General features: G+C 41.0%; 2 protein-coding genes across 2 annotated transcripts in view; one reads left to right on the top strand and one right to left on the bottom strand.

The window, feature by feature from the left end:
• SMIM3 (small integral membrane protein 3) overlaps positions 1-4,247 on the bottom strand; it is a 19,591-nt gene extending 15,344 nt beyond the window's left edge. The window contains exon 1 of the mRNA XM_069592466.1: positions 4,158-4,247. The gene's annotated coding sequence lies outside the window, so the exon portion shown is untranslated. The remainder of the gene's footprint in view (positions 1-4,157) is intronic.
• Positions 4,248-30,483: 26,236 nt separating this feature from the next.
• DCTN4 (dynactin subunit 4) lies at positions 30,484-64,547 on the top strand. The gene is made up of 13 exons (XM_069592454.1): positions 30,484-31,409; positions 34,382-34,452; positions 36,597-36,775; positions 41,635-41,678; positions 43,767-43,874; positions 45,461-45,534; positions 45,755-45,867; positions 46,161-46,270; positions 50,028-50,101; positions 53,305-53,359; positions 54,364-54,471; positions 58,928-59,025; positions 61,961-64,547. The coding sequence occupies exons 1-13, from the start codon at positions 31,275-31,277 to the stop codon at positions 62,172-62,174; spliced, it is 1,383 nt and encodes a 460-aa protein (XP_069448555.1). The 5' UTR covers positions 30,484-31,274; the 3' UTR covers positions 62,175-64,547.
• Positions 64,548-72,089: the final 7,542 nt, after the last annotated feature.

The raw sequence follows: 72,089 nt of genomic DNA, 5'->3' as shown, positions 1-72,089 counted from the left end.
TTACAGATGTGACTAAAGTTAAGGACTTTGAGATGGGGAGATTAGCCTCATTATCTAGGTGAACCCAATCTACTCACATGAATCCTTATAAGTGAAAAGGAAGGCAGAAGAGTGGGAGAAATATGATAGGAAAAGGATCTGACTCACTGTTGCTTATTTTGAAGATGGAGAAAGGGGGCTATGAGCCAAGGAATCCAGTGGCCTGAGAAGCAGGGAATGCCCCTCAGCTTGCAGCCAGCAAGCTTACAACCACAGAACTGACTTCTACCAACAACTCAAATAAGCAGGGGACCAAGTCCCCTCAAAGCTCCAGAGAGAAACGCAAGCTGATGATGCCTTGATTTACTCTAAGGAGATCCATACTAGACCTATGATTGCTAGAACTGTATTACAATATATTTGAAGCCACTAAATTTGTAGTGATTTATTACAGCTAGAAAATGAATGCAGGGTGCAATCCTGAGTATTTTCCTCTTTCAAACTGAGCTTCAGTTTCCCATAGGTCAATAGGGGAGGATGGACAAGGTGACCTCTAACGGGCCAGCTCTCAAAGGCTGACTCTGCTGCCCCTAGAGGCCTGCCCCAGTCAGGATGGCGCTGGGTTGAAAACCATTCAAGAAAATCTAGAAAAGAGTGAGGGAAAAGATGAATCTTTAAACAGCCCCAAGATGTCCCCTAAGGTGCCACCAGGGCACTCAAAGAGAAAAAAGTCTCCTGTTTTGCCCCCTTGTTACTTCTCTGACCAAGAAGAAGGAAGCGGGAAGTCTGGGAGGGCTAGACAGATGCTTCACAGTCCCTCAGTAGAGGCCAGAGCACCAAGTTAAGAAGGATCTTCCCTCCCTATAGAGGTCTGTTGAAAAGTCCTGAGTATCAGTGTCAGCCTGAGGCAGGGAGTTAGGGGGAGAGATGTGTGTGCCAGACGTGTCATCTTGATCGTAACTGATCCGGGGAGCCCAGCTGTCTTCTCTGTCTTTTTGTCTCCCTCCTCCATATCTTTTTTCCTATCCTGTCCTATGCAGTGGGTCATCAGCAATTCACATGCCCCAATCAGCCTACCAGGACCCAAATCACCAAAATAATGAAGCTGTATGTGCACACAACTAAGCAGTTTGAAGTACACAGTTTAGTCACTGGATCTGTTTTGCTGCTTTCTGATATGCCAAGAAGTCATAATTCTGACCTGTTACCCTTCCTGGTTCCCTAACTCTTAATCTTTACACCAGATGTACATCACTCTCAGTTGAGGTTCACTGTCTATGAGCGAGATGAACTGATACTAGGGGGCCTCGTGATTCACTGGTCAAGAGGCTGCCAAATTCTCAATTAACTCCCCCAGGTCACCCTGTAAGTAATTGACAGAGGCAAGATCTGAACCTAGATCCCCTCAATTGCAATGAGTTTCAGAGCATAGGCCCCAAAGCCAAACTGCCTGGGTTCAAACTGCAGCTCTGCCACTTACTTCCTGTGTGATATGTGTAAGCTACTCTCTCTGGACCCCAGTTTCCTCATCTATAAAATGGATGCAGTGATGATCCCTACTTCATAGGAAGACTCTTGAGAGTCCCTTGGACTGCAAGGAGATCCAACCAGTCCATTCTGAAGGAGATCAGCCCTGGGATTTCTTTGGGAGGAATGATGCTAAAGCTGAAACTGCAGTACTTTGGCCACCTCATGCGAAGAGTTGACTCATTGGAAAAGACTGATGCTGGGAGGGATTGGGGGCAGGAGGAGAAGGGGATGACAGAGGATGAGATGGGTGGATGGCATCACTGACTCGATGGACGTGAGTCTGAGTGAACTCTGGGAGTTGGTGATGGACAGGGAGGCCTGGCGTGCTGCGATTCATGGGGTCGCAAAGAGTCGGACACGACTGAGCAACTGAACTGAACTGAACTGAACTGAAAGACTAAATGAGTTAATACATATAAAATGCTTAGAATAATACCTGGCTAATAGCAAGCACTTAGTAAATGTCAGGTGGTTCAGTGGTAAAGAATCCGCTGCCAATGCAGGAGATGCATGTTTGATCCCTGGGTCAGGAAGATCCTCTGAGAAGGAAATGGTAACCCATTCCAGTATTCTTGCCTGCGAAATCCCATGGACAGAGGAGCCTGGCGGGCTACACTCCATGGGGTCACAAAAGAGTCGGACACAACTTAGCAACTAAACAACAACAAATATTATTATTGTTACATTATTCAGCTTACCTGGCCAACCAGGCAGAGGTCAGCAGGGTGTGGTAATACTAGTGTTTACTCTTATAAACTGAGTGGGAGGACATGTGCCTGTCTTTGATACCACTGCCAATAGCGACAGTGTAAGACAGTCAAGATAAAGATCCTCTGTCCTTGGAAATATTTTCTGGGTTTCTATTAAAACATAGAAGAAGAAACAGAAGTGCTTTCATGGAGAAGAAGCAGAAGTACTCTTCTTAAAAGAAGGGTCAGAATATGGCTGGGAAAGCATCTAAGGTTGTACCTACCTCTTATTGTCCCCTTAGTCTGACACCCCAGAGCCCAATATGTGACCCAGCCATACTCAGCCCCCAGAGCATCTGATCGGTTTTCTGTCTCAAACACCTCACCACAGCCCAGTGATTGTCTGGCTGGGCCAGAAACAGGAAATCCCCAGACCTTTTTTGTGGCGGAGCCCACTGTGCTGATGCTCTGAGTGGTCAAGTGTTTGGAAGATTTGACAGAGCATGACTTATAACCCCCATGGCATGATTCATAACCCCTAGATGGCTGGAAACTCGAGGTCTCGGCTAGAGCAGAGAAGCATTTCTCCTTGGCTTTTCTTGGGTGTTACTACAGAAGTACATGATGTCCTGAAACTCAGCTGGGCTGTCTCAGATGTGCTCAGAGGATTGCTGGGTGGCCTGAATATAACCCCAAAGCGCATCCCATTTAACCACAGACACCCAACTCTTCCACCTCCACTCCCTTATTTTACGGGGATGGCAAAGGCAAGGTCTAGATATGGAAACGCCTCAAGGTACTCAGAGTGTTTCCTGACTCCCAGGGAAACAGTCCTTCCCATCTCACCCCCTCACCCCCACCCCTACTCAGGCCTTCACAGTCCTGCAGGATTATGGACTGGACTATTTATCCCCTACAGTGGGATCACGGATCCTAGCAGATGATCAGGGAATCTTCCGTGATCGAATGACTGAGGGGCTCCCACCGCTGCAGCCTAGAGCTTTGAGGGAATCTGTAGATAAATGGGTGACAGGACGAGAACGAGTGAGTCAGGAAGACACAAGTGGACCTGCATGAGTAAGAGCCTGCCTGCCCACTCAATCCAAAACGCAGCCTTAACAGTTGCATGAGGTTTTTAAGATTTATATCTCTCTTTCACTCAGTAGGCAGTATTGGGCGTCCTGTGCCAGGTGCTGAGGATGAGAGACAGAGCCTACCCTCAAGGAATTTGTGGAAGGGGGGTGAGCGGTGCGGGAGAACTGGCAGTCGAAACAACCCCTAAATAAAGAGGCAGGAGGGAGCTTGGGAGGAAGGCTTCTTTGTCTCCAAGATACTTTGAACTTTCCCTTTCTCATTTGATCGGAATGCAAAGGGTATTTTTTCCATTTCACCGGAATGCAAAGGGTATTTTCTCCATTTCACAGACAGAGAACTGCTAGTAACCAACCACGGCTGGAGCCCATCACCCCTGACTCCCAACTCCGGGCGCCTTCCACGCAGGGCTCTGAGAAAAGTAAGACAGAGAGCCTGCTGCTCTGGAGGGTGCAAAGACCCAAACTGCCAGCGCAGCGCCCACAGCGGGTGCGCTAAGGCCGGGAGCCGAGCTCCGCCGCCGCGCCTGGAGAGCAAAGAGAGAGCAGAACCTGCTCAAGGACGGGGCGCGCTTCCCCCTTCCCTCCCGCGACCACAGGCAGGGGCAGGGAAATGCAGAACAGACTTGCCTCCCGGAGGGCTGGAGCCCACCCATACGAGCTCCGGCCTCTGGGGAGGCCCAAGATCGAGCGCCAATAAAGGTCGCTGGAACTTAAGGGCGGACAAAAGGAGATAAGAAAAAGCAGAAGTGGTGAAGAGGGAGAAATGGGGGAAAAGGAGATAAAATGAAGGCAGTTGGGAGGGGCACTTGGGTAGAGGCAGCACGAGAGCCGGAGCCGACGAATGGCACCCGATGACCCCACTCACCCGAGATCCGCGCAGCTGCTTTGAAAACCCGCGGCCACCGCCGCTGCTGGATCGTGCCAGGTCTGCGAAAAGTTCCTGGGGCAGAGGCAGCTGGAATGCTTCTCTAGATGTCCTGGGGACGGCGGGCTCCAGCAGCGGGATGCGACCCCTGGCCCTCGGACCTCGGCCGTCAACGTGCCGGGTAGCTCGGAGCCGCGGGCAGGCGGGAGCGCGCAGGAGTGGCCGGCACGCGCAGCTCGGCACCCGGCTCGCCGTGCTCGGGTGGTTGTGGAATGCACGGCCGCCAGGGACCGCCCCGGAACGCCAGGGCCCCGGCGGCGGCAGCCCCTCCCCCACCTCCCCAGGAGGCTGCACAGGAAAAAAGAAACTGAGTCTTGGTTCCCGAGAGTGCAGCTTGTCACGCTCACGCCTTGTGACCTTAGCGATCACTTCTGTTGGGGATCTCCATTCCCTTGCATTGTAAACCAAGAGGGAGTTGACCTAAAATGTGTCCTCCGTGATCCTTTTCAGCTGTAGTCTTGTACGTGGGAAACGTGGAGTTTGGTTTGAGAGGAGGTTTGAATCAAGGAGCAGAACTCAAATCTCTTCCTTTGCAATGTGTTGATGCTTTTGAACTGTGGTGTTGGAGAAGACTCTTGAGAGTCCCTTGGACTGCAAGGAGATCCAACCAGTCTATTCTGAAGGATTTCTTTGGAAGGAATGATGCTAAAGCTGAAACTCCAGAACTTTGGCCGCCTCATGCGAAGAGGTGACTCATTGGAAAATACTCTGATGCTGAGAGGGATTGGGGGCAGTAGGAGAAAGGGACGACCAAGGATGAGATGGCTGGATGGCATCACGGACTCGATGGACATGAGTCTGAGTGAACTCCGGAAGATGGTGATGAACAGGGAGGCCTGGCATGCTGTGATTCTTGGGGTCGCAGAGTCGGACACGACTGAGCGACTGAACTGAACTGAACTGAACTGAGCATAGGATCCTTAACAAGAGGCTTCATCTTCCTGACAGCTGCTTTCTCTGTAAGATGGGGGCAGCAACACCTGCCTCCCAGTCCTGGTGTAGGGACAGACTTGGAGGGCCAGCATGAAGCTGTTGGTTGTCTGCTGTAACATGCCTCTGCATCTCCTGTTTATTTTGTGCTAACAGTGAAAGGGCCCAATCTAAGGCCCGTTAGATCCCAGTGTCTGAGAGGCCTCCCAGGCCCTACCAGTTCTCCACCCCAGCTTCCACAGGACAATCTCCTACATGCCTCTGTAATCTACCCAGTGAGGGAGGCTCCCTGTCCCATCTTAGCACCTACAATATTTAAATTCAGTAGCCCAGTGTTCTTGGCTTCCCTGGTGCTACTAGGGGTGAAGAACCCACCTGCCAAGGCAGGAGACATAAGAGATGCAAGTTCCATCCCTGGGTCGGGAAGACCCCTTGGAGAAGAGCATGGCAACCCACTCGAGTATTCTTGCCTGGAGGATCCCATGAACAGAGGAGCCTGGCAGGCACAGTGCATAGGGTCACAAAGAGCAGAACACAACTGAAGTGACTTAGCACACACACCTACAGCACACAGCGTCATTCAGTTTTACTATTCTAAAACACAGAGCTCAGACCTTGAGGAGTCTTAGAGCCCAGTTGTGTTTCAGTTTCTTCCTTTGGCCAATAGATACGTACAGTAGGAACCATACTTTCCCAGGACTAAATTTTGTGTGGTGTAGGCACTGGGCTTAACCCCTACTGCTTTCTCTGAGTCAGTGACAGGGTCTCAGAAATGACTTTCAAATCATCCCTACTGGATGCCAGTTTTTTAGAGGGAGAACAATGAGGATGAAGGGGACTGACATGAAAAATGAATTGAAAATTCTAGCAATTGTTACCCAACAGCATGTTTTAATGAAAAGGGATCCTAAAGTACCCAGAGAATTCTGAATTGTTGAATACAAAACTGGTGACAGGGAAAAATTAAAAAGTTAAGGGAGGACAATCTCGACACAAAATGTTCTTTGGCTATCGGAGGGAGAGAAGGGGTTCCTTTGGGTGGACCGCTGGTAACTCCAAGTGTCCTATGTGAATGCTGGCTTCCTTCTTAGGGACTGCAGAGGCCCCGGACAGAGCCAGTTACAGCCAGGCTTAGTCTGCCTTCACATTTGGCAGTGTCTCAGTATCTTTTTTGGAGAAGGACATGGCAACCCACTGCAGTATTCTTGCCTGGAGAATCCTGTGGACAGAGGAGCCTGGTCGGCTGCTGTCCATAGGGTCACACAGAGTCAGACACAACTGAAGTGACTTAGCATGCATAAATGCCTTGGAGAAGGAAATGGCAACCCACTCCAGTGTTCTTGCCTGGAGAATCCCAGGGATAGGGGAGCCTGGTGGGCTGCCGTCTATGGGGTTGCACAGAGTCGGACAAAACTGAAGTGACTTAGCAGCAGCAGCAGCAGTCTCTCTTTAGTCATGATTTGCCCTGACACCCAAAAAGCAAGCCAGAAGAGGAAGCTTGAGTATCCTATGGGAGATGTCCTACATTGGGTCTGGTGTCTCAGTTGAGCTGATTTTGCTGAGATGGCTTTGGAAGGGAAGAATAATGGATGCTGTGTTTGGGTAGTAGGAGAGGGAGACGAGCTAATTTCAGCAACAAGCTTTTGTTACAACAAAAATCAGGAAACCACTCACATTTCACTTTCTTCATCCTCCGTTACAAGTACTCCAAAGGGAAAACCATCAGGAGCTCAATTTATTGGGAGATCTTCCCCTCCTCCATAGTAGAGGGAATTTGAATAAAAGAAACTGTAGTCTAATATCATTAGCTTCTATCAAAACACTGTCTAAAGGCTCCTCCACTAGGATGCAAACCATTCAGATACCTTCTCTGTTAATCACATCTGTGCAAGAATTTTCTTCTTCAGTATATTTTCTTCGGTATATTTTTCACTTGCACATGCACAAATTTTGAGAAATAATGTGGTATATTGGATTAGAAATCAGGAAAGCAAAATTCTAAGTGTGTCACTCAGTAGCTAAATAACCATTATTGGCTCAGCTGCCTCACTTGTAAAATAGTAAAGTAAGACATATTCCTCTGGTCTAATTCAATTATTGAGTAAAGTGGGCCTTAGGAAGTATTGCTATGAACAAAGCGGGTGGAGGTGATGGAATTCCAGCTGAGCTATTTCAAATACTAAAAGATGATGCTGTGAAAGTACTGCACTCAATATGCCAGCAAATTTGGAAAATTCAGCAGTGGCCACAGGACTGGAAAAGGTCAGTTTTCATTCTAATCCCAAAGAAAGGATTTAGAAGAAAGGATTTAGAAAAGGCAAAGGAACCAGAGATCAAATTGCCAACATCCACTGGATCATAGAAAAAGCAAGAGAATTCCAGAAAAAACACCTACTTCTGTTTCATTGCCTACACTAAAGCCTTTGACTATGTGAATCACAACAAACTGTGGGAAATTCTTCAAGAGATGGGAATATCAGACCACCTTACCTGCCTCCTGAGAAATCTGTATGCAGCTCAAGAAGCAACAGTTAGAACCAGACATGGAACAACCAACTGGTTCCAAATGGGAAAAGGGGTACATCAGGCTGTATATTGTCACCCTGCTTATTTACTTCCATGCAGAGTACATCTTCCAAATGCCGGGCTGGATGAAGCACAAGCTGGAATCAAGATTGCTGGGAAAAATTATCAATAACCTCAGATATGCAGATGACACCACCCTTATGGCAGAAAGTGAAGAGGAACTAAAGAGCCTCTTGATGAAAGTAAAAGAGGAGAGTGAAAAAGCTGGCTTAAAACAGCATTCAGAAAATGAAGATCATGACGTCTGGTTCCATCACTTCATGGCAAATAGATGAGTAAACAATGGAAACAGTAACAGACTTTATTTTCTTGCGCTCCAAAATCACTGCAGATGGTGACTGCAGCCGTGAAATTAAAAGACACTGGCTCCTTGGAAGAAAAACTATGACAAACCTAGGCAGCATTTTAAAAAGCAGGGACATTGCTTTACTGACAAGGGTCCAAATAGTCAAAGCCATGGTTTTTCCAGCAGTCACATATGGAGGTAGGAGTTGAACTATAAAGAAAGCTGAGTGCTGAAGTATTGGTGATTTTGAGTGGTGTTGGAGAAGACTCTTGACAGTCCCTTGGATAGCAAGGATATCAAACCAGTCAATCCTAAAGGAAATCAGTCCTGAATATTCATTGGAAGGACTGATGCTGAAACTGAAACTCCAACACTTTCTTTGGCCATCTGATGCAAAGAACTGACTCATTGGGAAAGACCCTGATGCTGGGAAAGACTGAAGGCAGGAGGGGTAGGGGATGACAGAGGACGAGATGGTTGGATGGTATCACCAACTCGATGGACATGAGTGTGAGTAAGCTCCGGGAGCTTACTCCCGGGAAGTAAGGCGTGCTGGGAGACAGGGAAGCCTGGCGTGCTGCAGTCTATGGGGTCACAAAGAGTTGGACATGAATGAGTGACTGAACAACAGCAGCAAGTATATATCTTTAGTTTTCCACCTTAATAAATGTAAAAGGGATGTGTGTGGCCAAAGGAGGTTTTGTAATGTTTGTTTTGCTAGTAGCTAAATGTTTGTGTATTTCAAAGTGTATTCAGTTACTTGCCTACAGTTATCTCCATGAGGAAGTAGAAGGCAGTTACATTGGTTAAATGTTGTAATTTATATGCTAAGAGAGTAGAACCTAATGCTGTCAGCACACAAAGGGAATGGTAACTATGTGATGGGATGGAGGTGGTAGCTAATATGGTGGTAATAATTTTTACAGTTTATAAATGTATCAAATCAACATGTTATACATCTTAAATGTATACAATGTTAAGTGCCAATTATATCTCAGTAGTGCTGGAAAAAAAGAGAGAAATGGGTATGATCTTTTTTTAAAAAAATTGCAGCATAGTTGATTTACGATGTGTTAACTTCAGGTGTACAGCACAATGATTTGTATATTATATATAAATATATAATCTTTTTCAGATTCTTTGCCATTATAGGTTATTACAAGATACTGAATATAAATTCCCTGTGCTATACAACAGGACCTTGATGTTCACCTGTTTTGTATTTAGTACTCTGTTAATCCCAAACTCCTAGTTTATCCCTCCTACCCCTTCCCCTTTGGTAACTATAAGTTTGTTTCTGTGTCTGTGAGTTTGTTTCTGTTTTGTAATTAAGTTCATTTGTATCATTTTTTTTAGATTCCACATATCATGCTATCATATGACATTTGTCTTTCTCTATCTGACATATCACTTAGTGTGATAATCTCTGGGTCCATCCATGTATCTTCAAATGGAATTTTTCATGACTGAATAATATTCTGTTGTAGGAGGCACCTCTTTTTTTCTCCATTCATCTGTCAATGGCCATTTAGGCTGCTTCCATGTGTTTGCTATTGTAAATACTGTGGCTATGAACACTGGGATACATGTATGTTTTCAAATTAGAGTTTTCATCTTTTCTGGACACATGCCTAGCAGTGAGGTTGCTGGATCAAATGTTAGCTCTATTGTTAGTTTTTAAAGGAACCTATGTAGTGACTTCACCAATTTATATACCCTCCAACAGTATGGGAAGGTTCCCTTTTCTCCATACCTTCTCCAGCATTTATTACTTACAGACTTTCTGATGATGGCCATTCTGACCAATGAGAGGTGATACCTTGTGGTAATTTTGATTTGTATTTCCCTAGTAATTAGCAATGTTGAGGATCTTTTCATGAGCCTTTTGGCCATCTATGTGTCTTCTTCAGAGAAATGTTTATTTAGGTCTGCAATTTTTGATTGGATTGTTTATTTTTTTGTACTGAGTTGTATGAGCTATTTGTATATTTTGGAAATTAAGCCTTTCTCAGTCACATCATTTGCAAATATCTTCTCCCATTCTGTAGGTTGCCTTTTCATTTTGTTTACAGTTTTCTTTGCTGTACAAAAGCCTTTAAGTTGGATTAGGTCTCATCTGCTTATTTTTGCTTTTATTTCTTTTGTCTTGGGAGACTGACCTAAGAAAACATTGGTATAATTTATGTCAGAGAGTATTTTGTCTTTATTTTCTTCTAGGTGTTTTATGGTATCATGTCTTATATTTAAGTCTTTAAACCATTTTGAGTTTATTTTTGTGTATAATGTGAGGGAATGCTCTAACTTCATTACTTTACACGCGCCTGTCCAGCTTTTCTAACACCACTTGCTGAAGAGAGTATCTTTTCTCCATTGTATATTGATGCCTCTTTTGTTGAAGAGTAATTGACCATAGGCGTGTGGGTTTATTTCTGGGCTATCTATTCTGTTAGTATCCCATTTTATTCAATATGATGAAAACAAGAAAAATCTTTTTGAGATACACAAAATAAGATATAAGCAAACATATGAACCTATCACTTTTCTAGAAGAAAAGAATCTAGTTGTGATAATGTCAGTTCTTTTCAAATAAGTGTATAAATTTTAAAAAGTTTTAATTTATATGGGCCATTGAGACTATATTAAGAATTGAAGAAATATGAATGTGTATGTAAGATTATGAGCATGGTTTTATCAACATAAAAGAGCAATTTGTCTTGAAGTAAAATAAATGACTGACTGTGTCAGAATGTGAAACATTAGTAAGAGACAAAATTTGAATGAGTACACTGTAGAAGTTTGAGGGAAAGAAAACTTTGTCTTCTATGGTTTATAATACCTACAAATAATAAGTCTCAAAAGAAGCAATGAAATACGTTAAAACTTTTGACAAAATTGGTTCTTCTTTACTGGGCTTGTTACTCATAAGACTTGTTAAAAAGCTCTTTGATGCCAACTGTTACATTAATACAAGAGTAGAGTTTGATTTTTTTCCTCTATGTTAAAATGGCAAACGTGTCTTGGACTATTCAGTTTGTGGGCTTCCCTTCTGGTTCAGCTGGTAAAGAATCCACCTGCAATGTGAGAGACCTGGGTTCAGTCCTTGGGTTGGGAAGATCCCCTGGAGAAGGAAATGGCAACCCACTGCAGTATTCTTGCCTGGAGAATCCCCATGGGCAGAGGAGCCTGGCAGGCTATAGTCCATGGGGTTGCAAGAGTTGGACATGACTTAACAACTAAACCACCACCACCACCACCATTCAGTTTGTTCTCAACGAGAGATAGTAAAAGTTAATTTCTGTGTAATCTGCCCAGATATCAGATATTATATATCTAACCAGAAGAAACTGTCTGTACTTTCTGCTGACTTTGTCACGCCCTTGATTATTTCAAAATGAAACAATAGCAGAAGTTCCTCACTTTTTAAACAGTTGAAGTTCCTTATAATTATACCCACAGTTATGTTTATTTAGTACCAGTGTTCCCTGGTAGCTCAGCTGATAAAGAATCCACCTGCAATGCAGGAGACCCGGGTTTGATCCCTAGATCAGGAAGATCCCCTGGAGGACAGCATAGCAGTCCACTACAGTATTCTTGCCTGGAGAATCCCATGGACAAAGGAGCTTGGTAAGCTATAGTCTATGGGGTCGCAAGAGTCAGACATGACTAAGCATAACTAAGCAAGCAAGCATTGTCACTCTGGTTAATAGGTAGCCAAGCTACAACCATTCATTGTCCCCAGGCATCTGTGCTTCTGTTTTAAGCTATTGATGGTTCTTTGAAGATTCTTTTCAATATTACATTCCCAAGATCTGTTTTGTAGCTTATAAAAATGTAAATATTAATGTGTTTTTACATGTCAAACCATCTTTGTTGTTTTCTATTTTAGATGACTAAAATATCAAAGGCTTGGCCTCTTACCTTATAATCCATGGTTTGTCATTCACAGTCAGGAAGGATAAGTTACTTAGGTGTGTTTGATATGCTCTGTTTTCTTAATTGAATTAATACCGTTGTAGGATACACATTATATATTAAGCCCACAAAATGGGACAAGCTATCCTATCAAAAAAAGAAGTTCTGTCTTCCCTATGTCCATTTTTTGAAGTAGATTTATCAGTATCCCCACATCCACAGGAAACCCTGACAAAGTCTGCAATCCAATAGGATTTTAGAATAAAATCAGTATTAGTTGTTTTCTCAAATAAATTAACAGAGCCATCAGTCTGATCAAGATCAAGAGGTTTTGGCTTTCCTTGCATGCTTACCTCAAGACTTCTACTGCATGCTTAAGTCTTCAACCAAGGACAGTCCCAATGTCTTGGTGGGAAAGATTGCACCAGGTGCCACTTCTCCATACTAGCTGGCATTGCAGCCACAAGTAGATACCTATAGACTGAACTGCAGCACTGAGGCAGGATTGCTAGGACTCTTGCTAGTCCACAAGTGAAAACCTCATGGAAGTACGCTTCTGGTCCAAGATTTATGAGTCAAGAATAAGTCATATAAGCCTAATAAGTTGATGAGGGGAGCATAATTGTGGACTGTGGTCATTTGTTATAGAATATTGTCATTGGACCATTTTTAATGTTTTATATTTGTTGTGCCTGTGAGAATAGCCTTTTTGCTCTTTTCCTTTCTTCCTGATCTCTCTAACCACCAATATGTTAAGCTATGCTTGTACAAACTAAAAGGAAATATTTAAAAATGATACTTCATTCTCACTGACCCCTTGAAATTCAAAAGTGAATACTTTTAGTGAGCCCCTAGTAATTATTTGCAAAGAATAATGGCCAAGAATCAAAGAATCTGCCCTTAATCTCTATCAGGATGAAACTGAACAAATCTATTACACAAACAAAGCCATTCAAATAATTTTACTTTTGAGAAAATATGATCATGTAACCATTAAGGACCAGGAGTTGTACTTCCTTGTGGAAGCTAGACCATGAGTCCTCCCAGGAGACTGGTCTGATAAACCTATTTTACGGCTTACAGAGCTCAGCATTATGCTAGTAAGATAGTAACAAGTTCACTTGCTGGCAGGTCAGGAAGCTTAGCAAATGTTGGGGGTCTTGAGAAAAGACAAAGTCACTTACTTTTAGGGACTGCAAGTAGAATCTGATAGAGGTTAATTTCTTAGCTTTGGGTTTCTCAGACTGGAATAGATGAGCAAAGAAGAGCAATTTTTAAATATCATTAAATTATAGAAAATACTACTTGATACAAAAGAAAACAGTAAAGGAGGAATAAAAACAAAAATGTATATGAGATATTTAAAAAATGAAATGGCAGGTGTACATCCAACTATACAAAAGGAGCCACTTTTATAATGGGTCAATCCATCAGGAAGTTATAAACATATATGCACCTAGCAACAAGACCACAGATACCCAAAAGTATGGCCAAGTGGGACTCATCCCAGAAATATGAGGTTGTTTACCATCCAAAATCAATGTAATATGCCACATCAAGAGAGCCAAGGACAAAATAACATGATCATTTCAATAAATACACATCTGATTCAATTTCTATCAAAAGCCCAACTGTATTTTTCACAGAAACGGACAAGCTTGTAAATTAAATTCATATGAAAATGCGAGGGACCTTGAGTACCAAAAACAATCTTTAAAAATAAGAACAAAGTTGGAGTATTCCCATTTTTCAATTTCAAAACTTACAAGGCTACAGTAATCAAAACGGTGCAGTATTAGAATAATGATAGGCATATAGATCAATGAAATAAAAGTGAAGAGTCAGAAATAAACCTTCACATTTACAATCAACTGATTATAAGGGTGCCAAAACAATTAAGTGGGGAAAGAACAGTCTCTTCAACAAAAGTGCTGAGATAACAGGATATCCTTGTGCCAAAGAGTAAAATTGGATTCCCACCTCACACCACATACAAAAATTAACTCAAAATGGATCAAAGGCATAAATGAAAGAGTTAAAACTGTGAAACTCTAAAAGGAAAATGGAGTAATTCTTCATGACCTTACAATGGACCATTACTCAGCAAAAAAAAAAAAAACAAAAACCAATGTACTGGTGCAGACTTCAAGATGAACCTTGAAAATATCATGCTAAATGGAAGATCCCAGTCACAAGGGACTACATATTATGTGATTCCATTCACACAAAACATCAAAAACAAGTGAATCAAGAGAGGTGGAAATATTAATGTTTTTCTAGGGCTCAGAGTTGGAGAAGGCAATGGCACCCCACTCCAGTACTCTTGCCTGGAAAATTCCATGGACAGGGGAGCCTGGAGGGCTGCACTCCATAGGGTCTCTAACAGTCGGACATGACTGAGCGACTTCATTTTCACTTTTCAGTTTCACACATTGAAGAAGGAAATGGCAACCCACTCCAGTGTTCTTGCCTGGAGAATCCCAGGGACAGGGGAGCCTGGTGGGCTGCCGTCTGTGGGGTCGCACAGAGTCAGACACGACTGAAGCGACTTAGCAGCAGCAGGGCTCAGAGTAGTTAGGGGGTTGAGGAGCAACACCTAAAGAAGGTGAGATTTCTTTCTGGAATAATGAAAATCTTCTAGAATTGATTGTTATGATAGTTGCACAGCTTTGTGAACATATTAAAAGCCAACGAACTGCACACTTTAAGTGAATGAAGTGTGTGATAATGTGAATTATATCTCAGTCAAGTTAAAAATATGTTCAGAATGATAGTGGGTAATGAACATTCAGTGCTAGCTTCTTGTGAAATCTTGAGCAGAAGTCAGTCCTCCAGCTGTGGTAGTTGTTCAGCACTGTGTGTTCCAGATTTGCTGACCACCGTATAACAAGGAGTCTTCTATGTCAATGAGTCAGGTCAAATATCCCCGACGTATAATGAAACCAGCCATTTTTGTGATCATAAACAATTTTTAAAGTTTGTAGTCATAGAGACGAACTGATGAAGTTACCCAGAACTCAGGAATAAATCAAAAGGATGACCAGATGTCTTGTCAACGTCATACAATAGCATGGCCTAACAAGCTGCCTAAAGATCATCTGACTCTCTAGAAATACGTATGTTTGTCTGATTTACTATTTACTGTTAATTAGGGTCCAGAGATTTTATAGTTGTATAAAGTTAGAAGCTAACTTGTAGAATGTTTGATTAGGTATAGTTTGTTTGGTTAGTTGGTTGTTTGGTTGGTTTGTCCAGTAGAGATGCAAATTACTCCTGTTTGATAGAAAAGATAACCCCCAAAGTTGTGTTTTTACTGCCCCATGGGGCATTAACCAATTTTGCATCTAACAGCAATATTTTGTCAGCATCCTTTGTCATCTTATATTTCCTTTGTTTAAACATCTAAATAAAACTTTGACACATGCTTACTGTATATTTGAATACTTTTAGCATTTTCAAAATTATCCCTGGACAAGCTATTCAGAGAGGATACAGCACTCGGAATAGGGCCTGGTTCTGGCACTTACTAACTACGTGACTTGGGCAAAGCATTCGCTGTCTATGAGTCTCAATTTTCTCTTCTACAAACTGTGACTGCCAATGCTTACCTCCAAGTGTTTTAATGAAGATAAACTAGAATAAACTCATGAATGTGAAAGAGCTTATGTCTGGTAACACTGCTTGTTGGTATACATCTGTTGTTCAGTCGTGTCCAACTCGTTGCAAACCCCTGGACTGCAGAACATCAGGCTTGCCTGTCCTTCACTATCCCACAGAGTTAGTGTGAAATACTAACTCTCACACTAACTCTGTGCTCTCATCCTGCTGCCCTCTTTTCCTTTTGCCTTCAATCCTTTCCAGCATCAGGGTCTTTCCAATCAGTTGGCTTTTCACATCGGGTGGCCAAAGTATTGATGTTTAAGCTTCAGCATCAGTCTATCCAATGAATATTCAGGGTTGATTGCCTTTAGGATTGACTGGTTTGATTTCCTTGCAGCCCAAGGGATTCTCAAGAGTCTTCTCCAGCACCAGTTAGAAAACATCAATTCTTTGGCGCTCAGCCTTCCTCATGGTCCAACTCTCACATCTGTACATAACTACTAGAAAAACCATAACTTTGACTATTTGGACCTTTGTCATCAGCCAAGTGATATATTTGCTTTTTAATATGCTGTCTAGGTTTGTCATAGCTTTTCTTCTAAGGAGCAAGTGTCTTTTAAGTTCATGGCTGCTGTCACTGCAATGATTTTGGAACCCAAGAAAATAAAATCTGTCACTGCTTTCACTTTTTCTCCTTCTATTTTTCACGAAGTGATGGGATTGGATGCCATGATCTTAGTTTTTTTGAGTTTTAAGCCAGCTTTTTCACTCCCCTCTTTCACCGTCATCAATAAGCTCTTTAGTTCCTCTTCACTTTCTTTGCTTTTAGAGTGGTATCATTTTCATATCTGAGGTTATTGATATTCTGTCAGCAATCTTGATTCCAGCTGTGATTCATCCAGTTCAGCATTTTGCATGATGTTAAATAAACAGGGTGACAAGATACAGCTTTGTCACACTCCTTTCACTATGTATACATAGTGAATATAAATTATATATTCATCCACAGGTTTTTTCCTGAGCCCTAAAGTAGATGTTTTTATTGCCCTTTAGAACACTAATCCATTTTGCATCTAATTTTATCAGTCTCATTTCAACATTTTTTTGTCATCCTATTGGTTGCCTGATACTATTTACAGTTCTTCCCTTCCTGAATTTTCAATAAACTAGGACACTGAAAATATAAAATCAAAGGGAAAATTAACAATCATCTAATCCAATTCCCTCTATAAAGACGGGGAAACTAAACTGAGGCTCAAGGAGGGTGAGTGACTTCCCAAGGACACCAGCTGGCAATTGTCAAAGCTGGACAAGAACCCAGGACTATCCTGATTGCATTGTGTCATTCTGGCACTCTACACTATGATTTTGGTCAGAGTATGAATTTAAGGTAAGGTAAGTGAAGTCGCTTACTTGTGTCCGACTCTTTGCAACCCCATGGACTGTAGCCTACCAGGCTCCTCCATCCATGGGATTTTCCAGGCAAGAGTACTGGAGTAGATTGCCTAGCTGATGCACAAAATTAGGGGTCACATTTGTGTTTCCTTCTAGCCTTCCAGTCTCAAGGAAACTTTAACTAGGTAATTGTGTATGTACTTTACCAACAAAGGTCTGTCTAGTCAAAGCTATGGTTTTTCCAGTAGTCATGTATGGATGTGACAGTTGGACTATAAAGAAAGTTGAGTGCTAAAGAACTGATGCTTTTAAACTGTGGTGTTGGAGAAGACTCTTGAGAGTCCCTTGGACTGCAAGGAGATCCAACCAGTCCATCCTAAGGGAGATCAGTCCTGAATACTCATTGGAAGGACTGATGCTGAAGCAGAAACTCCATACTGTGGCCACCTGATATGAAGAACCAACATATTGGAAATGAGAAACTGATGCTGGGAAAGATTGAAGGCAGGAGGAGAAGGAGATGACAGAGGATGAGATGGTTGGATGGCATCACTGACGTGATGGATAGGAGTTTGAGTAAACTCCGGGAGTTGGTGATGAACAGGGAAGCCTGGTGTGCTGCAGCCCATGGGGTTGCAAAGAGTTGGACATGACTGAGAGACAGCTTCTAAAGCAGTCCAAAAGATACAGGATTATAAGAAACCAGGATGCAGAGATGGGGGGTTCTTGGAGGCCATGTGGACTCTGAGCAAAGCTCTAAGGGTACACTGGGACAGAGAGAGCCATCCTGAGGGCCAGCCTAGACCCAGAATGTCAGCCAAGGAGAGGCAGTTCTTAGTTCACTCTAAAGAAGAATTCTTTTTGAGCTGTCTGAAAATGGAACAGAATGAGCTTTCTTGGGGTGTCATAAGCTCCCTACATTGGAGGTATACAAATAGAGGATTCCGTTGGAATGGTGGAAAGTTAGAGAGTCAGAGGGAAGTGAGTGCCCCATGGACACGAAGTAATGGGCATAAAACTGCCACTAAATCATACTATATTCTGGCTTCTTCTGCTGGCTCTGACTAGCTTGCAAAGTGATCTTCAGTGAGTCCCTACCCCTCTCCGGGTCTTTTGATCTCAAAAGGGGGGAAAAAAAGAGACAGAGATAAATTAGGTATTCTTTTAAGACACTTACACTTCCAAAATCCCTTTAAAGCTAAGACTCACAGATTATAAGATGACCACAGTTTTGAGTTAAAAGCATATGCATGTGGGGTGATCCATCTCATTCCACATATGGTTGTGGCCTGACTCAGACATAAACTCCCTCTTTACAGGTCCCCAGACAGCTCAATTCTTTCCAGAGAGTTCAGGCACTCGGCGCCAGGATTCCTCTGATCACTGTGCTCCTCCACTTCCCTTCCCCCTGGAAAAATTCTCAAGGTCTTTGTGCTCTACAGATCCTTGGGCAAAATGCCTTCTTACTCTGGGCAAGCCCCACTTGCTTGCTAACTCTGAAAAGAAATATGCTTTTAGTCTATAAACTGCTGCTGCTGCTAAGTCGCTTCAGTCATGTCCGACTCTGTGCGACCCCATAGACGGTAGCCCACCAGGCTCCCCCATCCCTGGGATTCTCCAGGCAAGAACACTGGAGTGGGTTGCCATTTCCTTCTCCAATGCATGAAAGTGAAAAGTGAAAGTGAAGTTGCTCAGTCATGTCCAACTCTTCGCAACCCCAAGGACTGCAGCCTGCCAGGCTCCTCCGTCCATGGGATTTTCCAGGCAAGAGTACTGGAGTGGGGTGCCATTGCCTTCTCTGAGTCTATAAACTAGATACAGGCATTTTTTAATTGACAACTTTTTTTTTTAACTGCAGCTGAACAAACTTTCTGAACTAATGATTAGGCAAGAAGGTAAAATGAAATAACTGTCTCCAAATATGTGGAATTTGAGATAAAACAGACTTCTGAGAGTACAGGAATAAAGAAAAGGAAATGAAAGTTTCTGTTTTATAGCTTTCAAGTGGAGTGGCAGTCATGCGGTCTCATTAATGTGGTTATTATTTGAATCAATTCTCATGGCTTAATTCCAGAATGTTCAATTATCACACAGTCATGTAGCTGAAGAGAATGCCTATTACTGGAAGATATCTTAGTCCAGTTGAACTAATTTTTGAAGCAAACTATGAGCTCAAGAAAAATATATGTAATAAAAGCCTTTGCTTTTTTTTTTTTCTCAAAAAATTACTTAATTAAAAAACATTTATTTAAGAGCACATAACATGTAGCTAGGATTTTACATGCATCATAACACTGATTCCTTGCAACAATTCTGTTGTGAAAATGTCCATACCCTCAGTGTTATTAACTTAATCTCCCAAAGAGGATAAGTTCACTTATCTAAGATAACCCAGCCACTAAGTGGCAGAACTGATTCTAAATGCCCTGGACCCAGCTGACTTTTACTGAGTTAAGTTCTCTCTGTGCCTCTGTCTTCTGCTCCATGTACTAGAGTAATTCCTGCCATGGTTATTGTGCAATCAGACCACTAGACGCATGACAGTGATAGAGGAAGTAACTGTGAGACTCCAAAGGAAAAGTAGTTTTGAAAACAAACAGTGCTGCTAAATTTTACAGAGTTTTCGTAAATGTTGTTGTTCAATCACTCAGTCATGTCTGACTCTTTGAGACCCATGGATTGCAGCACGCCAGGCTCCCCTGTCCTTCACCATCTCCCAAAGTTTGCTCAAACTCATGTCCATTGAGTCGGTGATGCCATCCAACCATCGCATCCTCTGTCATCCCCTTCTCCTCCTGCCTTCAGTCTTTCCCAGCAGCAGGGTCTCTTCCAGTGAGTCAGCTCTTCGCATCAGGTGGCCAAAGTACTGGAGCTTCAGCTTCCGCATCAGTCTTTCCAGTGACTGTGCAGGGTTGATTTCTTTTAGGATTGACTGATTTGATCTCCTTGCTTGTCTTAAAGACTCTCAAGAGTCTTCTCCAACACCACAGTTTGAAAGCAGCAGTTCTTCAGTGCTCAGTCTTTTTTGCAGTCTCACATCTGTACATGACTATTGGAAAGACTATAGCTCTGACTACATGGATCTTTGTCAGCAAAGTGATTGCCTAGTTACTTTAGATATGCATGTAAGTTTTACTTGTCCCTCCAGATTCACCCTTCACATGCTTCTCCACTTTGTGTTGTATACGGGGAGGGGCGTCTCCACTGCATCCAGCCCACATCACTGGGCCCTGTAGCAGACCCTGTTGATGCCCTGCCCAAAACCTTCAGACTTCACCCTCTTCCGTTCTCTGCAGACTTCCAACTGCTACTGTATCTGCATCTTTGTGTCTGAGGGCTTTTCCCAGAACCACAGAAGGCCAATCTGCTGGCCTGGCATTCCACACATACCTAGGAATTAACAGTCATCCCCAGGAACAGCTCTCAACCAAAGACTTTAGAGGTATAAACACCCCCACTCCCTCACCCTTTGGTGGAGTTCTGTAACAGCAGAAATGATGAGACCCTTATGAGGCGTGTATTTCTGTTGTTTCCCTGAGTTGCTGTGTGGGACTCAGCTCCAGGCACCCACTCTGATAGTTGATTTAGTATAACACAGTCTTCCTGGCTGCTTTCTCTTCCCTGCGTCACTTCCTCCCTTCTCTACTAGTTTTCCCTGAACCTCTCAAATGAATGACTTTTACTTATGCCTTTATTGCACAGTCTTCTAAGGGAAGTCAAACTAACATAGGTTTCCCTGATGTCTTCCTGCTGGATTTCGCTGAGAGAGAAGCACCAGCAGGAACTGAGGTGTTTTGCGTTCTACCTTCCCGGCTGGCATGGCATGTCAATGCCTGGCTGGGTCCTGGACTGACAGGCCCAACTCCTGTCAGGGGGCCTTCTTCACAGAGTCCTCTCTGTTTCGAGGTGCCAACTAGTGCTCCCTCACCTTATTCCATCAGGCATCAGGCTGTAAACAGCCACCTACCTCTACTGGCCCTGGGGTACTACAATATTCCTTGCCCTCTGCCCTACTCAAACCTTTGCAAGCAGTTGCTTTATTCAGCTTTTCTCAAATTCCAAGTTAAGTCCACAATCTGCTCCAACTGGTACCATGCGTAGTCTAGCAGGTTTGATGACGTCTGAGTTTGACCTCAGGAGTGTTCGTGATGAGGATACATGTGAAGGCACAAGGTGATGAGACAAGGATAGTGGAGGGGACAGAGATGGAACGACAAGTGACAGTGCAAAAAAGACTAACTGTTGTAGTGGGAAAGGAAGCTGGTTATGTTATCTATTCCTGTGTACAAAGTATCTGAAAATTTAGCAGCTTATCAGAAGGAAAAGAAGGCACTAACTTGAAAAGAGATCTACACCCCTGTGTTCATTACAGCATTATTTACAGTAGCCAAAACAAGTATCCAGCCATGAAGGAAAGGATGAAAAAAGTGTGATAGATATGTATGTGTTATTCATGGCAACATGAAGAGTTGTCACGAGTCCATTGGCACATTCAGTTGTAAAGAAAACAATTTCTAGACTCTTGAATTCCTACCCTAGACAGCATATTAAAAAGCAGAAACATTACTTTACCAACAAAGGTCCAAATAATCAAAGCTATGGTTTTTCCACTAGTCGTGTATGGATGTGACAGTTGGACCACAAAGAAAGCTGACTACCAAAGAATTGATGCTTTTGAATGGTGGTGTTGAAGAAAACTCTTGAGAGTCCCTTGGATAGCAAGGAGATCAAACTAGTTAATTCTAAAGGAAATTAGTCATGAATATTCATTGGAAAGACTGATGCTAAAGCTGCTGCTACTGCTAAGTCGCTTCAGTCGTGTCCGACTCTGTGCAACCCCATAGACGGCAGCCCGCCAGGCTCCTCTGTCCCTGGGATTCTCCAGGCAAGAATACTGGAGTGGGTTGCCATTTCCTTCTCCAATGCATGAAAGTGAAAAGTGAAAGTGAAGTCGCTCAGTTGTGTCCGACTCTTAGCGACCCCATGGACTATAGCCTACCAGGCTCCTCTGTCCATGGGACTTTCCAGGCAAGAGTACTGGAATGGGGTGCCATTGCCTTCTCTGGATGCTAAAGCTGAAGCTCCAATACTTTGGCCACCTGATGCGAAGAACTGACTCATTGGAAAAGACTCTGATGCTAAGGAAAGATCGAAGGCAGGAGGAGAAGGGGAGGACAGAGGACAAGATGGTTGGATGGCATCACTGACTCAATGGACATGAGTTAGAGCAAGCTCTGGGAGTTGGTGATGACAGGGAAGCCTGGTGTGCTGCAGTCCATGGGGTCACAAAGAGTCAGACATGACTGAGTGACTGAATTGAACTGAACTGACTTCTTTAAATGATGTACCTGAGTTTCTGACAGGTAGGTTCTCCTTCCCCATCTCCTCTTTCTCAACAGCCCTTCTCTCATTTTATAGAAGAAACACAATCCTCTTTCCCCTTTTCCCACCATGTGGCTGACCTTGGTGCATTGCCCCAGGGGGCAGAAACCTTTGAGCACTAAACAACAGGGCCAGCCAAAACAAGGGTGTTGATATGGAAAAATGAATGACTCTAATCTCTGCCTTACAGGACCTTTTACAACACAAGTGGTTGCTAATTCTTTGCTTTCAACAAAATTGCTGAAGTGACTAATGGAATTGTCAGTTAATGAATCATGAAAATTAACTTTTGAGGATCATGATGGAATTTTTGGTATATAACTCAGAGGAAAGCAATTTTTGGTACATAAAGAATTGTGTGACAGTGCTGTGAGAAAAACTTTTCATTTCTTCCTACCTATTCATGTGAACAAGCTTCTTAGCATTTACATTTTTTAAAGGTGAAAGAGTCAAAATAAAATTGATACTGAACCCCATCTCAAAAAAAAAAAAATAGCAGCTTAAAGCAACCATTTATTATCTCACAGTTTTGCGTGTCAGAAGTCCAGGAGCTGCTTAGATAGGTCGTTCTAACTCAGGGTCTCTCAGGAGATTGCAGTCAGGCTATCAGCTGGGTTTGTAGTCATCTCAATACTTGACTAGAACAGGAGAATCCACTTCCAAGCTCACACACTAGTTAGTTGTTGGCAGGCCTTGGTCCTCACTGGCTCTTGGCAGAGGCTTCAGTTCCTTACCACACGAGCCTCTTCATAGGGCTGCTCACAAAACAGCAGCTTGCTTATCCCAAACAAGTAATCTAAGAGAGCCCTGTACAAAGCAAGAGGGCACCCCGCATAGAAACCACAGACTTTCATAATGTAACCTTACAAGTGTCACCGCCACTTGCCGGGGTCCAGCCCCGGTGGATCCAGGGTGATTCGAAGGTGGGACCGCGTCGGCGTCCTTGGAAAAATACATATTTAATCACAGATATAGAGAGAGATTAGAAATGGATAGTGTAGTAGGAAGATTAGTGGAGAAAAAGAGGCTGAATAACTTGGATTACGTGGAATAGCATCCATGCTCCAGATGGGAATTCAGCCAGAAAAACGAGGAGCAAGTATCAGGGGTACTTGATATGGGGGTATCAGTCTTTCTGGAAACTGATCTGATTTCTCTATTTTTCAGGTTTGTTTATATACCTTTTTGTTATACATAGGGATGAATACAGAGTCACGTGGGGGTCAGCAGACCTGACCCTTGTCACAATCAGGTGCTTCATATAAAATTATACAAAGGCCTTATGAGTTTCATCATCTTCTGGCCATGAGGTCTCCTGACATTTTATGGCCCTTTCTGATACCGGTCGGTTAACCAGAAAACTTATTTTTCCAGGGGTGATTTTTTTCTTAAATCAGGCGCCACCCTCCAAAAAAGTTGCATTCCTATAGGGTGAGGGTGTAGTGAGTTACAATCAAGAAAAGAATTTACTTAACCTAAGGTTTAACATGATTAATCTTAAAGGTTAATACTTATTTCTCCTATATGCTAGTTATATTCATTATAAGGGCAGGAATATGGACATTTAGCAGCAAATATTGGCTCAACAAATGTAAACCCTTCACCAATGTTCCCCTTAAGATCTATTTTGTCTTAAGATAGTGATAAGGTTACATTTTTACATAGCATAGTGATTTATAGTGATTTATAACAAAGTACAGTGATCTATAACAAAAAAGAAGATTCATTAACTCAAAAAGTCTAGTATTACTAACATCAAAAAATTACTATATTTCCTTTTCTATATTCCAAATACATTGATTAATATATCCCCAGGTGCCTAAGGATATGGAGGCCTGATGGCAATCATTGACTCATCAATGAAAAAAGCCCTACGCTAATACTCCAAACTCTCTGTGCTATTTATGGTTGAGAGGTTGTCACACACACGAGCTAGTCTGTCAGCAGAGAGGTTTGACCTGAGACATCCTTGTCACACCCAGGGCAGGGAATTAGCAGTAATTATTGGCACGACAAATGAAGAAAAAACCCTTCAGCAATATAATTCCTAATCAACCCACTATACTATACTAATGATCTTCTAACTTCTCAAAAGAGTCTGTATTTAGAAAGTTTTAAAACATCTCTTGCCTCTCACAGTTGGGAGGCTATAAACAATCACATGTGGCCGGACGAGCCTGATCAGGCAGGCCAGAGAACCTTCAGAGTTCGTAAGTTGAAACACTCTTATCACGCCCAGGAATTTTTATTAACTGGAGCTGCAAGTTAACTCCTTCTCTGAGAGAAATGGTTATGGGGGAGAGCTCCCCGTAAAGTACTCTGGTTTTGGGGGTAGATGCTCGGGAACAGGGGGTTTCCTGAGGCTTGATCACGCCTTTGCGTATGCCAAGCTTCCTTCCTCATGACTTTTGCCATGGGCGGAGTTCCTCACGCTGGCTCCCAACAGCCACTTCTGTTGTATGTTATTGGTCGCACAGACCAAATCTGGTACAGTGAGGAAGGGGAATATACAAGGGTATAATACCACTGAAGGACAAGTTGCAGGCTGGCTTCTACAGGTAGTCAAAAGTAACAAAATATCCCATTGAACTTCCCGGGGAGGGCAGAAAGATTCTCTGATGCGAAGCAACAGCTCAAAAATCTAAAAGAGCTTCCCAGAAATGAGCTGTAAGAGGCACTCAAGAGGCACAAATGAGAGGGTGGGAAAGCCTGGAGATCCCAATCGTCCAAACATAATAAAGGAAAGCAGCTCAGTGTTCACTGAGTAAGCCAGAGATCCGTGTAACTTCAGACAAACTCTTTCTCCCTCTGGAACTATTTTCTCACTTGTAAATGAAGAGACTGGGCTAAACTCTGTGGCCTCAGAACAAATACTTAGGTAGCAATTTATCATGTTCTGTCATGTCGCTTTAACTTTCAACACACTTTACTTGCACGATGAAGGGCAAAACTTATTTGGAAGAGCTCTTGGCACCATTGCAAATGAGTTGGGTGCTCCCACACCAGCTTCCCATTCTCAGCCTGAGCTGGAGCTCTAAAGATCTGATTCATGAGTTTGGTAATGGGCTGGCTCCTTCTCTGGGCCTCTTGTGAAATATGCTTTCCTGTGTGGCAATCATCATGTTTTGTGACTTGGAACACAGTTAACTAGAGACCAAACAAACTAGCTTCATCCGCTTCCTTTAAACATAAAACTGTCTAATCCTTTCCGTGATGCTTTTTTGTTTTGATCTCCAGCACAAGAAACAGAGAGTCTTGATAATTTCTGAGGAAATAATCTCCCAGCAGCTGAATTTGGCCAAACCATGAAATGGATTTTCCCCCAGCCCAACAAGGACATCTCTGATGAGACTCCAAACTACCCTTCATATGCCAGTCTCTATACACGTCTTTCCAGAGTTTGGCATCAGGAAATACTGTGAGGTCTGCTTCAAAATATAGTCAGAATCCCTGGTCCATGACACTGTTGCCTGTTGCTTGGGTCACTGTAGTAATCTCCAGACTGAACCTCCGCTTCTATCCTTGTTCCTCTGAAGTCCATTCCCAAAACAGCATCCAGAGTGACCCTTGTAAAATGTACTTTAGATCATATCACTGCTCTGTTTGAAATGCTCTCTAGTGGCTCCCTACATCTTTCAAAGCAAAATCCAACGTCATTAAAATGCCTTCAAGGTCCTACATGAGCTGCACCCCTATACCTCTCCCCTTTGCTCCTTCCTTCTCAGCTCCACTGCCTCCCTGCTGTTCCTCAGTTAGGCCTTAGAAACTTTGCTCAGACTCTGCTTGGAAACCTCTTTCCCCAGATGGCCACCTGGTCCACTCCCCACCTCCTTCAAATCTTTGTTCCTATATTACCTTCTCACAAGCCCAACCCTGACCACCCTATTTAAAATTGTGACCAGGCTCCTTCTCCTCTTTCTTCCTTTACCTTCTTAAAGAAGTTACTTAAAGACCCCCCCAAAAAAATATTTTTTTAATTTAGGGGTTTCAGATAGTTGAAGATTATATTACTGAGTTAGGCTGGAATCTAATTTTCAATTCTCTTTTATTCAATTCAAGCAATACACTGGTGGTCTCCTAGAAGCAAGCTTTAGAGTTGGAAGGTGAACTGTAGAGAGATAGAAGTCCAGCTAAATGTGGAAAGGCTATAAAGTTGGAACAGGGATCTGCATTTGAGCCCTAGCTTCACCTCTAACGTCCTTTGGGAATCTGGGGTGGATCTCTTCCCTTCTCTGGGCTTCAGCTCTCCATCTTGAAAATAGGGGGAGAGGATTAATCTCTAAGGTCAGGTCAGGAAGCAACAGTTAGAACTAGACATGGAACAACAGACTGGTTCCAAATAGGAAAAGGAATACGTCAAGGCTGTATATTGTCACCCTGCTTATTTAACTTATATGCAGAGTACATCATGAGAAACTCTGGGCTGGAAGAAGCACAAGCTGGAATCAAGATTGCGGGAGAAATATCAATAACCTCAGATATGCAGATGACACCACCCTTATGACAGAAAGTGAAGAGGAACTAAAAAGCCTCTTGATGAAAGTGAAAGAGGAGAGTGAAAAGGTTGGCTTCAAGCTCAACATTCAGAAAACGAAGATCATGGCATCTGGTCCCATCACTTCATGGGAAATAGGTGGGGAAACAGTGGAAACCATGTGTCAGACTTTATTTTTTTTGGGCTCCAAAATCACTGCAGATGGTAAATGCAGCCATGAAATTAAAAGAGGCTTACTCCTTGGAAGGAAAGTTATGACCAACCTAGATAGTATATTGAAAAGCAGAGACATTACTTTGCCGACTAAGGTCCATCTAGTCAAGGCTATGGTTTTTCCTGTGGTCATGTGTGGATGCGAGAGTTGGACTGTGAGGAAAGCTGAGCACTGAAGGATTGATGCTTTTGAACTGTGGTGTTGGAGAAGACTCTTGAGAGTCCCTTGGACTGCAAGGAGATCCAACCAGTCCATTCTGAAGGAGATCAGCCCTGGGTGTTCCTTGGAAGGAAAGATGCTAAAGCTGAAACTCCAGTACTTTGGCCACCTCATGTGAAGAATTGACTCATTGGAAAAGACTCTGATGCTGGGAGGGATTGAGGGCAGGAGGAGAAGGGGATGACAGAGGATGAGATGGCTGGATGGCATCACGGACTCGATGGATGTGAGTCTGAGTGAACTCCGGGAGTTGGTGATGGACAGGGAGGCCTGGCATGCTGCGATTCATGGGGTTGCAAAGAGTCGGACACGACTGAGCGACTGAAATGAACTGAACTGAACTGAAGGTCACTTTTGGCTCTATAGTTCCATGACTTTGCCCTTTTCTCACTGAGAGCTATGACTTCTTGTGTCAGTTGCAAGTTCTCAGGACAAATAAGCAGGAGTAAGGGATCAGTGGTACAGAGCGTGCATGGCCATGAACTATCTCTTATGAGCCAGCACCTGAGGGGCCTGAGGTCTGCCTTCAGCACCAGCAGCAACTGGGTAACGGCTGCAGTGTTTAACTTGAAGTCATCTCTGCAAACTTCAGCCAAAATAGGATTTCATCTCAGCTCCCTGCATCCTCACCAGAGCACAGAGAAAGTGTTCCCTGCTGCCAGAGAGTAGCATTTGGAAATTTGGAAAACTCAGCAGTGGCCACAGGACTGGAAAAGGTCAATTTTCATTCCAATTCCAAGAGAGGCAATGCCAAAGAATGTTCAAACTACTGCACAATTGCACTCATCTCACACGCTAGCAAAGTAATGCTCAATATTCTGTAAGCTAGGCTTCAACAGTATGTGAACCAAGAAATTCCAGATGTTCAAGCTACATTTAGAAAAGGCAGAGGAACCAGAGATCAAATTGCCAACATCCATTGGATCATAGAAAAAGCAAGAGAGTTCCAGAAAAACACCTACTTCTGTTTCAGTGCCTACACTAAAGCCTTTGACTATGTGAATCACAACAAACTGTGGAACATTCTTAAAGAGACAGGAATACAAGACCACCTTACCTGCCTCCTGAGAAATCTGTATGCAGCTCAAGAAGCAACAGTTAGAACCTATCTGGTTCTATAGAAAAATGGACTGGTTCCAAATTGGGAAAGGGGTACATTAAGGCTGTATATTGTCACCCTGCTTATTTAACTTCTATGCAGAGTACATCATGTGAAATGCCAGGCTGGATGAAGCACAAGCTGGAATCAAGATTGCTGGGAGAAATATCAATAACCTCAGATATGCAGATGACACCACCCTTATGGCAGAAAGTGAAGAGGAACTAAAGAGCCTCTTGATGAAAGTAAAAGAGGAGAGTGAAAAAGCTGGCTTAAAACTCAGCATTCAAAAAACTAAGATCATGGCATCTGGTTCCATCACTTCATGGTAAATAGATGGGGAAACAGTGGAAACAGTGTCAGACTTTATTTTCTTGGGCTCCAAAATCACTGCAGATATTGACTGCAGCCATAGAATTAAAAGACGCTGCTCCTTGGAAGAAAAGCTATGACAAACCTAGACAGCATACTAAAAAGCAGGGACATTACTTTACTGACAAGGGTCCAAATAGTCAAAGCTATGGTTTTTCCAGCAGTCACGTATGGATGTGAGAGTTGGACTATAAAGAAAGCTTAGTGCTGAAGAATTTATGCTTTTGTGTGGTGCTGGAGAAGACTCTTGAGAGTCCCTTGGACTGCAAAGAGATCAAATCAGTCAATCCTAAAGGAAATCAGTCCTGAATATTCATTGGAAGGACTCATGCTGAAACTGAAACTCCAATACTTTGTCTACCTGATGCAAAGAACTGACTCCTTGGAAATGACCCTGATGCTGGGAAAGACTAAAGGCAGGAGGGGAAGGGGATGACAGAGGATGAGATGGTAGGATGGCATCACCAACTCACTGGACATGAGTTAGAGCAAGATCTTGGAGTTGGTGATGGACAGGGAAGCCTGGAATGCTGCAGTCCATGGGGTCACAAAGAGTCAGACATGACTGAGTGACTGAACTGAACTGAAATGGTTAGTCTACCAAGCAGAGGAAGTGGGGGGAAGGGGATAAGCCTTGGTTAGGCTTGAGGTATTCTTGGGAAATTCCTGTTGAAACCAAGCAGAAAGCATTCTAGAGATGTGAAACTCATGTGTCCCAAATGGGAATGATGCAATCCCAGCAAACTTCCAGGGCAAAAATGAGTAGGCTATCCATTAATGTTCCACTTTCCCTTGCATTTGCTTTCTTCTCTTTTTAGAACAGCAACTGGTTTCCTACTCAACTGTAAATATGAATGAACTGACATAGTGTGCAAGGAACTGCATTTGTGGAATCAGAAAACAGAATACTACTCTACCAGGAGTGAGAAAACCTGGGGCATGTTCCTTCAACTCTTGGGACTTCATTTTCTCTATTGAAAAACTACAAGGATGGAACTAGGATCTTTCTAGTATATGATAATTCTCAGTTACCCAGTCTACTACCCCAGGAAGCAATAGCACACATCAGCAAACTCCAACCTGTGGCTGTTGTCTGTTTTGGTAAAAACCTGCCAGCACCACTGATGCAGGCTGGCCCTGTGAGCCTCAGGAATCAAGCTGGGTATCCTTCTGTGACTCACTTTCCCCTTCTGTTCCCAGTGCCTGCCTCCCATGCTAGTGCCTGGGCCTTGCTGCTGCTCAGGGCCCATGCTGGTCACTACGCTATGCATTAGGGATTCTGCTACTGGTGACTACTAGTCACAGAGCAGAGGAATCTCAGTCTGCCTCAGTTATGGCCAGGCTTTCCAGGGAGAAGAGAAGAGCACTGGGATCTCAATTTCCTGCATTGTGAGATAAAAATAATGATAGCACCTGCCTTCTGGAGTTCTGGTGAAAATTAAATGAGACTACGTAGTTTTGACACAGTGTCCTGCATTCAGTAAGTGCTCAATAAACGTTAACTATTATTACTATTCAGTTCTGTTTCTTCTCAGTCACCAACTCTAATATCAGACAGATAGTAATACAACACTGGGCTTCCCTTGTGGCTTAGCTGGTAAAGAATCCACCTGCAATGCAGGAGATCTGGGTTCAATCCCTGGATTGGGAAGATCCCCTGGAGAAGGAAAAGGCTACCCATTCCAGTATTCTGGCCTGGAGAATTTCATGGGTATAGTCCATCGGGTTGCAAAGAGGTGGACACTACTGAGCGACTTTCACTTTCAATTCTAGTACAAAGAGAAAAGCAGTGAACTGAAGCAGGTAGCATGGGCTCCAGTCTCTGCCAGCCTAGCTGTAAGTGGTCATTTTACATGTCTAAGCCTTAATGCATGCACTAGAAAAATGTAAATGACACCTAGCAACACTATTCATTGATTTCATTGCTTCATTAACATCCACAATATAGACTTGGTTCTCATGCTAAATATGGAAAGCCAGGAAATTAGATACAGCTCTGCGTGCAAGAGCTCGATCTAAGAAACTACAAAAGAGATAGTATCTGTGAAAGTTTCCTATAGGTCAATAGTAAGATTGTCGGAAGGAAGTGCTGGTGTGGACTTTTAAGTTTCTAGTTTCCAAGAAACTTTGTCTCAGAAACCCTCCATCTAACTTCTGGAGATTTGTTTGGAAGGTGAGAGCGGGAGAGGCAGTTTTAAATAAATGAGCAACCTTCCTGTTAGAAATGAAGGAAAGAACAGTACTGAGTCTGTCTGGATTTGATCTGCGACTCCACATCTAGCAAAACAACGGTCTGAGCTCCGTCCGGGCTGTTGACACTCACAAAAACGCTGGAGGGGGACGAGCTTGGGGAACTGAGATTGGGCGAACAGGCCCCAACTTGGGGGGAGAAAGCTGGTATCTCTGGTGAGCATGCGCATTTTGACTTTCGTCTAGCGCAAAGCCCCACTTGCTCGGAATGCTTACGTCAAAGTCTACGTTGAAAGACGTAAGGAAGGAAGCTAAGGAAACGCCGGCCCTCGGGTCACGTGATGCGACGGGAGCGTCGTTGACTCCTCCCCCACAAGATGGCGTCCTTGCTGCAATCGGAGCGGGTTCTCTATCTAGTCCAGGGAGAAAAGAAGGTTCGGGCTCCGCTGTCGCAGCTTTACTTCTGCCGCTATTGTAGCGATCTGCGGTCGCTGGAATGTGTGTCTCACGAGGTAACGCAGTCGTCCCATGAAGAGTTTGTGTGTTGGGGGATGGGGGAGGCGTTCCCCCTAGTCACCGCGACCAGCGGGGAAGTTCCGTCAGTTGGAGGCGGGTAGTCATTTTCCTAGCATGCTGATTGGCTTTGCCTTCCTTCACTCGGTTTTGTCTGTGATTTAATTTGCTTATAATTTGTCACTTGGAAAGGAGGAGCGGCCTTGGGTGGGGCTGAACGGCCTTTCTGTTCTATAGCGTCTTCTGATTGGACAAACTAGACTTTGGGGACCCTGGCCATCTACTAGGGGGTTTGGTAATTGGGCGGGTTGTGGGGGGAAAAGATGTCGGGGTGCTTAGTTGAGGCCCCTTGAGGGGCGAGATACAGTCTTCCCAGGATTGATTGAGGTAGTGGGAAAGTCCGCGGTCGTTCTCATCCAAGCGCCTCCTATCCTGGAAGTTCTGCCCCTCCTTGGGCAGAAACCCGGCCTTCTGACTGCCTTGTTCTGTTTCCCAGCCCAGCCCAAGGCCTGCAGCAAAGAAGAGGGTTGGGATGGGGTGAGCTGAGAGAAAAGCGCTTAGAATCGAATCTGTTGTTTAAGAAGCTCAAAGTATTATATTTATGGCGCTTCTCCTGGGGGTACATTTCTGTCCTTCACTGATACAAGTGGGCGTTGGAGGTGAGATTGCTCAGAATGTAAAAGACTCCACCCTGGGGGAAAAAAATCATCAACGAATAACAAAGCCCCCAAACGTCTGCAGCACTTGACACGTGTTCATTGAGTAAGATTTGGGGCTTAAAAGACGAGTTAAGACATAAATCCTGCTCTTGAGTTACTTGCAGGCTCCTGAAGGAAAAGCTGATTAGTATTAATAATACATAGTTTATGCTTATTCAGTACTTTCTGTATGCCATGTGCTTTACATAATCTCCTTTAATCATTCTACCTTTTTTTAAAAAACCCACTTTACCGTTAAGGGGTTTCCTGGTGGCTCAGTCCGTAAAGAATCTGCCTGCAATGCAGGAGACGCTAGTTCGATACCCGGATGGGGAAGATCCCCTGGCAGAGGGTATGACAACCGACTTAAGTATTCTTACCTGGAGAATCCCACCGACAGAGGAGCCTGGTGGGTTACAGCCCAGGGGTAGCAAAGGGTCGGACAGGACTGAAGTGACTGATGACTCTTGTACTTCACAGTTAAAGAAACAGGCATAATGTTTGCAGTATGTCACACAGCCAAAAATTTGAGGAAGGGAGGAAGGACCAGGATTTGAAACGGAGCAGCCTGATTCAGTGGATTTCAGTCAGGATCCCTGGACTGTTAAAAATGCTTATGAGAATATGTCCCATACTATAAGCCATTTTACACATTATTAATTACTATTTTATTGAGAATATTTTTCATACTATTCAGAATAGTCAGAGAAAGCAGTTAAATAACAAGGGGGGAAAAGAAAAATCAATGCTGTATTATATACAGCATTTGTTTTTCTCTATTAGCACTTTGTACACTTATCCCTTTGGCAGGCCCTTTCTCTCTATGATGCCTCCCTGTCCCAGCTTCACCTCCAGGATTTACTGATTAGATTCTTATTTGGTGATCAGTAGGGAGCTAGTTTTCATAATCTGTAAGGACACCTTCAGCTAGGACATTCAGTCTGTGACTGTATCTTTTATGGACTGGTGTGCACCTGTGAAAGAGAAGCCATTAGGGTTTGGGGAAGGATGATGCCAATGAGGGTTGAAGCAGTCCAGAAAGTTCTAATGGGGAGCCTGGAATTGGAGCCGCACTTGAAGGGAGGAGCGTAATTCAGAAAGGAACAAAAGGGAATGAATTACATTTTACTTTTTATGATGAGTGCATTATGCCTTCTATGACGCACTGAGTGCAAATATAAGTTAACAGTACTGTATTTTGTGTTCCTGGTGACTATTTGAGCAGCGACTTTATCTTTCAAAGGTGGTTCTGTTTATAAGCAGATGATAAAAACAGAAACCAGTTTCTGTCATAGTATTTATGTTCAGGTGAATCTGTCTTTCCATCTGCAGATGCCCAGAGTTCTAGAATTATCAAATAGGATCTACCTACATTCAAGGAAATAATTATTCAGTCCTTAAAAAAATACAGTGAATTTAATTTTTATACTGTGTTTTCAAGCTAAATACAATAAGACTATCTTGTTAACCTAGTAGTTTAATTTGCTATTTAAAAATCTCCAGTTGGTTGGCTATAGCTGACTTTGTAACTGTTAATTTATGCTTTTCTTCAGCGAACATGTAATACATCAGTAAGGAGAGAGCTTTTAAAGTCTCTCAACAATTAAAGTGTTATTGCAGTCCCATAAAGCTGGGAGCAGGCAATGGCAACCCACTCCAGTATTCTTGCCTGGCAAATCCCATGGAGGGAGGAGCCTGGTAGGCTGCAGTTCATGGGGTCGCTAGGAGTTGGATACGACTGAGCGACTTCACTTTTCCTTTTCACTTTCATGCTTTGGAGAAGGAAATGGCAACCCACTCCAGTGTTCTTGCCTGGAGAATCCCAGGGAGAGGGTGTGGGTGGGGCCTGGTGGGCTGCCGTCTCAGGGGTCGCAGAGAGTCGGTCACGACAAGTGACTTAGCAGCAGCAAAGCTAGACTAGGTAAAAGGATTTTTGATCACAGCTTCATAACTTGGATTGTTAATCTATTTAGATTATCATAGAATCTTTTTTAACATAAACATATTTTAACATGCCTAATACATAAACTCTGGTGAAAGGGAATAGGAAAATTCAGAAAAGAAAAATAAAAGGATTTCAAGAAATTCAGAGGTTAAGAAAAAAACAGGTGATTTTTTATAAGAATAAACCCTATGCTGGAAACAGTCCAAGTTCTTTGCCAGAACGATGGTCTCTCACCTTCTGCTGCAGAATAATGTATTTTAAATTCCACTATTTGTTATAGGTGTATACACAAGCCAACATGATTTTTTTATTTCTTGTTTCATTCTAGGTGGACTCCCATTATTGTCCCAGTTGTTTAGAAAATATGCCATCGGCTGAAGCCAAACTAAAAAAGAACAGGTAAGATTGGGATCCGTGTTTCGTATTTTCCACAGCTATGTTTTAATAGCTGGTAAGAAAACACATGAAATTAGCTGTTTTTCTTTTCTTAGCATCATTTTTTTTTTTTTGCCAAAGGTGACTCTTCCATTTAAAAAAAAATAAATTGTATTTTATAACAGTTTTGGACTTGAGATTACCTTGACGATGATACAGAGAATTCCCTTTAATCTTTACCCAGTCTCCCCTATTGTAAATGTCGTATATCAGTATGGTATTATTTGTCTCAATTAATGAATATTATTGGTAGCATTATTATTAAATTTAGATTTCCTCAATTTTTCTCCTAATCTCATTTTTCTGTTCTGAGATCCTATTCAGGATACCCACATTGTATTTAATAGTCATATCTCTTTAGGCTCCTCTTGCTGTGAAATTTTGTTAGCGTTTCCTTGGTTTTGAGGAGTACTGGTAAGATATTTTGTAGAATGTCCCTTGATTGGAAGTTGTCTGGTGCTTTTGTCGTCATCTGAGAGAATGTGTTATGGGGAAGAGGATCACATAGGTAGAGTGCATCTCTCGCCACACCATATCAGGGGTGTGTACCACCAATGTGACTTTTCACTGGAGATGTTAACCTTGAGTACTTGGCTTGAGCTATTGTTTGTCAGATTTTTCTGATGTGAAGTTACCCTCTTTCCCCACCTCCCCTTTTCCTTTTCCATATCATACTCTGGGAAGGAAATGTACTAGTACAGCCCACACTTAACTAGCAGTGAGTTATACTTCCCTTCCATAAGAGCTGTCTCCATGAATTACTTGGAATTCTTTTGCATGGAAGATTTTTCTCTTTTCCCTTTTTTATTTATTTAATCATTTACTTAAAACAGTGTGGACTTGTGAATAGTTTTGTATACTTTAGGTAATACGCCAGTACTACTATTTTTTTTTTTTAATTCAGGTTGTTCCAGCTTTGGCCATTATAACCCTCTTTTAGTAGATTTCTGTCTCCCTTTGGCGTACCCCCATCATTTTATGGCATTGAGGGGGAGGGAAGCATTATTCAGTTGCTTGAGAACTTTCCTACTTACTCCAGGCTTACCTATGTTTTCTGTCCCAGAGCCATTTCTCCAAGGAGCCCTGGGGCCTTTTACTAGAGATTGGTATTAAAAATCAAGATCTGAGTAGTAGATATGGTCATTGTTACTGGTGCCATTTTGGTTTTTAGCATGGTGTGGAAGTCCTTTGCAACCAGTCACACCTTTGTACCTCCATGGATATAAACCACTATTTGTCCTTCCTGTCCTGGAGAAAGAGCTCCATATAAACCAGCTTTGTATGCCATCCATACCTTTATTTTATCATTTAATCCTCAAAGTATCCCTTTAAGGTAGGTACTATTATTATTCTTACTTGAGAATATTGTCCCGTAGCAAAATATCACAGAAAATTGGAGTTATGGAACTTTAGAGCAAGTCTATGACTGAAGGTACAATCTTGATCATCTCAGATGGTAAGAAAGTAGAAAACTTTCTACTAGAAACACAAAAAGGCATGGGGGCCCCTGTAAGGGAATGTTGACTGGTTCACTAGGAAAAGTAATGCCTGAAGAGAGCAGAAAGCCCTGAAAATGCTGCACTTCTGAACCATTTCACCTTGGTAGCATTATTTGGTATCTATTTCAGCTCTCTGGCACAGCAAACAAGCAGTTATTTTCCAAACCCAACTTCACAGCTTATCAAATTGTTGCCTCTCAGTTTTCCATTGTTCAGTTGGTCTGTCCTCTCTAAAGTCATAAGCTGTGACGTTTCTTTGTCCCACAGAATCTTTGTGGTCTGTGCAAAGCATAAGAAGAGTCTAAAAGTTAACTCCAGACTGTTAACAACGATTCCCTCTGTGAACTAGGCTTAGGTCATGCTGTAGTTATTCAGGAACTTTGGTGATGACTGCATATTTTAAAAAATAATTGGCATGTAATGCTTTTGAAATTTTAAAACAGTTTATAAGAGTCTCTTCAGAGTACTTTTTGGTTTCCTTTTGTTTGAGAGCCACCCTTCCCTTACAGTTCTCTCTTGAACTCCTGACATACAGAGCAATATCTTGAACACAGTAGGTGCTTGGTGAATATTTGTTGGATGAGTCAGTGATTGTTTGTTGTGTTCCAGATGTGCCAACTGCTTTGACTGTCCTGGCTGCATGCACACCCTCTCCACTCGGGCAACAAGCATCTCGACACAGCTTCCAGATGACCCAGCCAAGACCACCATGAAGAAAGCCTACTATTTGGCCTGTGGATTTTGTCGCTGGACATCTAGAGATGTGGGCATGGCAGATAAATCTGTGGGTGAGTGAGGTGGACTTTAGCATGAGATTTTGTGAAATCAGCAGAGTTGTAATTGCACACAAATCATGAATTCTGTTACTTGTTGGGAGGTGAGAAATTCAGAGTATTTTGCCGCTAAATCTTCTGTGTTCCCAAATTCTCACATTTATGACCATGATATTTCATTGGAAACTGGGTATTCTTAAGGTTGGTAAAAAAGCATTTATATATCTGACATTTTTTTTAGAATCAAAAGATTAATGTTCTTCATAAAAAATAATTGCTGCTGATGGTGAAACACACCATGAACAAACTTAAAAGATTAAAGTGGCCAATCTTATATATAACAAACTACAGATAAATAACCAAAAATTAGGAACCCTTATAAATCAATAGGGAAGCTACCCAAGAGAAAAAAAAAATGTCAAAGAATAGGAATAGCAGCCCTCAGAAATGGAAATAAAAGTGTTCAATAACCAAAATGTGCACAAATCATTGGAATTTGTTTTTTTGCACACAGCTTGGTGAGGTGATTTTTTTTTTAAGTCAATAAATATGCAAAAGGATATGTTTCAGTTTTACTAGTAATTAGGAAAGTGCATATTAAAACTTAATCCATTGATTTGGGAAAATTTTAAAAATCTGGTAGTATCACAGAAATATAAAATAATTGTTTTTTTGTCTGCTACCACCTTAGATAGCAGTTTAACATTTATTAAACTTTTAAATTGCTTTTATTCTTTTACCCAAAAGTTCCACGTCTGGGTATCTATCCTGAAGCATTCAAACACATGCTTAAAGAGACATCTATATATATCATAAGTGATACAGAAAAGTTATGTGTGTTTGGACCTAAAGACAGTCTAAAATGTTAATTGCCTATCCATCATTTTTGGGTTTCAAAGCAGAGGTTGCACTTAATCTTTATTAGGAAACTTCCTTAATTTTTTTCATTTTCTGTATTCTACGGTTAATAACAGAGAAACACTATTACAGTCAGTTCAGAATCTTGAGTTGCTATTTGTTATTTATATAAATAGTAGCATTGCTAACTTTCCATTGTCTTTTTTCTTTCTGAAATTTCATTAATTTTCTGAAAATTTTTTAGACTTGTTAAGAATTACCATTTTTAGATTTTCATTAAAAATGTCAACTTACCAACAAGGACCTGTTGTATAGCACATAGAACTCTGCTCAGTGTTATGTGCCAGCCTGGATGAGAGGGAGGTTTGGAGGAGAATGGATACATGTGTATATATGGTTGAGTCCCTTCGCTGTTCACCTGAAACTGCCACAACATTGTTAATCGCCTGTACCCCAATACAAAATGTTTAAAGTTTGAAAAATAATCAGCTTACTAATACACGAGGAAGCCAATTAAAAAATTATTGTTATATGACATAACCCAAAGAAAGATGGACGTTAGGTAAAAATTTCCTATAGCTTCTTATATAATTTGGTAGTAAAAATGGGTGAAGTTCTTTCAGATTCAACTCTGTTCTTAAAACTTAATTCTTGATTTTCTTGAGTTTGCCCTTTGGTGTAGAATACCTGAGCTCTTGGTTGTTTTCCTAATTTCATACATTATATTGATAAAACATTCTTCAAAAACAAAAAGTTAACAAACAAGTTTCTTAAAGTATTTGTTGGTGGGTAGATATTTCCTGAAATATGATTTATATTGGAAAGTTTCTGTACCATCTTTTTAGATTGTCAGTAAATATTTGTGTCTTAGTGTAGCAAGTAAATTGTCTAAATTTGTTTACGAATTTAAGTTAAATGTAAAAAACAACCTCAAAGTGGCACTTAGTGAGTTAAGTGTATTTTTTCCATGTTTGTATTTTGTTTCTCTTTATCAGATTAAACAAAACCTAGAAATCCAAATAGATATCTCAGTTTGTTACTCTTTAAGTCTTTTTTGGGTACTTTTTGGACTATAAACCATTAGGATTGGATAATTTATTTTTTAGAATTTAAAGCCTGTGCTTATTTCTAGAAATCTAGCTCCCCTAAGGGTATCTTGACAATGATAATTGAATACTCAGAGCTCTTAAGAAGTACAGATAATTTCATTTCTTCCATGATGTAATTGGTATCTGAGAAGCCCTGAAACCACTTTAGTTACAACTATTTGTTTATTTATTTATAAGTAAGCCCTTGTGTCATCAGTAATGTGCAAAAACTTATAATGAGATCATAATGGCTCTCAAATTTGTGTTCAGAATCAATCAGCAGTTCTAAAAATGCAATTAGATAAAACTTAAGATTTTTCTAAAATGTTACTGAAACATTGTTTTCACATAATTATTTTTCATGTTTGCCTTAGTAAAACAACTTTTAAAATATAAATATTGTACTAAAGGTTGTTATTGCTGCCATTTCCTGCAAGGAGTTACAGTGTCACGTTCAATAGGAGTTGTTTTTATTTGGGAAAAAAGTTATTTATATAAAAATAATACACATTCATGAACTTAGCACTCAGCTTAAGAAATTAAACAGAACCAAAACAGTGTAAGCCCAGTATAGCCTTCCTCCCACTCCATCTGCCTTCTGTTTCCTAGAGAGAGATGGTCATCAGTCTTGAATTCAGGTTTTCATCAGTTCTTTGCATATTTTTGCAGTTCTCCACATAACGTATGTAGCCATTAGCAAACGTGTTTCTCAACTTGAAACAAATAGAACCTTGTTTTATGTATCCTGCTACAACTTCTCTCTATCCAGTTTGTTTGTGGTGTGTAGTAGTGATGGTCAGTGATTCATCCCTGGCTTAACCACAGTTTACTTCTTTAGTCTCTTCCAAATGGACATTTAGGTTGTTTTCAATTTTTTGCTTCTGACAACAGTGCTGTTAGAATCCTTCTTACATGTGTTTCCTGTCACAGGAGCAAGGATTTCTCTGCGTAATTTAAAGTAAAATTGCTGGTTGTAAGATGTGTGCATCATTAGCTCTCCGAAATGCATTTACCAATTTTTGCTCCCACAAATACATGAGTAAACTATTCACTGCTCCACATTCCTGGCAGCTCTTGGTACTGTTGACTCTTTCAAGTTTTCCCAAACTCGTGGTTGTGAAATGGCACCTCCTAGTTTTTTTCCCTTTTTTTGGGCATAGCTTTATTGAGATGTAATTTTACATATAATGAAACTCAGCAATTTTAAGTGTAGAATTCTTTGATTTTGGACGAACGTGTATAGGCACATAGCCACATCCACAGTGATGATATAGAATATTTCTGTCACCCCAAAAAAGTTTTCTCATGCCCCAGTCAGTTCCTTCCCCACACCTCCTGGCCCTTGACTACAACTGATTTGCTTTCTTTCACTGTAATTGTGCCTTTTCTAGAAGTTTACATAGTTGGAGTGTTTTAATCTTTTGTGTCTGGCTTCTTTCTCTTAGTATAGTGCTTCTGAGATTCTTTCATGTTTTTGCTGGGGTTTTTTTGAGTTGTATTCTATTGTATGGGTATACCATATTTTGTTTATTCATTCTGTAGTTGATAGACACTGAAATTTTTTCCAGTTTGAGGCTCATATGAATAAAACTGGATATGAACATTTGCCTGCAAATTTTAGTGTAAATATGTATTTTCATTTTTCGTATTTACCTAGGAATTGAATTGCTGAGTCATGGGGTTAAGTGTTTGTTTACCTTGACTGAAAACTATTTCTCTAAGTGGCTGTACAGTTTCAGGTCCTCACCAGCAAAGGAGGAGAGTTCCATTTCCTCAATAACCATTAGTATTGTTGGTCTCTTTCATTCTGGCCATTCTAGTGAGTGTAGTGATACTTCACTGTGGTTTTAAGTTGCATTTTCTTAATATGCTTATTTGCCATCTATGTGTTTTCTTTGGTGAAGTGTTCGTACAAATCTTTTGCCTATTTGCCTGTTTTTAAACTGAACTTTTATCTTTTTGTTGAGTTGTGAGAGTTCTATATTGTGGATACAAGCCCTTTATTGAATATATGTTTCGCAGCTATTATCTCCCAGTCTGTGGCTTGCCTTTTTATTTTCTCAAGTGTCTTTTGAAAAACACAAGTTTTTAGTTTTGATGAGGTTCAGTTTATCAAGTTTTTTTATATATAATTTGTGCCTTTTGTGTCCTAGTGAAGAAACTTTAGCTTAACCCAAGGTTATTAAGAGTTTCACTTTGGTTTTCTTCTAGGAATATTATGTTTCAGCTTTTGAGTGTAAGTTTATTACCATTTCATGGTAAATTTTGTAAATGTTGTGAGGTGTAAGGGTTAAGGTTAATTTTTTATAAATTGTGTAAATGGTTACAGTACCATTTGTTGAAAGTATTCATTATGGTTTTACTTTCAGCTTTTTGGAATAATTTTTTCCTTTATGATTTGTTTGTGCTTTTGTTTCTTATGTTAAGAAACTCTTCTCTAAACCGAGGTCATAGAACATAGAAATTGCACATTATTATAGGTAAGAGCAAATTCTCTGGAGTCAGACTGCCTGCATTTGAATCGTGGCTTTATTGCTTACTATCTCTGTGACTTTGGGCAAGTTATTTAACTCTCTGAGCTTCAATTTCCTCACTTGTAAAATAAGCCTAATAATGAAAGTCCATACCTCAGAGGGTTATTATGAAAATAAAACAAAGTTTGATAGATTCCAAATACCTGGCAGAGAAATTATACATGTATTAGTTGTAGAGGTGGTCCTAGTGGTGGTTATTGTTATCACCACCATTATATTTAAAGAAAGAATTTGATTCTAAGCACTCTGGCCTATGTAATTCCTAGGACTCTTTCTTGAAAATTCTGTGATTTTATGTTTTTAAGTTTAAGTCTGTGGCCTGCAGATGACCTGTTTTTTTGTGAAAATAAAATCAGATTATGTAAGCCTTGTTTAATATTCCTTTATTTTTCAGCTAGTGGTGGTTGGCAGGAGCCTGAAAATCCTCACACGCAACGGGTAAGTAAAGGGTCATCAGAGAGAGGATGACATGAGGAAAGATGAAGAAAAAGACCATTTTATCAGTGAATATGACTTAGGCTTATAAATCCATGATGTGTGTTTTGGTGTCTTTTACATTTAGAAAGTGCTTCTCATGTAAGACATTTAATCATAATGGCAGTTTTTTCCAGCCTGACTTAAGTTAATAGAGAAACCTAAGAGTAATTTTATTTCTGTACTCTTGTTAATTGGAAAAAGGAAATAATATGTTTCTGTTTTCCATATACCCACAAACTAAGTTAAAGGTCCATTTGTTCTCAGAAATATATCATCAACATGTAAACATATCAGCATATAAACATCTTAAGTCTTGGAAACATCACTAATTTAGAAGATGCTCTTGGAATCAGTAGCAATCATGATTTAGACATCCTTTAATAGTTCACAGTGAATTGATCTCTGCTGTGTAAATTAGGACTGATTTTGTTGCCTTGGAAGCAGAATATTAGAAAGATGGTGAAATGTGATTGAAATGAAGTTATACAGTCAAACTGGATTAAATAATAATTAATAATTATTCACTTATGACTCAGCTAAAATTAGAAATACTGAAAATATCCTGGATGGGAGTGTATCCAATTGGACCTTTGCGCATATACTATTGTCAGTGTGAACTAGTACAGTTTTCTTGGTCTCTCAGCAGTATCTACTTCCTGGACTCTGAAGTACAGAAATACTTGTACTTATGCATGAAAATATGTATATTCAGTTACCAAGCAGGTATCAAGCATATGCTCCATTCTGTGTGCCAGGGACCATGCTGAGCAATAGGAATATATGACCTTTCCTCTCACAGAGTTTAAGACTGATGGGAAAACAAAATCAGTTAATCCCCAGATAAAGGAAAAACTCAAAGTAATGTGAAGGAGAGAGAAGCTGTGCATGTGAGCATTTATTATAGGGAATTTGAACTAGATAAGTCTACATCTGAGGGTTGCACTAGGATCTGAGGACAACAGGCAGAGAGGGGAAAGAATTCAGGGTGCAGGAACACCCAAGGCAAAGAGCTTGTAAGTGGAAGGAGCAAGTTGTAGACCAGTGGGCAAGTGTGCCATAGTGGAGAGTTGCGGTAGCTGAACAGAGAAAAGGATTTGGAGCCAAACTGCGCAGAACCATGTGGACCAAGTTAAGGCATTTGAGAAGCCTTTAAAGCAGAAGAGCTGACGGGATCAGATAAATGTTTCTAAAAAACAATTACTATTGACTTGATAGAAGAGTGGGTATCAGGAGACATTTAAGTGCTCTCAGAGGAAATGGTTACATACCTTTAGGACACCTGTACCATTTAGTAAGATGTAACCTTTAAAAAGAATGAGGTAAATCTATTAATATATGTACTGAGTGGAAATTCACACATAAAGTGAAAAAGTTTTAAAAGAGCAAGTTTTTCCCCCTTGTATGAAAAATATAAAGACATTTATTTTGCACATACAAAAGTTGTATGTCTATGCATGCATTTTTTTAATGTATGCAGAGTATAATATCATACCTGTGTCTGTGTGTGAGAAAGATTTCTAACCTGTAGTAGTGGATACCTGTGGTGAGGAGAAGGATGAACATGGGCACAAGAGATAAAAAAGAAGTTTTACCTTCCATTCTTTATATTTCTGTATTGCTTGAACTTTTCACAGTTGTATGGCTTTTATGATTAAAGAATATTTTTGAAATGAAAATATGCATTGGAGTCGAGGAGAAATAGAATATGAAGAAATAGAATATGAAATGTCACATTGTTGGAAATAGATGGTCCTGTGGCCATGCCAGGAAAATAGGAGTGGTTGTGAGGGTAAGTAAGCAGTGAAGTAAAAGAGCAGTGAAGAGAGAACATGGAATTTTCAAGCCTTTTCATTGCTCATTTCTTCTGTTGTTGAACTTGAAAGTTCCATTTCAATTCTGAAAATAGATCATGTAAGGAAGACAGATTCTCTTCAGGGAAGAGAAACTTGCCCACTTTAATGTGTCTTTTCTATTCATTATATCTCTAGTCAGTTTAGTTGAATTTCCTAAGCTTCTTGTTAGCTGTTTCACATATTTGATTTCTTACAGATGAACAAACTGATTGAATATTACCAGCAGCTTGCTCAGAAGGAGAAGGTTGAGCGAGATCGCAAGAAACTGGCACGGCGTAGAAACTATATGCCTTTGGCTTTTTCGGTGAGAACTTGGTATAAAGAGGAGTTTCCAATTCACTGATCAAGACCAGTATGGCATAAGAGCGGTGAACATTTCAGAAAGCGGCCATTGTCCCTAGATTCCTGAATGATGGCTAGCAAAAAAAGGTCCCTTAGGTGATAGGTGTCTAAGTCCAAAGGATATGCTTTTGCAATATCATTAGGTCTGAGTTCTTTGGGTTTTAAGTACATTTGTGTTTCTTTCTCCATCACTCTCCTCTATCATCTTATTTCCTAAAGAAGCTACTATTAGTTTTGTAGGCACCCACATTTACAGCTTTTGCACATTACAGAAAGTCAGAAGAATATGAACAAATCGTAGATTTTATTCATGCTATACATGTAGTCCACCCACCTTTGGCATCCTGGTAGTAGTGATTTCCGGACTTTAGTTATCATAATTTTTTGGCACCTTCCAATATTTCTCCAATGTGAAAAATACTGACTTTTATACTGAGTTTTTTTGTGGTTAAATAAGTAGTAATATATGCAGGTGTAATTTTGATAGAAATTATTGATCAAAGTTATTCTCTACTAGTTTGTAAACTGCCAATTAGAAATGAGAAATTAGGGTTTGAAGCTTTTGCTGTTGTCCCCCCAAGTTTTATTTGCTCCCAGAATAAGTTATTTTTTGTGTGTTTTCTTGGAGCCAAGCAGATTGGCATTTAACAGATAATGTTTCTTGAATGGCAGTGATGTATCAAACTCAGTGCTGAGTTCTTTATACATATTACTGTGCTTAATCCTCACAACAGTCCTGTGTAGTAGGTGGTATATTCCCATTTTACACTGAAGGGAATGAGACTTGTAATGGTTAAATAAATTCTTGTACTGCTTCTGCCTGAGAGTTAGTTAAGCCATTAAAACCCTAAGAATTGGTAAGAGTCATATAAAAATGTCTTTTAGAACTTAATAAAACATTAGAACTTGCAAAGCATCCGCATCTGCCAGAGACTCTTATGACGTCTCCATGAATTTTTTGAACAATCAAGTGTTATAATCAGCATATGTAGTAGTGTATTTAGGGAGGAATTTGAATTAAATGTGTTACTCTTCCAACTTTCCCCTATGACCTGCCTGCTGTATGAGTTTGCTTGTATCTTATCCTGCATTTTTTTGTCTCTGTTGCAACCTGCTGCTATTTTGGTGCCTACAGCAACATACTATTCATGTAGTGGTAAGTTCTTTTATGATTCTTGCTGACCCTAAAGTTAGCAGACGATCTCACTGGTGTTCCAAGAAGACATTCATCGTGTGTCTTAGATACTTCACATAATTTTCTGGTGTAAGCCATTGCTTAGGTATTTTTAGATTAAAAATCACATTTTGCTCATTTTCACTGTATTAATGTAGTTTCAATCTCCATGTTTGGTGCTTTTGTTGTCATTTTAAAAATAAGATGATGTGGGGCTACACTTACTGTCTTTAAAAGAAGCACTTATTAAATTAGCTTTTTTTTTTTTGCTTATTTCCCTGAGCTTCTCATGCTGTCCCTCCCCAAATTCTTTATTTGATACAAAACATATATAAAAATAGAATTTCTAAGAGAAATTTCTTAACTCTGTTTAGGACAAATATGGTCTTGGAACCAGGCTTCAGCGACCACGAACTGGTACAACCATCAGTACCCTTGCTGGACTTTCGTAAGTTTGGACATTAAATGGCTTTGAGGGAAAAAGCTGGTATCAAAATGAATATTGAAGGAATGTGGTTTTAAAGTAACAGTTGCCAGTGGGGAAGAAGATGCTCATACTTAGGAAAAACCTAGCCAGAAAGAATATTCTACAGTAGAGCAGTACTTCAGTTAGCGATCTCGTGGACTTTTAGGAGGACCTTTGAGGAATGATTGCTGTTATCTTTTAGCCTTAAAGAAGGAGAGGACCAGAAGGAGATAAAGATTGAGCCAGCTCAGGCTGTAGATGAAGTGGAACCTCTACCTGAAGACTATTACACGAGACCAGTAAATTTAACAGAGGGTAATTTTATACGAGATTCTACTTTGTTTCTGTTTTACATCTAATTCTGTTTTTGTTACTTCTTTGCCTTGTGATTTTTGTTTTTTATTTGAGATTTTTAATGGTATAGTTGTTAGTAGTAAAATGAATCATGCAGAAGACAAGATAAAGGTAATCATTTGAAGAAATGTCTGTCAAATTTCTATATTTTTTTGGAAGTCACAAAGGCAGTGTTATTTTGTGTAGTTATCACATATACATCTGATTTTGAGCAAGTCACTTAAACTAAGCGTGGTTTCTGCCTTTCATGCTAGTGACCACCCTTCAGCAGCGCCTCTTACAGCCTGATTTCCAGCCAGTCTGTGCTTCACAGCTCTTTCCTCGTCATAAGCATCTTCTGATCAAACGGTCCCTGCGCTGCCGAGTAAGTATTCCTCTCTGTAGAGTTGTCATTTTGTAAGAAAAAAGCAAAAATAAATGCAGTGGGGATCTGGTCAGTATCAAAACCTCTGGAAAATAGTAACTAGAAAATGTTTATAGAGAATGTTCCAGTGTGCAGGCACTGTTTTAAAGCTTTCAAGATAAGCTTAAAGCCCCTAACTCAGTGAGGTAAGTACTGTTGTTAGCCTTATTTTACAAATGTGGAAGCTGGGGTATCTGAAAGTTAAGTTCATACTGCTAACCCCTAAAAGAATACTGAAAGAATATAAAGCTTTTAGGAGAGTAGGGAGGAAACAAAAAGGACTGATTTTTAAAAATCAATTTAAAAGAAAAGCAAGAAAGAAGAAAAAGAAGCAAATCCAGGCTCAGGGAATCTATGAAACATCAGAGTCCCTTCAATTAATAGAAGAAATACTGTAAAAGAAAACAGACCCAAAGAAGGGAAAGGAGACATTTTAGACCAATACTATCCAACAGAACTTTCTGCGGTGATGGGAATATTCCTTATCTGTACAGTCCAGCATATTAGCCACAAGTCACATGTAGCCTACTGAGCACTTGAAATATGGTAGTGCAGCTGTGGGTCCTGAGTCTTTCTAAGATGAAATTCATTTAAATAATGACATGTGACTAATAGCTGCTATTATCAAATAACACAGCATTATATTAGAAGAGACTTAGGCCTGTCAACCAAACAAATACAGTGTATAGACTTTAATTCCTCATTCAAACAAAGCATAGAAAGAAAGAAGGGAGAGATAGAGGAAGGAAGGGACCAGAGGAAAGAAGAAAATATACCATGCTAATACTAATCAAAAGAAAGCAAGAGTAGCCATATTCATCTCAGACAGCAGACTTCAAAGTAAGGACAGTTAGCAGGGCTAAAGAAGGATATTAAATAATGATAAAGAGGTTGGTTCTCCAAGAAGATATAACCATTCTTAATGTAGATTTGCCCAACAATCGCGTGTCAAACCATGTGAGCAAAATCCGATAGAGCTATAAGGAGAAATAGATGACTCCACCATCATAGTTGGAGACTTCAACGCCTGTCTCTCAGAAATGGACAGATCCAGCAGGTAAAAAATAAATATTGACCCATCAACCTCCCTGGAGATACACCTCTACAAATACAAACCAAAATATGTAGAGATTAGGATATATCTATCCAATGAGTACTGTAAATCTATAAGAAACAATGTTGTAACACGGGATGTATTTATAAATGCAAAAAAGCAGGGTGTAGAGCAGGCACATAACTTTATGTAAGAAAAGAGGGAATATATATATATATACACACACACATATAAAAAATATTTGTTTATGTTAGATTATATTATAGACTGTTGAAACAGAATACAGAAAGCAGAAATAGACTTACGCATGTCAGGAAACTTGATTTTACCAAGTAGTGGCCTTTCAAGTCACTGGGGAAAGAATAGCTTGTGAAATCATCTCAAATGATTCTATGAAAAAAAAAAATGGGGCCTCTAACTTACATGATACACAGAAGTCAATTTTAGAAACCTTAAAAACTTTAAAGAGTACATATGAAGAGCAATATTTCTAGAAGGAAATATGGAGACATTCTTTATGGCTTCTGGTTAAGGGAGTAAGTGATCCATAAGTAAGATAAACCATAAAGGATAAAATTACATATTTGACACATTAAAATTTGTACCCCCATTACAAGGAAAACCCATAAAGAAATGAAAAGGTAGATCATAGACTAAGAGTAATTTGTAAAGTATGTAATTGACAGATAATTAGTATCCAGAATGTATGAAGAAGTGTAACAAATCAGTAAGGAAAAGATAATACCCCATTCTAAAATTGACATGTAGATACTAATGTGCCAGTTATGGCAGAGGGAGTTCCAGTTCCCAGTAAAGAGGAGAGATACTCAAACATGTACAGTAATCAGGAAGTGTACATTAAAACTGCAATGAGAAACCATTTCATAATCATCAGATTGGCAGAAGTTAGCAATTTGGCAATATCCATCAAAATAACAAATGGACTTTTAGGAAATTATCCTACAGATAGATATATATGCATGTGGGAAGTGATTTGCCTACAAGATTACTCATTGCTGTGTTATTTGTAGTAGCAAAATTGTGGAAGCATTTATCAATTTGGGTCTGGTTAAATAAGTTACAGAATTATTAAATAGAACACAGAGATACCTCTGTGTGTGTTAATATATAATTTCCAAGATAGATTTGGTGGAAAAGGCAGAAGAATATAAAATGTTCTCTTTTGTGTTACTGTGAAAAAGAAAGATGATGTATGTGTATACTTTTTATGCTCATCAGCTGTACATGAGAAACTGGGGGCTCTGAGGAGAGGAGCAGTAGGATCAGTAACTGGTATCTTTATACTGTTCTTTTTTTTCTAGAGTTAAAAAAATTTTTAACTGGATATACGTGGAGCCTATTCAAGATAGTAAGCAAGTAATTGTTTATTCTAAAGCATGAGATCTGGAATCACAGCACTTGGATTTAAATCCCAGCTCCAAGTCTTACTGGCTCTGTGACATTTGCACAGATGATTTACCTTTCCCATGCCCCATTTTCATCATCTGTGAAATTCAGACAATATTTACAGTACCTATACCTACCTCCTACAGTCAGTGTGGTGTTTAAGTTCACTTAAACCAAGAATGGGTATCTTTTAGACTAGTAGAGAGGAAATTAAAAAGGACTAATAAAAATAACATAAAACAAAGAAGGGACTTCCCTGACAGTCCAGTGGTTAGGACACCATGCTTTCACTGCAGGGGGTATGGGTTCAATCCCTGACTGGGGAAGATCCCAGATGCCACTGCAAGCCACAGCCAAAAAGAAAAGAAAACGGGAAAGAGGAAAACTCAGCAAAATTGTCCACACTTAATTAGAAGTATGTGTTAGGGACTTCACTGGTGGTGTAGTGGTTTTGAGTCCACCTGCCAACGCAGGGGACCACAGGTTGGATCTCTGATCCGAGAAGATCATGCATGCTGTGGAGCAACTAAGCCCTCGAGCTGCAACTACCGAGGCCCATGAACCTAGAACCTGTGCTGCTGCCGCTGCCGCTGCTAAGTCGCTTCAGTCATGTCCGACTCTGTGTGACCCCATAGACAGCAGCCCACCAGGCTCCCCCATCCCTGGGATTCCCCAGGCAAGAACACTGGAGTGGGTTGCCATTTCCTTCTCCAATGCATGAAAGTGAAAAGTGAAAGTGAAGTCGCTCAGTTGTGTCCGACTCTTAACGACCCCATGGACTGCAGCCTACCAGGCTCCTGCGTCCGTGGGATTTTCCAGGCAAGAGTACTGGAGTGGGGTGCCATTGCCTTTTCTGAGAGCCTGTACTCTGCAACAAGAAAACTCACCACAATGAGAAGCCCTCTAACCACAACTAGAGAAAGCCTGTGCATGGCGGTGAAGACCCAGCATAGCCAAAAATAAATTTAAAAATAAAAAAAAAATTTTTAAGTATTTGTTAGTTGTTATTTCAATTTGAAGCACTAAGGGTTATAATATTTGATAGTGTGGTTGCTTATTTCCAAAAGTCCAAAACATCATCTTTCCTTTATTTTGGTTATCAGTTAATATATACTATTTTAAAATATATGTGATCTTGCAGCAAAATAAAATCAAACTGTATTAAATGCTGTGCTTTTGAATTTAACAGCTGTGTGGATCAGCAGATTGTATTCTTGTTTTCCTCTGATGCATATTATGTATTTTTTTTCTTTTTAGAAATGTGAACATAATCTGAGCAAGCCAGAATTTAATCCAACATCTATTAAATTCAAAATCCAGATGGTTGCTGTGTGAGTATTTGGGATTGGTGTTTCAGGTCACTGTTTTGTCCCCCCCCCCCGCCCCCCCCCCCCACTATGAAATGTGCTTACTCTTGGCTTAAAAGAGAAGAGAGAAGCTACATCAGAATAATCTTACTATTCGGTTCTTGTTTTGGTTTTGAAATACAGAACAGGAAGTTTAAGGCAAGTCTACAGACACAGAATCCAAGGTGTTTATATCAGGGACATGTAATAGTATGGTCTCTGGCAATGTGGTATGTTGTTGGTTGGAGAGTCATTCATTCCAAATGATAAAGTACCTAAGTTTGGGAATGATCTCTTTAAAAAATAAAAAAAGTATAGCAGATGGAAGAATATCATGTAACACTATTATTGAACTATGTTCTGATAGTGCTTTGTTGCATGGGATGAAAATAATTCATGTTAACTCACTGGAACTTGTCAGTAGAAGGGAATTTTGCGTATGAAAATCATCTGTCAAAAAGAATAATTAGTAAATTATTGTCTTGACTTTAGGGTGAGAGAGCCCTTCCTGAATAAAGCAGGAAGCCCAGAAGCTAGTAAGGAAAATAGCCAGCTTTGAGCTTAGCAGAAAAATATGAGTTATAAAAAAACAGAATTGACCACAAAGTCCTGAGACAGTCGAATAAGAAAGAGTATTTGCTACTGCATGATAAATAAAACTTGAATATCCCTGGAATGGGTGGGATGGGGAGATGAGGTGGGGCAAAGGATTTGAATATGTAGCTCACAGAATAGAAATTCCTAATGGCTGGTAAATATATGGAAAGATGCTGGGACTTGGTAGGAAAATTTTAAATATTAGTTTGGAGTGCTTGTGGGAATGTAGGTAAACATACTTGTACATATTGTTGGTAGAGTGAATTGCTGGAGTCTTTCTGGAGAGTGACTTGGAATATCAAGACAAAATGACATACAGATTTTAACCTGATAGTACTATCTCAGGAATCTATTCTATAGAAATAAAAGCAATATATAAAGACCGATAATATATAAAGATACATTTTTAAAAGATGTGTGTTGTAACATTTTAATGGTAAAAGCTGGAAACAGTTTTAATGTCAAACTGATTAACCATTAACAAAGAAATAGTTGATTAGTTGAGATACATGCATGTAGAGTATTATACAACAATTGAAATCATTGGCAGTCAAATGGCAGATAAGTGCTGGTCTGGTAACTTAGGAGGAAGGAACTAGGAGGGCCAGATACGGGTTCTGTCACAGAATTTGTCTAAACTGATTTTCCTCATCTCTGAATGGGCATAACACCAGTCCTGCCATCCTCTTGTATTTGTTCAGTTCAGTTCAGTCGCTCAGTCATGTCTGACTCTTTGCGACCACATGAATCACAGCACGCCAGGCCTCCCTGTCCATCACCAACTCCCAGGGTTCACTCAGACTCACGTCCATCGAGTCTGTGATGCCATCCAGCCATCTCATCCTGTCGTCCCCTTCTCCTCCTGCCCCCAATCCCTCCCAGCATTAGAGTCTTTTCCAATGAGTCAACTCTTCGCATGAGGTGGCCAAAGTACTGGAGCTTCAGCTTTAGCATCATTCCTTCCAAAGAAATCCCAGGGCTGATCTCCTTCAGAATGGACTGGTTGGATCTCCTTGCAGTCCAAGGGACTCTCAAGAGTCTTCTCCAACACCAAAGTTCAAAAGCATCAATTCTTCAGTGCTCAGCCTTCTTCACAGTCCAACTCTCACATCCATACAAGACCACAGGAAAAACCATAGCTTTGACTAAACGGACCGTAGTTGGCAAAGTAATGTCTCTGCTTTTGAATATGCTCTCTAGGTTGGTCATAACTTTTCTTCCAAGGAGTAAGCATCTTAATTTCATAGCTGCATTGTTAAGAAGGATCCAATGAGCTATTAGGTTTGCAAATGCTTTGTAACTGTAAATCGCCATACAGTATGTTCTGTTTTCCTAACTACTGTTATTTAATGCATGACTGATTAGGACTACAGAAGTGACATGTGGTTCGAACTCCTTTCCTAATTAAGAATTACACTCCTTGCAGAAATCCCAAATGGCCAAATGTGCTTCACATCAGTTTCTTAAGAGCTCTTTGGGGGAAAAAGTGTATTTTTTTTTCTGGTATCATGGCAGGGTCACCAAGGAATCTTAATACATATGTTCTGGCCACAAATCAGACCAGCTAAATCCAAATCTTTGATAGTGGGGCCCTTGAATTTAATATCAAATTACTCAGATAATCATGATGACCATCATAAAAAATACCTAGTCTGAAGTTAAAATACCGTAATGCTAAGATGCCCTCCTACACGCACCCTCTTGAAGTGTTTCTGCAGTAGATTTTATCTTCAGTTAATATTTGCATGATAACATTTATGCGTGCTTTGTTCCAAGCACTTTTTGTACACACTATTTAATTTGTTCTTCACAATAAAAAGGAACTTTAAATGTTCTCATTTTATGATTAAAGAAACCAAGACACAAAGAGCTAAATATCTTGCCCTGCTCTTTACAAACGAATATCTTAGTATATAAATACTCAGTTGGAATTTGAACCCCAGTGGTTTTGAGTCCAGAACAAGCACACACAAGTACAATATTCTGTTGTCTTATTCAGAGAGGTAGCATACAGAGTGGTTAAGAGCAAGACCCTGCAGCCAGACTGCCTAGGTTTGAATCCTGGCTGCTTCCAGCAGACTGCTTCTCCTAAACCTGGTGTCTTCATCTTTATAATGGGGATAATAGTAATACCTGTTTAATGCATTTGCAATGAGGATTACATGAATTAATATTTGTAACAAACTTCAAATATTGCCTGGCACATAGTAAATGCTACGTAAAAGTGTTTGGTTAGTATGTGGTATTGTTTTTGGACCCCTGACTGAGCGACTGAACTGTGTATTATAAAATCAGTGTTGGGTCTTATCACCAGTTGCTATATAGATTCACAGAAATGAATTAATAAAAATCTCAAAAGACATATCTAATAAATACATAAGGGAGATATCTACCTTGATGCATGGATATATAGAGGTACACGTGAGATTTCAGAAAGAACTCATTACCGGTTTGATTTCACGTCTTAAATTCTTATTGTAGTGATAGGAAGAATCTTTAAAATTTTCTCTGACTTATTCTAATTAACAAGAAGAAATCATTTCTTCTAAGAGACTACAGTGAACATTAATGCATTTTTTATTCACTTACAGCAATTATATCCCAGAAGTGAGAATCATGTCAATTCCCAACCTTCGCTACATGAAGGTTAGTATATTAATGGGAGGAGAAAGAGTTAATTGATCGAAGAGGTGTGCTTAGTGTATGTGGTGGCTGTGCATATTTGACACAGAATTCAATGAGCAAGAGATAGAAAAGAAGAAAGTTTGAAATAATAAGGGACTGAGATTTTAAGTGTCCTTAAGCTGGGATTCTTGATGATAGCATCTTTGAATATGTGCAGAAGGAGCAGGGTGCACATTACATGGTGGTAGAATCATGGCTGGTAAAAACGGAGATGTTAGACCCCACAGGCAGCTTCAGGTCTCCTCCTGTGTGTGTGTGTACACTGTATGTGTGTGTGTGTGTGTGTGTGTGAGAGATTCTCCACCATCTGTGTGTGTGTGTGTATTGTCATAGATTTCTTTGTTACCTCAGCCCCTCTATTCTTTGAGTCCTTGACTCCCACACATGCCTCCCAACAAATTACAGAATGTTCTACAGCAATAAAGACACTTTTATAGTCCCTATTCATTTCAAAGATTTTTTGTTTTTTTTGCTAAAGAGCATACCAAAAAACTTCAAGATATCTTAAAAGTCTTCTATAGTCTTGATACGCCCTTTTTTTTTTTTTTTGGCTATATTAATACATTTGGCTGGCCTGTGGCTCCTATAGTTTACTTATGAGGGCTTCCTTCTTTTAAGTCCTAGTGACATCCTGGGTAGAGTAAGAGTTACAAAGTTTAAACAGTCACTTAGATAATGTATATTTCTCAGATTTCTGGATCGAGTAACTGGCCCTTTATATGGAATCTGATCCATTTCCTCAGTGAAATAGCAACTCTAGAGAGGATATAGTCTAGTGTATAAGTAATGTAGGAGTTGATGAGCATTTAAGAGTGCAGCGATGCAGAGGTACAGGTGGGGTACTCAAAAATGATGGTGAAGGCGGGGGTGCACAGGCTGATGATTTTGCGATATAATCATGAGAAAAGGTGGACCTAGGTGGCAGCAGTGTAGCATGTCTGAAAGATACCTTTCCTTTTCCCCAGGAGAGCCAGGTCCTCCTGACTCTCACGAATCCAGTGGAGAACCTCACCCACGTGACTCTTTTGGAGTGCGAGGAGGGGGACCCTGATAATATCAACAGCACTGCTAAGGTAGGAGTGTTTTGCTTCATTCTGAGTGACCCTGGCTTTCCTGAAGTGGCCTCATTTGACCTGCTTTAAAGGATTCCACACTCTGGTTTTCACATCCAGTCTTCAGGTTCTGTTGATTTCACCTCTAGAGTTTTCTACTTTATCCGCAGGCACACTGCCACCACCCTTTTTGGGGGTTTCATCATTTCTCACGTGGACTAGGACAGCAACTTTCAACTCCCTGTTCTCAGTTCACCCCCACTTCCACTCCAGCCCATCTCTGTCTTGCTGTTAGGATGATCTTTCTAAGATTTAGCTTTGATCATGGCAAGCAGCTTGTTTGGTGTCCCTCTGACATTGGAATAAACTAAATTCCTTGCCATAGCTTAAGAGCTCCTTAATATCCTCATCTCTTTTCTTCCATTACGATCTTCCCTAAAACGACTAAATCTAGCGTTCTCTAGATCATGCACATTAATGGTTGAGATCCAAGCAGATCCAGTGGGTCATAAACTCTAGTGTTCCTGGAGAATTACATATGCTACTCATTTTACCTAGAATTCTTCCTTCCCATCCCACTCTTCTGACAGACATGCCCATAGCTCTCTTTCTGCCTGAGGCATACTGATGCTTCAAGATGGCAAAGGAAATGACATTTCCTTTTAAAAGCTGATGTGCCTCAGCTAGAGGCCCTCTGCTTACATAGAGTATGCATGTGTGCGTGCATGCTAAGTCACCTCAGTCATGTCCAACTCTTTGCAGCCCTGTGGACCACAGTCCGCCAGGCTCCTCTGTCCATGGGATTCTCCAGGCAACAGTAATGGAGTGGGTTGTCATGCCCTCCTCCAGGGGATCTTCCCAACCCAGGGACTGAACCCGCATCTCTTATGTCTCCAGCATTGGCAGGTGCGTTCTTTACCACTAGCATCACCTGGAAAGCCCTACATAGACTATCAGTTCAGTTCAGTCACTCAGCCGTGTCCGACTCTTTGCGACCCCATGCATCGCAGCACGCCAGGCCTCCCTGTCCATCACCAACTCCTGGAGTTCACTCATACTCACGTCCATCGAGTTGGTGAGAGTATACCTGGCACTAAATATTAAAATAGGCGATTCTGACTCTCAGTATTACTTGAATGAATGAACTGAGAACTTTCTACATTTTTTTTCATGATTCGTCTACTACTTGAAATTTTAGAACAAGAACTTTTCTCTGTAATAGGCCATTTTATTGTCTCATAATTCAGCATGATGTTCATAACAAATCAGCAGAAAGGATGCCTATATCTTTAATTAGCTGTTATTCGAGTTATGCTTATTAGTAGAGAATTTATCTCTTTATTTTTCCTTCTGCTTTTTAATGATTTCATTTCCCAGCATCACTTCTAAAGAGAGATGACACTCATCTGTCCTTGCTCCTTTTTAAAATATCACTAATGAGCTGTCTATCCAGTGTCTCTATCCAGATAGAAATAAGTGTCTGATAAATATACCCAGCTTATGAATTTGCTGCTTTTCTCTCTCTTTTAGCTCCCCAGCCACATTTATTTCCATAATTAGAAATGTTATTAACATTGTTATCTGTTAACCTCTAACAGAGCAAAGTTGAAGCCTAGTTACAACCAAAGGCTAAGTCTGAAGAAAACTGTTTTTCATGTCCATAAACATAGCCAATATTCCCATTTCAGAAAATATGTTGGAACCACTGTTTCTCCTTTCAGTTCAGTTTAGTCGCTCAGTCGTGTCCAACTCTTTGCAGCCCCATGGACTGCAGGACTCCAGGCTTTCCTGTCCATCACTAATTCACGGGGCTTGCTCAAACTCATGTCCAGCGAGTTGGTGATGCCATCCAACCATCTCATCCTCTGTTGTCCCCTTCTCCCAGGTTCAGTCTTTCCCAGCATCAGGGTCGTTTCTGAGGAGTCAGTTCTTTGCATTAGGTGGCCAAAGTATTGGAATTTCAGCTTCCACATTAATCCTAGCAATAGAATATTCAGGACTGATTTCCTTTAGGATGTACTGGTTTGATCTCCTTGCAGTCCAAGACTCAAGAGTCTTCTCCAACACTGCAGTTCAAAAGCATCAATTCTTCAGCCCTCAGCCTTCTTTATAGTCCAACTCTCACATCCATACATGTCTGCTGGAAAAAGCATAGCTTTGACTGACAGACTTTTGTCAGCAAAGTAATGTGTCTGATTTTTAACATGCTGTCTAGGTTTGTCATAGCTTTTCTTCCAAGGAGCTAGCATCTTTTTATTTCATGGCTGCAGTCACCATCTTCAGTGATTTGGGAGCCCCTCCAAAAGAAAATGTCACTATTTCCACTTTCCCCATCCATTTGTCATGAAGTGATGGGACCAGATGCCATGATCTTCGTTTTTTGTATGTTGAGTTTTAAGCCAGCTTTTTCACTGTCCTCTTTCATTCTCATCAAGAGGCTCTTTAGTTCTTTTTCGCTTTCTGCCATAAAAGTGGTGTCATCTGCGTATCTGAGGTTATTGATATTTCTCCTGGCAGTCTTGATTCCAGCTTGTGCTTCATCCAGCCTGGGATTTCACATGATGTACTCTGCATGTAAGTTAAATCAGGGTGACAGTATACAGTCTTGACTGATAAACTCCTTTCCCAATTTGGAACCAGTCGGTTGTTCCACGTCTGGTTCTAACTGTTGCTTCTTGACCTGCATGCAGATTTCTCAGGAGGCAGGTAAGCTGGTCTGGTATTCCCATCTCTTGAAGAATTTTCTACAGTTTGTGGTGATCCACACAGTCAAAGGCTTTGGCATAGTCAATAAAGCAAAAATAGATATTTTTCTGGAACTTTCTTGCTTTTTCTATAATCCAGCAGATGTTGACAGTTTGATCTCTGGTTCCTCTGCCTTTTCTAAATCCAGCTTGAACATCTGAAAGATCACAGTTCACGTACTGTTGAAGCCTGGCTTGGAGAATTTTGAGCATTACTTTGCTAGTGTGTGAGATAAGTGCAATTGTGCAGTAGTTTGGACATTCTTTGGGATTGGAATGAAAACTGACCTTTTCCAGTCCCGTGGCCACTGCTGAGTTTTCCAAATTTGTGGCATATTAAGGGCAGCACTTTCACAGCATCATCTTTTAGGATGTGAAATAGCTCAGCTGGAATTCCATCACCTCCAGTAGCTTTGTAGTGATGCTTCCTAAGGCCCACTTGACTTCACATTCCAGGATGTCTGCCTCTAGGTGAGTGATCACACCATCGTGGTTATCTGGGTCATTAAGATCTTCTATGTATCGTTCTTCTGTGTATTCTTGCCACCTCTTCTTAATCTCTTCTGCTTCTGTCAGGTCCATACCATTTCTGTCCTTTATTGTACTCATCTTTACATGAAATGTTACCTTGGTATCTGTAATTTTCTCAAAGATGTCTGTAGTCTTTCCCATTCTATTGTTTTTCCTCTATTTCTTTCCATTGATATTTCTTTCCATTGATCACTGAGGAAGGCTTTCTAATCTCTCCTAGCTATTCTTTGGAACTCTGCATTCATATGGGTATATCTTCTCTTTTCTCTCCTTTAGCTTATCTTCTTTTCTCAGCTATTTGTAAGGCATCCTCAGACAACCATTTTGCCTTTTTGCATTTCTTTTTCTTGGGGATTGTCTTGATCACTGCCTCCTGTACAACGTCATGAACCTCCGTCCATAGTTCTTCAGGCACTCTGTCTGTCAGACCTAATTCCTTGAATCTGTCACTTCTACTGTATAATCAAAGGGATTTGATTTAGGTCATACCTGAATGGTCTAGAGGTTTTCCCTACTTTCATCAACTTATGTCTGAATTTTGCAGTAGGGAGTTCATGATCTGAGCCACAGTCAGCTCCCGGCCTTGTTTTTGCTGACTGTATAGACCTTCTCCATCTTTGGGTGCAAAGGCTATAACCAGTTTGATGTCAGTATTGACCATCTGGTGATGTCCATGTGTAGAGTCTTCTCTTGCGTTGTCGGAAGTTTTAAGTTTCCCCTTTATATGTCTTCCTCCTTTATATGTTTTATGTTTCTCCTTTGTTTTATGTTATATTTTTCTTCTTCATATGTTTTATGTGTTTCTCCTTTTTGTTTTTCTTTTTTTTATACCACAGAGTATAGAGAACAATATACAAACACCCATGTTCCCCCAGCCCCGAAAGAAAGAAAACATTGAAGGCACAGTTGAAGCCCCCGTGTCCTCCCACTTGAATTACCCATGGCAACCCCAGTGAACTAAGCACTCTCTTGACTTTTTCATTCCCTTAAATTTCTTTGTTCTTAATCTTTTATCATAAATGTCTGTATTCCCAAACAATATGTTTTGAAACTTTTTGTAAGTGAAGTAATGTTGTATGTTTCCTGAGACTTGCTGCTCCCTTCAGCGTGTCTGGGTCAGGGCAGTACTGTGCTGTATTCTGTTGGATGAATGTGCAGTGCACTGACCACTTCTGAGCCAGCCTCTGTGTGCTGCTCTCCAGGTGGTGGTGCCCCCCAAAGAGCTCGTCTTAGCTGGCAAGGATGCAGCAGCAGAGTATGACGAGCTGGCAGAGCCCCAGGACTTTCAGGACGACCCTGAGTAAGTGATCTTCCTGGGACTTGCCCCCACCCACCCACCCACACACCACAGCTGGCTGGCTTGCAGGAAGCCCACTGATAGTTTTCTTACTTCCCTGGTAGCTCAGATGGTTAAGCATCTGTCTACACTGTGGGAGACCCGGGTTTGTCCCTGGGTCGGGAAGATCCCCTGGAGAAGGAAATGGCAATCCACTCCAGTATTATTGGCTGGAAAATCCCATGGACAGAGGAGCCTGGTAGGCTACAGCCCATGGGGTCGCAGAGTCGGACACGACTGAGTGACTTTACCTTACCTTACCTGAATTTAAGTAATTTTTTCTTCCTATTTATTATTATTAACTGATATATATGAAGATATATTAGTGAAGTGAAAGTGAAAGTTGCTCAGTCGTGTCCGACTCTTTGCAACCCCATGGACTATAGAGTCCATGAAATTCTCCAGGCCAGAATACTGGAGTGGGTAGCCTTTCCCTTCTCCAGGGGATCTTCCCAACCCAGGGATCAAACCCAGGTCTTCCACATTGCAGGCAGATTCTTTACCTGCTGAGCCACAAGGGAAGCCCATTATTATATGATATATTAAATCATATATATGAAGAAGAAAATAAAATCTCACCACCAGAGATAAACACCAGTAACATTTCCATAATTAGGATCATTCTGTAAGCACAGTTTTTTTAACCTGTGTTTCCCATGGTAAAAAATTTTCAGGTGTGTATTTGTTAATGGTTGTGTACAGGGTATAGTACTCTGTCCCCAGAGGTTTATCATTGGATTTATCGACTTCCCTGCTGCCTTTCCCTCTTTGAGTGATTAGTGATTAATAGATTTTACTCTCTCATACCTAATACTTCTCAGTTATTAACTGAGAAGTAAAAGCCAAGCCTTTCCCAGATGAGGAATACTTTGGTTAGCTTTCAGTCTAAAAAACAGAAATCACATCTGTTATTTGAACAGAGAAAATTTAATATGAAGACTTGTTAACTGGGTAAAAGTTAAAAAGAAATCTGAAATATCCCAGAGATGGCAATTCAGTGAAGCAGTTACCATGCCTAGGGCTAAGAGGATAAAGAGAAATGGTTAAAATAATTAGAATTTAGAAGCTTGAAGGAAGGAGGAGTCCTGTGGAGCTGCAGCTCAGACCTCTGGGAAGTGGGGGAGGGAGGGGACACTGCCTGACAAGTGCTAACATGGCAGGCTGGCAGAGGAGGGGTGGCATGCTGAAGCTGGGTATGCAGTTGGAATATGCACCTGGATATGCCACTTCCTGAGTGAAGACGCATTGCTGGAGTGCTGCCCGCTGGAGCTGCACGGAGATAGGAAGTTCACCCGGAGGAGCAGCCCCTTCTTCCCACAGGCTGCTGGTCTCTGTTAGAGCCCCTGAAGGGAGCCTGACAGGGAGCCAGCCTAAAAAGCAGGAGTGTGGTTAGCAGAATCCTGTGTCAGAAAGCAAGATACAGAAAGTGAGCTGAGGGAATTCCCTGGCCGTCCAGTGGTTAGGGCTCCACACCTCCACTCCAGAGGGCCCAGGTTCCATCCCTGTTCAGGGAACTAAGATCCCACAAGGTGTGTGGTGCGGCCAAGAAAATAAGAAAACAAAGAGTGTGCTTTGCGCTGAAAAGCAATAGCATTTAGTACACTAGAATAGGGCATATTTAAGGCTTTTGAACAAAATGATTAAAAGCTTCCTCACCAAGATACTGAAGAGAACAAATATAATAACATGGGACAAATGAGAAAAACCAAGTGACTGCAAAGGTGAGGTTAGTACAGTGATTGCAACACTTGGGTTAACTTCAGAAAGCACCAGGTTGGGTGTTTTAATTTTTTTTTTTTTTTAAATTCCGTATAGAGTACCAGTCCCCACAGCTACTCTTTAGCAGGTCTAAGTAGGCACCAAGAATCTGAATTTTTTTTTAAAGCTTCCCAGGCATCAGTGGTTGCCTGGGAAATTAAGGCTAGAAAGAATTTTTTTTTTTAACTATTTTTAATTGAATTTTTAAAATGAATCTAATATGAAAGATTTAGTTGGTTCAAAATGGTTGCGCTAGTATAATGCTTTTTTATATTTCACATTATTGTGCTTTTTAGGACTTCCAGATATCTGGAAATTAATAGTACATAATAGTGGATAATATGAAAATGTTTAGTTTCAGTAACTTCTCTTAGAGTAGTTGAGTATCATTTGGATAGTAGATCACGTTCCGTTTATTTCATTGTTTTTTTTCTTTTGAAGCTAAACTGTTTAAACACAAACTTCAAGTGCATATCAGAAAACTGAGATGGAAACTTGAACTAGAGATTTTTTTTTCTATTCTAAAAATTCCTAATTCAGAGAGGCTGTTTACAAGACACACTGATTTATGATATTCTAGAAATTGTTTAAAGCTCTGAGTTAGCATCAGTCTGTATCCTGTAGCAGTATTACCATATGTTTATAAAAGTTAATATGAAGATATGTTTGTAACAGGAAATCAGTGTAAACAAATTATGGTTGCTGTGTACCCATTAAGTAAAATGGAGGAGATCTGTATATACCAATATGAACAGGTGTTTGTGATAAACAGTGGGAGAAAAACTTGTTACAGAATAGTGTGTCCCTTTTCTATTGGTTCAAAAAGCATAAAAGTGTAAGTGCATGGAAAAATACGTAGTAGGTTAAGAGCCAAGCTGTTGACAGTTTTTTTCTGTGTACTGAAGAAGAAAATAAGAAAGATTTACTTATGTACTTTTTCCTGTCCTAAGTTTTATGACTGTATTTTACTTTTGTAATAAGGAGATCAGCATTTTGCTGAAGAAACTTTTCATTGTTGACAAACGGGATTCTGGTCATATCTTGTTGTCAGAGATTTCCTGTGGGCCATAAAATGACTGTGAGTTTAACTGGCTTGGCTGACCTGTGACCTGCCTAATGCTGTGCTTATTTCCTTCCATAGCATTATAGCCTTCAGAAAGGCCAACAAAGTGGGTATTTTCATCAAAGTGACCCCGCAACGTGAGGAGGGAGAAGTGACCGTTTGCTTTAAGATGAAGCATGATTTTAAAAACCTGGCCACTCCCATCCGCCCCATTGAAGAAACTGACCAGGGCACAGAAGTCATCTGGCTCACCCAGCATGTGGAACTCAGCTTGGGCCCGCTTCTTCCTTAAAATGTTTCATTGGTGGGCAGATCCCCAAGGACAGTATCACCACGAACCTGCGTTAAAATGTGGAAGCCGCTGCTTCGTTAGACCTTGTTTATAATGATGTACCATGCACTACTGAGTCCTGTTCCTAGGAGGGTGGGCGCATAGGCAAGGCGTTAGGAACACAGCGACTGCTGTACCTCTGGCTCTCTCCTCTGTTCACACCCGTAAGTCTGTGTCTCCCTCACTGAACCCTGCACGTTGACTCACAACAGCATAGTTCCATCCCAAGAGAGGATGTGCTGTTCCTTGGAGTGGCATTCAATTGACCACTTGAGAAACTGTCCATACTGTCTCCTGACCTGATCTCATAAAGGATCAGTCTCACAGATGAAAACGTAAAATAACTGAAAGGTAGACCTGCTATTGATGGCCTGGCACTGGTCTCAGTGTTGCACCAAATGCTTTTTGCATTCCGCTGGATATAGTCTAGCACTCTAAATATATATCCGTTCCCTTGCCTCCTGGCTTCCATCCATTTGACAGGAAAATAGAATTGTCACGTTGTCTTTAGTTTTGCAATGATTGGAAAGACCTGTGAAATAGTTAAGGCACCTTCATTTGACTTCTTTAAGTGAATGTAGGATACTTACGTATTAGTTGCTTTAAAAGTTTTTTTCCCAGCAGAATATGGAACTTTTTTCTCCTGGGGAAAATTTGAGAAGGAAGCAATTGCATGTCATATCACTGGGTGGCAAATTCTATTCATTTTAACTGTTGCCACAATATCCAGGGATTGATGCTGCCATGGGGAGGCATGCTTTATATGTCTTCATACCCCTTCTCCTCTCTGCCTCTTTAACTCAGTAAGTTGTTGAGTATTTGGAACCTGGAAAGAGCCCAAAGAAAACTTGGTGGGCAAGTTCACTTCTGGAATGCAGAAAATATCTTAAAGGTTAGATTTTTATCATGGTCTGAACTAATGTTCTTTCCAGTGATTAAAGAGGAAAGTAACATTTGTAATCTCTTGAATCCAAAACTGGATATTAAGAAAAAACCTTCCTCCTTCCTGAGTTTATGACTTTTATCGTACAGTTTGTCAAATAAGCCCATTTTGATCATAAACCATAAAATAGTTCAACAAGCAGCCCAGAATACTTGCCTAACAACACACATGCTGTTTTCACTTGGTATCCTGGAGTTGGCTTGCCAGCCTTAGTTTCTGTGATGTTTTCTAAAATGAGACTTGACAAGTAGACCACCAGCTGCACCATATTTCCATAAATGTATTGTTAGCAAGTGGCCAACAGACTTTTGGGGGAAAGAGAAATTTCCTGTTTATACCCTGGTTTTGTTTCTAAGTTCAAGCCTTTAGTTAAAAAAAAATGTACATAGCAATTTAAAATATAGGACACAGTAACTTTTCGGCTCCCCTTGTAAGGTAGAGGTATTTAGGAAACCTTTGAAAGACACTAAATAGTACTCTTAAGATCAATATTACGAAACAATATTCCACAGAGTAATATATATGCTGCAGTGTAAGAAAAAAAGAACTTATATCTCTAATATTATGATAGTAATAAGGCTTAGTCTCTGAGAAGTTGGGGCAGTGTGTTGTATAATGACAAATTTGCAAACCATAGAAATAGTTTAAGTTTTTGTGACCGTACAAAGTGTCAAATTAATTTCTATTTCACTACCCGCTACAGCCTGCCCTGACGCCAGTGCTGCCTATTTGCCAGTGGAGGAGATGAGCCTCAAGGTAGAGAATAACGTCCTGTGTTTACATGTTTGCACAGACTACACACTGTTACGCATTTATGGCATAGAGCTGGTGTTTGTTCCCAGAAATAACAGTGTTGAAGTAACGGGTCTCATCACCCCCATGTGACACAGAAACACAAAAACACTTTTGATCATAGAATTGTTTCCTCAGAAGCCAAATTAGCTTGCAGAATAACAGAGCTCTTGATTTACTGTTTCCTCAAGACAGTTTTCAGTACAGGCTGGTAATTCTGCATGTTAGTAGAAATGGTTCAATATCTGCAGTTGGTGAATTTGGACTTTAATTTGTTCATTTTTTATATTAGATCAGGTGCAAGGTTTTTAAAGTATGGTGAGTGTGTACTATTGCAAGCAAATTAGATGTCATTAGCACTAGAAACTGCAATTTGGGGAACTTAATCTGAATTTGTGATTTGATTGGCCCACTAGAGTTTTCTTTTGTTCAGACTGTTTATAGACTTAATGAGCTAAATGTCAGGCGTATTTGTAAAGAAATATGCTTTTTGGTCCATTTTGGGAATGAGAGGCACTCCTTGGTCTTTATGAATGACAGGTTACTATTTTGCCTTATTGCTTAACTTCATGTAGTGAAATAAAGCAAACAAAGCTTGAGTGTGTCTTGTTTGGTTTCATGATGGCTGGCTGGAGTAGCATGCCAGTGCTTGGGAGGGTGGAGTCAGCAGTTAGCACCAGAGTCAGTGGGGCCTGCTCCCTTCTCATTTCTTAAAATGAACTAAGTAAGGTAAAACCTCAACTTAGTTCACTGTAACTTTGTATAGATAGATGTTGCTTAAGCTCCCTATCTCAGAACTGTTGTGTAAATGTTACATTGTTAGGACTCTACCAACTTTTCTCCTGGATCATTGCTTGCAAAGATACCTTTTAAATGTACAAGTAGCCACTCATCTACTTTCATTTGTACTCAGCTTTTCCCTCCTCTGATTGTAGTGAATTGTTCATGTTCCTCTTGTCTAAAGCCAGTGCCATCATTTACTGCGCTCAGTCTCACCTTCTTACCTATTCAGGGAATGCGCTTCAGCAGTTTCTCCACCCCCTTCTCTTGCATCATTTCCATTGGCATGCTGTGATGTATCTTTAAAAAAATTGACTAACACCCCTCTTCAACCACCACTTCATTTTTCTATTCCCTTTTCAGCAAAGCTGCCAGCTTTACCTTCCACTTCCTCCTCCCATTTTCATCTGAGCCTGTTCCACTTGGGCTGCCACCACCACCACATCACCAAAACAGTCCTTGTGAAGGTCCCCGGCAGTCCAGACCGTTAAATACAGTGGTCAGTTCTCCGGTCTTATCTCTTTAGCACTTGGGTAGCATCTACCAGTGGATGCCTCCCTGCCTGAAAGAATTAGTTCTCTTGGTTTCTGGAACACAGCTCTCCTGGTTTTCCTTGTGCCCTTCTGGCAGCTTTGCTTCTGTGTCCTTTGCTAGTTCTGTCCCATCTTCCTAACCTTAGAGCATATACTCTCTGTGAGTGACCTCATCCATTTTCCAAGCCATTCCCAAGTTTACATACCATCCCTGGTCCACAGTCCAGAACCACAGTCTGGATGTTCTGTCGCTGCATCTGCCTCTCCAGCAGATTTATCCCTAACTAGATGTCTTCCAGTAGGTGGCTCAGTGGTAAAGAATCTGCCTGTGATGCAGGAGATACCGATTCAATCCCTGGGTGGGGAAGATCCCCTGGAGGAGGAAATGGCAACCCACGCCAGTATTCTTGCCAGGAAAATCCCATGGACAGAGGAGACTGGCAAGCTACCATCCATGGGGTCACAAAGAGTCAGACATGACTGAAGCGAATGAGCAGGTGGCAGTTGTATACCTTCAGTTGCTCATAGTATCACACGTCACCAGTGCTCCTCTTACGTGCCACATCCGGAAAGTCAGCAACAACCCCTTTCAGTTCTGTCTTCAAACTGTGACCACTCCACAGCCTCTGCAGTGTTACTATCCTGGGCTAAATCAGAGTCATCTGCATAGACCCCTAGATGATTAATCCAGTAAGGTCTAAATTGATCTTGAAGCCATCCTGGTCCCTGTCCCAATAGTCAGTTCTCAGCATAGCAGCCAGAGTCATTTTGCTGCTTAAAATCCTTAGGCTTCTTAGCTTGCTCAAGAGCAAAACAAAGTCCTTAGAATAACTTAGGAGGACCTATAGGAACTGAACCCCACTGCCTCCCCCTGTTTCCCTGAATTCATCAAATACCTCCCTGTGTTCAGTGCATCCCAGCCACAGGGGTCTCCTGTTCCTGAGTCACCCCAGGAGGCACCCTCTAAGGGTCTTTGCACTGGCCGTTCCCTCTGCCTGGAGAACTCTTCTAGACTTCTGTACAACCCAAACCCCCGCCAGTCAGATCTGTGTTTGATTGCTTCTTCCTTAGACTTTCCATATTCTCTCTAGGTAATCATGTAAACTGCCCTCCGCTAATAGACATATCCCCCTTCTTTGCTGCTTTTTTTCCCCAATAGCACTGATCACCATCCAGCACTATGTACTTTATTGATTCTTTGCACTAGAACATAAGCTCCATAGTGTTTCTTTTTTTTAACTGATAGATCTGCAGAGCACAGAGCAATGCCTGGCAAGTAGCTGGCAACTAGTATTTGTTAAATAATACCATCTGCCTTTTTCTTGTTTATATAGCTGCTGGGGTCCAGCCCCAGTGGATCCAGGGTAATTTGAAGCGGGCACAGCGTGGCAAGAGAGATATATAGATTTAGAGAGAGATAAGGAAAGAGTTTGCAGTTAAGAGAATAGAGGAGAGAAAGAGGCTGAATAACTTGGTTTACGCAGAGAGGTAATAAAACCTCGAGACAAGAGGTTTGCACCATCTACGTTAGGCCACCGGCACCTGCTTGAATAGCAGAGGGTGTCCTGCCTTGGGCTCCCTCTCGCGTGGGTCTTAGAAGCCAGGGCAAGTAAGTAGACATGGTGAGCCTCCACGCCCCAGATGGGAATTCAGCCAGAAAATAGAGTAAAGAAGACACGGGGAAAACCAGTCTTTCCAGTGACTGGCACATCCTTTATTGTCCGGAAAAGCCTTTTATACTTTCGGTTGTACATAGAGATCAACGGATAATACAAAATTATGCAGCATCAGCAGCCCTGACTCTTATCGAGATCAGGCTTTCTCTCTGCATACCTAGCTGTATACACAAATCTTAGATGATTTACATCATCTTCTGGCCAGAAGGCCAATTAACATTTTACGGCCCTTTTCTGATAAGGGTCTGTCAACCAGAGAATTTAACTTGTCTTAATAGTGTTGTTCTTCCCAAAGTCTGGTGCCACTCTCAGAAAGCACTAAATAAAGTTACACTCTTACATAGCAAGGACACAACAATTTATAACAAAGAAGAGTACAGTGATTTATAACAGAGAAAATTCATTAACTCAAAAGTCTAGTGTTGCTAACATCAGAACTACTATGTTCCTTTTTCTATATCCCAATTACATTGATTAATATCCTCCCAGGTGCCTAAAAGATAAAGAATATGGAGGCCTGGCAGCAGTCATTGACTCGACAGTGAAACCCATCACCAATATAATTTTTAGCTTTTTAGAAAAGGCTCTATATCTTTAAGATGCTTTAAGCTTTGTGCCTCTCGCGGTTGGGGGCCTGTAAACAATCACAAGTTGTAAAAGTCTCCAACTGTCAGGCAAGTTAAACAGCCGTCAGAGGGATTTGAGCTGAAACATTCTTTTCATATGCAGGAGACTAATTGGAGCTCTCAGTTCAGTTCAGTTCAGTCACTCAGTTGTGTCTGACTCCTTGTGACCCCATGAATCGCAACACGCCAGGCCTCCCTGTCCATCACCAACTCCCGGAGTTCACTCAGACTCGCATCCATCGAGTCAGTGATGCCATCCAGCCATCTCATCCTCGGTCATCCCCTTCTCCTCCTGCCCCAATCCCTCCCAGCATCAAAGTCTTTCCCAATGAGTCAACTCTTCGCATCAGGTGTCCAAAGTACTGGAGCTTCAGCTTTAGCATCATTCCTTCCAAAGAACACCCGGGACTGATCTCCTTCAGAATGGACTGGTTGGATCTCCTTGCAGTCCAAGGGACTCTCAAGAGTCTTCTCCAACACCACAGTTCAAAAGCATAAATTCTTCGGCGCTCAGCCTTCTTCACAGTCCAACTCTCACATCCATACATGACCACTGGAAAAACCATAGCCTTGACTAGATGGACCTTAGTCGGCAAAGTAATGTCTCTGCTTTTGAATATGCTCTCTAGGTTGGTCATAACTCTTCTTCCAAGGAGTAAGCGTCTTTTAATTTCATCTGCAGTGATTTTGGAGCCCCCAAAAATAAAGTCTGACACTGTTTTCACTGTTTCCCCATCTATTTCCCATGGAGTGGTGGGACTGGATGCCATGATCTTCATTTTCTGAATGTTGAGCTTTAAGCCAACTTTTTCACTCTCCTCTTTTACTTTCATCAAGAGGCTTTTTAGTTCCTCTTCACTTTCTGCCATAAGGGTGGTGTCATCTGCATATCTGAGGTTATTGATATTTCTCCTGGCAATCTTGATTCCAGCTTGTGTTTCTTCCAGTCCAGCGTTTCTCATGATGTACTCTGCATATAAGTTAAATGAGCAGGGTGACAATATACAGCCTTGACGTACTCCTTCTCCTATTTGGAACCAGTTTGGACAATTGAACAATTGGAGCTCTAAGTTAACTTTTTCCAGAGAAAGGTGGTGGGGGACAGCCCCTGTTAATGTCAGAAGAGTGGAAAGCACAGTACAATAAGGCAGGTAGACTCTGGTTTTGGGGGGTAGATGTTCAGAAAAATCCAGGGGGAACCCCTGAAGCCAGATCACGTCTTTGTGTATGTCAGGCTTCCTTCCTCATGACCTTTGCCACTGGCGATATTCCTCACACTGGCTCCCGGCATATAGCTGTTGACCTTTTATCTTTAAAATATATATATATAATATGTATCATATATATATATATAATATGTATCATATGCTTTTTTTTTTTGGTCATAAGCCAAATATCTTGCTTGCTTTGACCTCTCTTGTGCTGGTGTCATCTCTGCCTAGGATACTTTTTCCTCTCTGTGCCTTCTCGAGAGTTAATTTCCTGCTCTCACCTCTCTCTTCATCCCGTTTAGATGTGGTCCTAATCTTCAGTACCTAACCTTTCCAGGGCATTTACTGCTTCGTTATACTGGGTTTTGTATGTGTATCACTGCTTTGCTGTATTGCACACCCCTACAGAGCCAAATCCAGGCCCTTTTGTAATGTTTTTTCTACTGGATTAGCCAAAAAGTTTGTTAGGGTTTTCCCATAAGTTGTTAAGGAGAAACTCAGACGAACTTTTGGACCAACCCAGTATATTCCAGTCAAAGGGTAGTCTGGAGTAAATTAAAAAACTCAAGAGCTAAGTCACTTGCTCAGTTGCAATATTGTTGATCCTTGAATAGTGCACAGTGCAGGGGTTAAGGACACTGACACTGGGGTAAAAACCTGTGTGTAAGTTTATAGTTGGCCTCTGTATCCAAGGTTCTGTATTCACAGATTTAACCAAGTTGCAGATTGTGTAGTACTGTAGTATGTGTTTATTGGACAGGGGGCAGGGAGTGTGTTTGAGTGGACCCATGCAGTTCAAACCTGTTGTTCAAGGGTCAGCCTTTACTTATCCCCATTTTCTGGTGGTCAGGGACATCTATAATGAAATTTATTTCACAATATAAACTGCCTACACAAGACAGTGAAGCAAAAGTAACATTAAACAACATGGACTCAAACAGTCAAAAAGTTGTTTCATTTTCATGCCTTGCTTCCCTCCCACCCATCTTTCTGTTACATCAAAGGTTAAGTATCAGTTCTGTTATGTAACACATATATATATATATACACACACACATGTATTTATTCATGGCTGTGCTGAGTCTTGATTGGTGCTCCAGGGCTTTCTCTAGTTTTGGAGAGTGGGGGCTACTCTTTGTTGAGGTCCCTAGAGCACACAGATTTCAGGAGTTGTGGCACACAGCTCCACAGCATGTGGAATCTTCCCATTCAAGGGATGGAACCCATGTTCTCTACATTGGCTTGCAGATTCTTATCCACTGCGCCCCTTGGGAAGGCCTATGTAACACTTTCTTTAAAAAAAAAAAAAGGCTTCTGGCTCAGCCTTTGCCAGACAACAGTAGCTAACTGAAAAGTACTGTTTCATTTTCACTGTATTTGTTCTTAAGGCTATGTCTACACATGTGATAGGGTTTAACATTACTGAAGTGATTTTAAAAGTGTTCCTCTTAAAATATATTAAGTAAAAGGAGACTCAGAAGTTCCACTTACGCCTGTGATGTAGATATCTGGAAAAAGTATCACCCTGACTCAAACAGAAAACTGGATAGATGACAAAATCATGCATTTTATTGGGTCTGTCAGATGGCCGATGTGGCACGGCAGTCAACTAGCCTGAATTTCAAGGATGGACAAACCCCTCCAAGGAGAAACAGGACGTAGACTTGCTCACCTGTAGCAGAGCAGGGAGAAGTGTTGACCACCATATACGCAGATGAGAAAATCGACTAAAATATTAAAGAATTGCTAAAGGCCAAACTGAAGCTAACATGACAGTATAAAACCCCTGGGAGCCTGAGATATAGAGGGACCATGCATGCATGGACCAGCTCTTTCCAAAAACCACCCATGTTCGTGAGAAAGACTTGGGAGGAGTAGGGGTGCTGGACCTCTGTAGAGCCCCCCTGGGTTTGGAGGCATGCAAAGGAAGGAGGCATAGGAAAGTCATGAAACCTTGCTTTTCCCTGCCTAGGTCCTTCCCTCAGTAAGACCAAAAAGGCCTAAGCCACTGGGGAGAGGGGGGAGCAGAAAACCCTGTCTATATAGGGCACAGGTAAAGACTCATTGCTGCTGGGCCAAGGTAAGAAAAAACCTCTGCTCTTGAAAGGGACAGGATTCAATCCTGAGCCCCAGGATTTTATACGAATACCATTAAAGGCCTTCTGCAAATGCAAGAGGGGCAGGAAACTCCCCCCTCAAGACCAACCACAGATACAAGTCGGGGTTTGGCTGCCACAGAAAGGAGGGACAAGAATGCTGAAAAGAGACTCATTCCCAAGGTCTGGGCACAAAGGACTTACTAAAGACTGAGGCTGAATTAGAACAAAGAACCCTGACTTCTCTCTACCAACCCAGCAAGCAGTTGCTGGGGGCATGGACAAAGGGCATAGAGACCTGTCGTTATGGTGCAGGTATGCACAACAGCTGAAAGCTAAGGATGAAGTATGAACACTTGAGAAAAATTCTACAGTCCCAACCAAAAGACAAAATAACATTAGTGATATGAAATCTGTGGTACACTAAAGGCAAGCATAACAACAACAAAGCGCAAACCTAGCCCAGTTCCTATCTAGATTGACCAAACCTGGCAATGGCCTGGCAGAAAAAGAGACTTGCTTATTTCCAGACATTAATACTATTGAATTCAGTCTCTACTGATACATAAGTAACAACTGGCATTCAATAAAAATTTTGAGATACACAAAGAAGCAAGAAAAAAAACAACCCATTTGTGATAGACAAAACAATAAGACTATATTCACATATGACCTAGATATTGGAACTATTGGTCAGGGACTTAACTGATTAACATGTTGACGATCTAGTTGAAAATTGGGATAATATACATGAGCAGATTTCAGCAAACAGAAACTATAAGAAAGGGACAAACAAATGAAAACCATAAGATCAGAGGTGAGGAATATCTTCTCTGGGCTCATCAGAACACTTTATCATACCTGAGGAAATAATCAGGAAACTTGGAAACAGGTCAACAGAAATTATCCAAACTGAAACTCCCCAAAAGAAAACAGTACTCAAGGTCTATGAATAATAACATATAGTAGTTTCTCAGTTGTGCCTGACTGTTTGTGAGCCCATGGACTGTAGCCCACCAGGCTCCTCTATTCATGAAATTACCTGGCAAGAATACTGGAGGGGGTTATCATTCCGTTCTCCAGGGGATCTCTCCAATCCAGGGATTGAACCTGGGTCCTCTGCATTACAGGCAGATTCTTTACTGTCTGAGCTACCAGGGACGCCCTCAAGGTCTATGGGATGATATAATATAGTCTAATATGTCATTGGAGTCCCAGA

This window comes from Ovis canadensis, chromosome 5 (assembly GCF_042477335.2).
Source record: "Ovis canadensis isolate MfBH-ARS-UI-01 breed Bighorn chromosome 5, ARS-UI_OviCan_v2, whole genome shotgun sequence".
Taxonomy (NCBI): Eukaryota; Metazoa; Chordata; class Mammalia; order Artiodactyla; family Bovidae; genus Ovis; species Ovis canadensis.
Note: the sequence above shows the minus strand (reverse complement) of the source record. Positions and strands in the feature narration are given on the sequence as shown.

Excerpts from the sequence above, each read along its gene's own strand:
- DCTN4 (XM_069592454.1), top strand. The coding sequence starts at position 31,275 with ATGGCGTCCTTGCTGCAATCGGAGCGGGTTCTCTATCTAGTCCAGGGA. Across the intron at positions 54,472-58,927 it reads ATATCAACAGCACTGCTAAG|GTGGTGGTGCCCCCCAAAGA; the intron begins GTAGGAGTGTTT and ends GCTGCTCTCCAG. Across the intron at positions 59,026-61,960 it reads GACTTTCAGGACGACCCTGA|CATTATAGCCTTCAGAAAGG; the intron begins GTAAGTGATCTT and ends TTCCTTCCATAG.